Below are 71,807 nucleotides of genomic sequence, written 5' to 3'. Positions count from 1 at the left end.
ACATAATGGTGGCTCAGCCCTTGAGATGCTCTTCTGCTGCTTTCATTGCTGCTCTAGGAAAGGCAGCATCATTGTGGACCACGAGGTCATCATTGAAGCCGAAATCAAGAATAATGTGGACAGCATTGAGCAAACTCTCCAGAACGTGACAGTGGCTGTGCTAGAGCAGCTGGTTACCCTCAACTCCACCCAGCAGAACTGTACAGATAACTCGAGTAAGTGTTGCGCAACAAGGCTCCATGTGAACGACATGTTTGAGTACTGTTATATGAGCCACACTTTCCCAAGCAGTGAGAATGTCCATGGTCGATTGTCACTGCGTGTGCTTTTAAATATGCATTGACATGTGCACATGACGGTGGGGGGAACGGTCTCATGTGCTGTGATCCTACGTAGAGGCCAAAGGCACAGTTCAGTGGTCTGGAGGGGAATGAGGATGCAGACAACGGGGAAGGGGGCAGCAAACTAACTCCTGTTATGTGGTAAGAAAACTGAAAGAGGGAAGGGGAATCATAATAAGGGCACAGTCACTGTTTCTGTGCCATTCACCCACTACAACCTGGTCTCCAGGTAGACTCCTCTACGGTCCTTCCTTTCTGCCTGTCTTTGCTGTGGTTATTGCAGGGTTGCCTTTTTTTCTCTTTGTTTTATAATGTGCATATTCTAATACAGTGGGCCCTTGGTATCTGTGGGGGGTTGTTCCAGGACACCCCCCCCCCCGGATACTGAATTCCAATGATGTAATTTGCCGGAGGGCTGTGTGGTGCTGCAATTTTATATACATGGGACCATACTTGGCCCTCTGGAGGTTGTGTGCAGCCTCCCAGTCTCCTCAGAAAGCCTCCTGGATGATTCTGGAAAGCACTTCCAGTTTGCACCAGCACACAGCCTTCCCATGCCTCCTGCTTCCCAAGACCTCCTGCATGTGACTGGAAAGCATGTCCAGTTGTGCCCAGGAGGTCCTCTGAGGCCCTCAGCCACAGGCTAGGCATTCACAGATATTCAAATCTGTGGAGATTGCACCCGCGGATAAGGAAGGCCCATTATGTACTTCTGTATGCGCTTTGGAGTGAATGCTTCACGAGCTTTTGCTTTCTGATAACTTTTGGCGCATTCCTATCCCAACTTGTGCTGGCACAGCGCGCACTCCTCTGGTGCTGACTGTCACAAAAGTGCCATAAATCAGTTTGGCTTTATGCCACTTCAAGCACTTTAGTCATGAGAAGATGGTTCCTTCTGCCAAAAGGGTCTCACTGCAAATAACAACCATTTGTAGTTGTTAATAGACTCTTCACTATTAAACCAGTTTTAGGGGGAGGAGGACCATTAAGTGTCACCCACCAGGTCACCGTGCAGCTTTCCTGCTACAAAAGGTGATGCTTTAGTGAAGGGCTGGCTAACTCACAGTATGCCACACCCCACTTTTAAACAATGGACTCTTTGAACATACTACTATCCCTGTCTCTGGCAGCGTTCCTACTACATGTGGCATGCTGTTGAGAGGGGGCAGAGCACGGCACCACTTGCCTCTGGTGACACGTGACCTGCCGCGCTTTGTCTCACCCCACCAGGTCAAAGGCCCTGTCAGTAACCACAGGCACAGAGGCTTCACCCAGGTCGCCGATGGGGGGGGGGGATCGGCTCTGCTGTGTGCACCACTTGGAAAGTGTCTGTGGGCCACTAGTGGCATGCACGCCGTATGTTGACCACTTCTGCTTTAGCACATGGACTGGGTTCCATTTACAGAGGGTAACTCCCCTCTTCTGCCCCTCCACCACCCAACAGGACAGCTCCCCTCGTGAGCAGGTTTTGCAGAACAAGGCTTCTGGGCCTCAGTGTAAAGTGAGACCCTTGAGAAAGTGAAGCACATGAAAGACAACAGTGTAAAGTGTAAAATGAAGTGTGTAAAGTGAAACACATGAGAGACAACAGTGTAAAGTGTGAAGTGACGTGTGTAAAGTGAAACACCTGAGAGACAACAGCGACTGGAAGGGAAGTTGTGCTTGGGCTGAATGGGGACAGTTGTTCTCTCCTTGCTAAATATAACAGGGAGACTCCTTTGAACGGTGCCTCTTTGCCCAGTGAGCGAGAGTTGAATGTATATTCTTGTAGAAAAATTATTTTTTGAATCATGACACTTCTTTGGGAACCAGCATTTGACACCAGAATTTGGAGGGGTGACAGAAGGGCTGAGGAGGGAAATGGGGGTGAATAGCAGTCAGCCGCTACAATAATACAATGCCACAATCTTTTTTTTTCTCCAGCATTGTGCTTCAGTGCGCCACCTGACCCCATCCTCAACACAACCACAACATTTTCTCCAGAAGGTGAGCCCTGGATGTGGGAACACAAAGAAGAGATGGTGCTCTTTCAGCCCTTTTACTCCCCCCCCCCCCCACTGGGAGTAGAAACAGATAGCATCATGGCTAGGTGTATGCTAGCCATGATGTAAGATGAGGTGGGCTGCATCAGGCGGTGAGTGGACACACCTGGCACCCTTCACCCAACAGCCAGCTCTCTGGTTCCCTCACCTAGCTGCCAGATTGCCTCTTACCTCTTCCTCCTCCCTTTCTCACACTCAAATACTGCAGCAGACTGGGGTGGAACAAGAAAGCCAGAAGAGCACTGCCTGATTCCTGCTGCTCCTTGCTTCCTTCTCCTTACTTTTCCCGGCTTCTGCCCCATTCTGCTGTGCTATTTCAAAACAGAGCAAAGGCAGAGCAAGAAGGAAGAAGCAGGAAGTCAAATTGGGATGGAGGAGGTAGTGATGACTGTCCCAATCTCTGTTTGGAAAGAGGATCACTGAGGCCATCATTGCCACCTCCTCTCTTAATTAGCAGAGGAGAAGGCAGGTAAGCTAAAAAGCCATTGTTGCTGCCTCTCCCTGTCCACTTCTAAACCAAAGTTGGAGGTGGGGGGTGCACACACTACAAGCCATGATGGGTACATGCAACCTTTTGGTTCCAGAAGTAGGTGCTCTCTGAATGCCAGATGCAGGGTACAAGTATTTTGATGTCTTGTGTGCCTTCTGAGGCATCTGGTGGGCTACTGTAAGACAAAGGAAGCTGGACTAGATGGGCTTTTGGCCGAATCCAGTGGGGCTATTCTGCTATTCTTATGTGCCTCTCTACACAGAGGTAGCAGAAGCAATGGGGGGTGGCAAAAATGCCTTAGGCTTCAGGTGCCCTCTCCACCTAGCTGGACCTAACAGACAGCTACCTCTAAACTGGTTGACCTCTGAAAACATACTGTACCCATGGGAAGTTGATTGTGTGCAGGTTCCAAGTGCATCATGGGGTGGTCAGTGATAGCATAGCCAGTCTGCCCTTTATAGTGAGACCGCTTGATTTGCCATGTTTTTGGAACCTATTATGGGTTGGCCGTCCTTGCAGTGGGAGAGCTGCCACACAGTTAGTGGTCGTCTGTGTTCATGGAGACATTGGGATAGTTTTGGGTTGTGTCTTGATCCTTCCACTGCGAAGTTGTGAGTGGCTTTTCACCATAAGCACTGTTGGTCATCCTGCACCTATTGTTCCCATTTCATTGAATGGTCACCTCTCCTTCATTCCTAGAGTACTGCAGAAGTATCATTAATTCTAAGTATGCAGACTACTATTACCCCAATATAACAGCAGGCACCCTGCGTTGTATGACTTTCTGCCACAAGGACAGCGCATACTTCATCAACTGCAACTATGGAGTTTGTCGAATCTCAGAAAGAGGCCCTCAGTGCAAGTAAGTAAACAGAGGAAGGAAGTCCCACACTCTTGGCTCTTCCACACACTCACACATGTGAATATTGAAATAATAATAATTAATACTGATTAGAGCTGAAACTGCAGTGCTACTCCCTCATATCTTTCAAATATGTGTTAAAAGTATCACAATTCTGCAAACTCCCTGATCAGACTAAGATATGCCAAATAATGGAATGTACTCTGTTTTGCATTATAATAGGCCCTTGTTATTCATGGGGGTTTCACTCTGGAAACCTCCACAAATTCTGCTGGAATCCCTCTGGGGGCAGAGTGGTGATGCCTTAATGACTTATCTGGAGGTCACGCCAGGTTCTCTGGAGGTCACACTGGGCCTGTAGCCAACTCAATGGACACAAACCTCAAGGACACAACCTCAAGGACACAACACAACACAACATCAACACAACACAACATCAACACAACACAACATCAACACAACATCAACACAACATCAACACAAACCTCAAGGACACAACAGGAAATGACCTCTGGTTTGCATGTGTGACTTCTGGTTGCATCCAGGAGGGGTTCTGGGGTAAGGCGAGGCCCACGGACTGGGCTGTGGGCCTTCCCACATCTCAGAACACCTCCCAGATGTAACTAGAAGTCATGGACAGGAACTGGATGTTGCATTCTGGAGGCCCTCAGAGACTCAGGGAGGCATTCGTTGATGGTGGAATCTGCAGGCGAGAAGCTCACAGATAAGGAGGGCCCACTGTACTTTTAAATTTTGGAGAGTGAAAAACAGGGATTAGCATCATAGTACTTTTCTGGACTTCCCTTCTGAGATGCTGCCTTTTCCATAACCTTTCTTGAACCATACCATGCCAGAAAATGAGTGTGAAAGTTGTGTTTGAATGCTCCTCCTTATTGAAGGTGCCCTGAATATTTTTAAAAATTAGCATATCAGGGGATAGGCTAGTTTAGAATGCTTCTCCTTAAAATATCTATCACAAATTTTACCTATCTGTGGCTGTCCAGTGTCTCAGGCAGAAGTCCTTTTCCCAGCCCTGCTACTTTGAATGGGGAGTGAATCTAAGACCTTACAGAGGCAAATCACGTGTGACAAGAGGTCTGGTCTAGAGGGTAGAGCCTCTGTCTGCCTGAAGATAAGATCCACAAGGTCGCCAGTTCGAGGCCACCGGCACCGTGCGACCTTGAAGCAGCTGACAAGCTGAAGCCAAGCTATTCCATCTGCTCTGAGCGTGGGAGGAGGGAGGCCAGATCAGAATGAAACACCTGAATGTAGTGGTTCTTGAAAGAAAGAACCTTCTTTCAAATTGTAAAAATTCCTATTTAATAAGGGATTTAAGTAAAACCTGCCTATGTAAACCGCCTTGAATAAAGAATAAAGACCAAGAAAGGCGGTATATAAATACCCGTTGTTGTTGTTGTTGTTGTTGTTGTTGTTGTTGTTGTTATTATTATTATTAAGCTATAATCCTTCCACTTCTCATGAATTTTGACTATAATGAGCATTTATTTTGTCATGTCTCCCGTTTTCCTCAGCTATTTCCCAGCTAGGGGTAATGAAGGGGGTAGAGGGAGGAACTGAGAGACAAGTATCAGGATTTGGCAGCCTGCTCAGAAATTGGATAGTTCTGTTCCTGAGCAGTAGTACGTGTGAAAAAGATGCAGGTGCCTTTGAAGTGAAACTAAGGCGGGGTGGGGGTGCAGGTGGAGACAGGGGGATAATTGTGGTGGCGATTCAGATGCTATTTCCCACTGGGCCAGGCCTGAGGACTACAGAACCACCCTTCCCCACTCACTCAAAGGCACCTAATTCCCTGCCTTCCTCTCTGTATCAAATCCAGTTGCACCAAATCCATTTATGCTAACATAAAGATGTAGGTGGCCTCACATGGGGCCTATGATAGAGTCTGGGGAAGGGGCTGAGCTGTCCTCACCCATCTCTATGTCTCTTCCACAGCTGCAATGATTTGAGTATGTTTTGGTACACGGACAATCGCTGCCAGACGCGCATCCACAAGGGCGAGGTAGGCCTTGGAATTGCACTCGGAGTTGTCTTGTTGGTCAGCGCAGTCTTGGCCATTTTCTACTTCAAATCCAAACGGAAGAAGCCTGAATTAAGGTAAGGGGGGCAGGAAGTCCCATGAAGTACATTCCTCCTCCACATCATGGAGTCTTAAGAAAGTGTATCTGATGCAAAGTATTCCCACTAGCACCTGCCGTTTTATCTCATTGCAATGAGAAGGGCCCTTTACATTAAAGGGAAAAAGTTGTGTAACAATAGCCCTGTTAATGCGAGAGAGGGCAGCCGGATGACAATCCATCAATCATTCTCTCTCCAGGCACTTAGAACAGCTTCACTCCAAGGCAAGCCCCCCCCCAGCATGTGAAAGAAAGATATCACTTTGCATTGGTGAAGGGAGGGGTTGCTGACTCAGAGTGAAGCCTTTCTAAGCGCCTGGAGAGAGACTGATTGATGGATTGTCCGCTTAATGACTCAGTCTTACATCACAAAGGTCAACAAGGCTGTTTTTAAAATTGTCTAGCAAAGGGACATTGTTTTTTAAAATGAATTTGCTTTAATTGCCTTAATGCGATTTTTGCCATCCACGTGAGTTCTGGGAACCGAACCCTTGCGAATAACAAGACTCAACCTGTGTAATTTATTGATATAAGCTAGAACAGTGGCTCCCAAACTTTTATGCATCTCAACCCATCTCGTTGCAACACCATACTCCTTTTAGCGCTGCAAGGCCTTCTTGGGAAGCCCCAGAGGCATTATCCGAGTCGTTCGGGGCTGGTGACCCACTCTAGTGGTTTTTTCAGGCCTCAGAATGGCCTGCAGAAGTGACCAGAAGCTACTTCCGTTCAAACTGGAAGCGGTACCTACAAACCAGAAACGACTTCTGGTCACTAGAAGGAGCATCACATTGTGGCCCAGCACACGGGTTCACGACCCACGGCACATCAGGTTTGAGAAATGCTGAGAGGATAAACTATCCTGTTTGACTGTACAATCAGGTGGATGCCCTGATTAGAGAAGATGTTAGAGAAGTTAGAGAAGATGTTTGCTCCCTGAGAGGAATGTGGAGTGGGGTTGAGTACATTGGTTTGCAGGACTTTATTTACAGATGCACCTCAGAGATTGGAGTATCAAAGCATTGGTCTTCCGAGGTGCAGCAAGGGGTGTGGGAGAGAGCAGTGCACTGCCAGCTCATTCTTCAAGCCACATGAATTGAGTTGCTTTGGTGACAGATTGCGAGGGGTTTGGGTGGCAGATTCAGGGTGCCTCAGATTCTGAGTCCATTGCTGTTGCCTCCCTCCAACCTGCCACCAACCCAAGCCACACAGATCTGCTTTGAACTCACTCAAGGGCATATCATCACCCCCCCCCCCGTCCCATGTGCCTCATGTGCTGCTGCAAGAGCTGGCAGACCCAACTGTGCAGCACCTGGAGCAGCCTAGGCTGGGGTTCATCTTTATCTCTGCCTTTGATTCCGAGCAGTGACCTGCACTGTGTTGCTTTGCAGCCCGCCTGATGACCCCACAGTCTGGTGCGAAGACAATGAGGAGCTGGAGTGGGTGTCTTCTGGGAGTCTGACCTTCAAGAATGAAGCAGCCTCTTCCTATGACGGTGAGGGCTCCTTGTGTTATGAAAGAAGATCTGTACCTATGTGTGTGAGTGATGTGGCAAGCAATTTCACCAAGGCCTAAGCTTGCTCTCCAGAGCTTAGCTGTGGAACCCCTTTGCAGTGCCCAACTTCAGCCATAGGATGTCATCATCAAGAAGGGGCCGGCTCTGAACATGTTCAGAAGTCATCGGTCACCTAGAGGGAACCGTGACCAACATCTCCCACCGCAGTTTTTGGGGCATCATTTCTGATACCTAGACAGGCTACAGCCCTACCACATATTCTGGTGGTGTGCTTGAGTGGGTGCACTCTCTGCCAGGTTCCTGAAGGGCAGGACGTGGGACCAAGTGACAAGTGACCAGAAAGACTGAATGGTTCAGTGTGCAGAAGATTTTGCAGAGTGACCTGCCTCTCTTCTGACTCCACCCTTTCCACTTGCCTCAGTCCATTGGCTTGTTGGCTCCTTTCTCACTTCTCTGTCTTTCCTCCTTGTAAATGAGTCTGTTTTCGTCTCTGGACAGACATGACCAAGTATGGCAAAGTTTTACCTCCCTTGCCATTCTTCCTGGCAAAGAGGACCCAGGAAGCTGTCACATTCCAGCCACACCAATCTAACTGACCAAGAAGAGATCATCCAAACAGTTTTGTGAGTGCAGTCCAGCCGGACCCATTCTGACAACTGCCCTGCAACCTCCCTTGTTGACAAGCTGCTCTTGAGGCTGGGTGGTGGTGGTGGTGGGGAACTGATACTGTGCAAGAAGCTGGTATTATATGTTGGAAGAGTGACGACATATGCAAGCAGAACCACCCTGAATATACTGTAATCAGGAATAGTGTAAATGTTGGCCTCCTCTAGCAAGCAGGTACTGTGAGTACAGGGGAGAACTTCCCACTCCAACCTGGGCCAGAGGCTGGAGAGCCCCACAGCTACCTTGAATTCCATGAAGAAAATATGGGTTATAAACAGTGTTCCCCCGAATAATCCCCATCACTGCCCAGAGTCATTCCATGGATGTTTGGTGGCAGGGCAGGGCTTTGGTGGCAGGGAGGCATGATGATGATACAACACACCATCACTGACTTCTGGTGATCACTCTGAGACGCATGGAGCTCAGCTTCTAGCTGCACAGCGTAAAGGAACAGTGTTTATAAATGGAACAAATATACCATTGTTATCAGCACCTGTGTGGTGTCTGAATCCAACATAATACACCAAGGAAGACAATGAAGGCATCAAAAAGGGCTCTCTGTTTATGACCAATAATTCATTCTGATTCCTTTTTGTTTGTCTCTTCCAGGAAGCCTGGACAGAAAGAAGGTTTTCCAGCCTTCTCTTGAGACAGTGGACACTTCAGTACAGGTATGTATGGTTGAACTCTTCTGTTTGGCAGAGCTTCTTGATTGTCACCTTCAGGGTCCAGCATCTAATGCAGATATGCTAAGCTAGGCCTGCTATGGAATGTGTCAGGTGGTGCAGAAAGAAACTGACAGCCCAATCCAGTGCATTGGGACTGCACTGAGTCCAGTGCAGGGACTCAGAAGTAAGTCCCACTAGAGTCAATGGGGCTTACACCCAGGAAAATGTGGATAGGATTGGGCTGTTAGTGAGCACAAGCTGAGCTTGCATTGGAAGACTCAAATAGTTTCTGAGTTTCATCCATTCGAGGTGTTCAGAGGAATCGGACTCTCATAAGGGCGATGGTGATCTCTGAGGATTTTCTCACCTTCTAAGAGCACATCACACAGCAGGATTCTTTCAGCTTGAATGAGTAACATCTTCTAATTTTTTATGCTTGATCATGACCAGTGTTTCTACAACAAATGCAGCCAGTAGCCTCTCAAAGTGCCTGGAGACCAGTGCTTCCTCAGGGTCTCCCTTATCCCCCCCCCCCAGCCTTCATTTTCTGTACCTTAGCTCTGCCATTGCACTTTTCTCACTCTGCCAATATGTCTGAAACTGTTCTGGAATCATTTTGTCAACTTTTATGAAAAGATGCATCTAAGGCTGCAATCCTAACCACACTTTCCTGAGAGTAAGCCCCATTGAACAAAACAGGACTTACTTCTGAGTAGACCTGGTTAGGATTGTGCCCTAAGTCTCACTTCAGTTGCAGTATTGCATGTTCCTTGATTTTAGACACTGCTGATATGCTTACCCAACAGAATGGAGACAAAGGAATTGAAACAGCATCAGAATATAAACAAGAACATAAGAACTTAAGAACAACTGCACTGGATCAGGCCGTAGGCCCATCTAGTTCAGCTTCCTGTATCTCACAGCAGCCCACCAAATGCCCCAGGGAACATACCAGATAACAAGAGACCTCATCCTGGTGCCCTCCTTTGCATCTGGCATTCTGACGTAGCCTGTTTCTAAAATCAGGAGGTTGCACATACACATCATGGCTTGTACCCCGTAATGGGCTTTTCCAGAAATTAAATATTGGGGAATGGCTGAACTTAATTTCAAGTCATTCACCAATTCATTATGTAGCCAGTTGCAAGAAGGACAGTTAATAGATTGTGAACAATCAGTTGAGGCTTTTAATATGGCTCTATTATGTGCAAGTTGCAACTGTCCATTTCTCTTGGCTTCGGTGAGCCCTGGATTTTTCATGGATCTCACAACATTCCATTTCTTCTCATCGTAGTTGCAGTTCCAGAAACCGACAGCGGTGACCATCCATACTCCTCATCTTGGGACCTATCTGGACAATGTGCATGAGGTAGTTGAGGTGAATGAAGGATCCTGACAAGCGGATGTCCAGACTGAAAATTCACCAAAAGGCAGACTGAGTCAAAGGGTCCTCGTGATTTGACGTCCTAAATCTTTGTAGGTTCGCCTAGGCCTTGTTTCGTGGAGGAAGTCCATAAAGAGGACCATCAGCCTGTTAAACAAAATGGACTATTTATTGAGAATCTTTGCAAGTGTGTTCAGCACTATTTGCACCAGCAGAACAGACAAACCCTTCCTAGTCTGTGCCCTCTTCCACACCCTCTCCTTCCTTAGCCTTGGTTAATACCTCCTCTCTGGTGTCTTTACTCCTGGGGCTTCTGAGCACTTGTTGCAGAGGGTGATCTCTCCTTTCATATTTAGATTTATGTGTTTTTATTTTTCAGTTGCTCTAGTCCAGTTATTCCAAAACTTTTTTGCACCAAGACCCACTTTTTAAACGACACTTTATCAGGACCCACCTAGGTTTAACAGACTTTGCATAAAAGGTGATCTAGAAAGAAATAATATTTTATTTCTCTGTTTACAAGTAATAATAACCAGAAAAAACCCTCAGACATTTATATCCCAGTATTTACACATGCTTGCAAACTGCAGGAGCTGAGCTTTCTACAGGGTAATTAGCAGCTTGATTCTTGAATAGCCTCCGGGCTTGAGGCAATTACTTATCTGATCTTTCCATCACCCTTATGCAACCCACCAAAAATCAGGTTGCCACCCAACAGTGGGTCCCAGTCCACAGTTTGGGAACCACTGCTCTGGTCCTTTTCCAAGCAAGCACATTTTTATTCTTTTCTCTCTTTTCCTCTCATGCTTTCTTCTCTTCCTTGGCACCATTTTTCTGCCTTTCAGTCACTTTTGGAGCCCTCTTCTTGCCCATGTGCCCCTCTGTTTCTCCTCAGGATTTTGGACAGTTTTCCCCCCTACTCTTTTGCTTCTCTTCCTCTGCCTCCTTCTCCATCTAATCATTTTCCAAGTCCGTCCTTTCTTCCTTCTTCATTTACTCCTTCCTTTTTCTTTGAAACCAACCAACTACTGCATTCTTGTCTGCTTGTCCAGAGAGGTGAGAGGGGCGGAGGCCAGGAAGAGGGCCTTCTCGGTGGTGGCCCCCGAACTCTGGAATATCCTTCCCTTAGAATTGAGAACTGCTCCCTCTGTTAATATTTCGGCGTGGACTGAAGACCTTTTTATTTCAAAAAGCTTTTAATTGCTGACAGGCTGGCTGGCTGGCTTTCTTTCTCTTTTTTCTCTTTTATATTAGAATCCACGGGGTTTGTTTTAGATTTTTAATTATGTGCATTGGTTTTAATTATTGTTTTTAATTGCTATTTTTGTATTTTATTGTTGTAAGCCGCCTTGTGTGCCCATGGGGCAAAAAGGCGGGATATAAATTAATAAAATAATAATAATTATTATTATTATTGTCACCTTGTTCTGCCGGTATAGTTGGACCCTGGTATCCATGGCGGTTCTGTTCCAGAACCCCCCACGGGTACCGACTGTCCTTTCCTTTGAGTTAGACCGCCAGGATATCTTCCCATTTCATCCTAAGTTTAACCTTTCTCTCTTGCTGCTCCCTTTCTCTGGATTGCCCTATGTCCGAAGGCGTTTCTTTGCAGGTATTGAAACAGCATTTTGATCAAAACAGACCAATGACTGAATAACAATCAACGTTTTTTGTTACACCTGCCTCTGTTTTTTTCATGACTGGACTAAATCAAGCCTTGCCCCCACCAAAAAGATCATTGCTTTCCTCTACAGATCAGGACCTCTACATGCACTTTCATATTTATTGATGTTAAACTTTAATTTAATGGAAACAAATTAAACATTAATTTATTTTATACTGTTTGCTTTTATTGTTTTATTGTTTTATTGTCTGTTTTTATTGTCTTTTTACAGTTTTATCTGTATTTTAGCATTTTTGTATTTTTATCTATTGGATTGTTGTTAGCTGCCTTGGGTGCCCTTCGGGGAGAAAGGCGGATGAGAAATTCAATAAATAAAAAATAAATGGAGAGCTGCGTGATGCTGACCTGTGATGGAAGAGTCAGCAGGGATTCTGATACTGAACGAAGCATGACTGAAATGTGTGTCAAATGACTAAAAGAAAAGACTTTGTGTTAACGAGACAGAGACGCGAACTGAACAATCTCTCTTTTACCAAGTACTGGAATCTAATATCTTCCTCTCTTTTTCCTGCTTACTCATGTGTCCCTTCCCCTTTCCTTGTGACATTGTCTTTCTTTGATTGCAAGCCTGAGAACCGTCTGTTATTTTCACAATGAATTTGTGTATATCACACTTTATTTGAAGACAATTGCTACAATCTCAGTAGACATGCATAGGCTTTTGCTGTCACTGGGGTCGGCAGGGACATCGAACCTGGACAGTGGTGGAAAATGTGCATCAGATGCCAATTCACATGTTATGCTCTTTTTTTATTTGTTTGGCATGCAATAATTATTATTCATGTATTTCAAGATCATAAGTGAAAAGTTAGATACCAGCTTGCTCAGAGGCTTTGTGTGTGAGATACAAGGGCTAACTTCGGCTACAGCAGCTTCAGAGAGTGACACCACATTCTGTGGGCAGGAGTGTTCTATGATGCAGTTACCAACCTGAAAATCATCTGTGAGTTTAAATTATCTTACCTGTCTCTCCAACATATCCTGCACCCAGTCGCGTAGCTAGCGAGGAGTGGGGGACAGTCCGCCCCAAGTACCAGCCTTGGGGGGGGTGACACCACGAATGACCCAGCATCGCTAACATCATGGAGGTTCAGCATAACCCCATCATGCTATATACTGTTGGATGTGGAATTTCCAGGGGAATGCAATAAAAAAACCAGACTAAAATATCTCCTTTCCATCAAAAGTTATGGCCAAAAAACCGGAAACCAAAAAAATGCATGGAGCCCTATGGAAAGTGGAGCTGAGCCATATTGCGCGCTTACTCGCTAGTAAGCAAGCTTGCCTTTGTCAGAAAGGGTAGGCTAAGAGGAATCCAACACCAGAATGGCTCCTATCCCATGAAAGCAGCCCCCCCCCCAAAAAAAAACACCCAAGAAGGAAGTGCCTCCCTCCAAGCAGACAAATGTATTGAGCCCTATGGAAAGCGAAAGTCAGCCACACGGTCGCATTTACTTGTGCTTAAGCAAACATGCCTTGGCTCCTGTGCAAGACAGGCAAAGGGATTTGGGTATTCTATTGCCAATTCCTTTACTGTTTTGAATCCCTTTACATTCAAGACGGTGAATGCACAGTATTGTTGGAGCACATGGCCCAACCACTTTGCTGAAGCTAAACTGGTCTAGATCTGGATGCATCTGGGAACTGCAGATATGTTGTCCAGACTGTCGAGATGGAAGAAAGGTGGGCTGTCAGTGCTATTCAAGCGATTGCTCTTTCTTCAAGTCTGCATCTGTGCAAAGACGGCAAGTTTGGGTTTGTTTTTGTTCTTGACCTTCTGATTTCCCCTGGAATGTAGGATTGAGCATGTACAGATGAAGAGGGTAGATGAAAGAGTTTTTAAAGGAGGTTGGGATAGAGCAGTGGTTCCCAACCTGTGGTCTGGGGACCACAGGTGGCCCATGAAACCCTGAGAAGTGGTCTCCCCCAGGCCTCAGGAGAAAAAGAATCACTACTGATCACTTCCAGTGTTTCACTAAGTGCGCCCTCATGGATCACTGAAGCGTCAGCTGTGGCTGTAGGTAGTCCGTTCTCTGCCCTCTCTGGTGGTCCAACGCTTGTTGAAGTGGCAGCTGCAGGTGGGTCCATTCTCCCCCCTTTCTGGTAGTCTGCGGAGGAGCACTCACTTGGTGAGATCTCACTGACTCAGAGAGGGCAGAGAATGGACCCCCCCCCCCACAGCTGGCATTTTGCCGCTCCCTCATGGGCTATCAAATTGAAATGCATTTTTTCTGTGTGGTAGGGATGGAAAGGGTAGCATGTGGTCCACAACCAGTTCAGTGTTTGCCTCAGTAGTCCATGGGCTCCTAAAAGTTGGGAACCACTGGGATAGAGGCAGTGATACACATTGCTACAATAGGGGGAAACCCAGGGAGGAGGGATGAACAAAACCTTCTGAAAATGTAGATTAAATAAAAAATAAAAAAGAATCCCAGGCTTAAAATGGGGCATGCCCTGCATCCCCTCAAGGAATGTTGGCAGAGGAGCTGGTAAGTTCTTAACAGGCATTTAACCGCAAGAACATAAGAAGAGTCCTGCTGGATCAGGCCAAAGCCCCATCTTGCCCAACTTCCCGTCTCTCTCAGTGCCCCACCAAATGCTTCAGGGAGCACACAAGATGCAAGACACAGCCTGCATCCTGGTGCCCTCCCCTACACCTGGCTCTCCGAGGTCGCCTACTTCTAAAATCAGGAGCTTGCACATATCTACCATGACCTGTAACCCATGATGGACGTTTCCTCCAGAACTTTATCCAGTCCCCTCTTAAAGGCATCCAGGCCAGATGCTGTCATCACTTCCTGTGGCAAGGAGTTCCACAGACTAATCACATGCTGGGTAAAGAAATATTTTCTTTAGTCTCTCCCAACACTCAAGTTTTGAGGATGTCCCCACGTTAGTGGCTGTCCCCACTACAGGACCATTTCTAGGTCCCATCGAAAAACTGGACTCCATTCAGATTCTGGGGTTAAAGGGAAACACACACACTACACGTGGCCTCAATTAGAGAGTGAGATGAATGACTGGCTAACAGGGAAAGAAAACTGTCGCCTTGGAGCCTTCCAGCTAAGTCATCCCGCCCATCACCCCCTTCTGGGGATGGGGGACTTCTTGACCCAGGCAGAGGGACCCCCCAGCAACTCCCTGCCACTCCCCACCCCGCCCCCAGCTCGGGCTCCAAGAAATCTGTTGCAGCAGCCAGGAATTCCAGCAGCCTGTAACACGATCCCGGGGCCGTATATCCCCTAGTCGAGGGGCAGCCACATTCGCAGCGCAGTTCAGTTCCCTCGCCGCTGGGACGGACCAACGTGGAGCAGAAGCGGACCAGCGGTGGGTGCCACATCACGCACGGAAAGGGCCCCGGGATGTGGCCTCTGCGCTGCTCTGTGCTGCTGGGAGCCCTGATGGGCATCTTGGAGCCCACCGCCCCCTTCTGCGTGCCGGACCCCCAAGCTCAGGGTAAGACCATCCACCAAGAAAAGCAACCCTGGGGGGAGGGAGCGAGGGCTGAGCAGTCCCTCCCCCACCCCTTCCAGGAATGGGGGGGGGGGGAGGAAATCAGATACTCTTTAGTAATGCTACTAAGAGATACTCTTAAAGAGAAAGAGATACTCTTTAGTAGTGCCAAGAAACTTGGTAGGTGTTTGCATGCAAGTGGGACATCTCTGGCAGGTACATGGAAAGTCCCATGTACCTTCTGCAGAGTGCACCAGAATCATTCAGAGCCCAAGCCTAGGCGTGTCTACTCGAAAGGAAGTCCCATTCTAGTCAATGTGGCTTACTCCCAGGTAAAGCGTGGCTAGAACTGCAGCCTCAGTTGTTGGGTTGTTGTGGAATGTGAAAAGGGATGTGGGGAAACAAAGACCTTTTCCTGGGCGGGTTTGTTTATCCTTCCTCCCAGGCCGGAGGGATGAGACTGTCAACAAAATAATGACTATCTCCTGCCTGTAATTTTGGGTGTCTGCCTGCCTGCCTTATGATCTTCTGTGTATTTATTGTGAGCCTGCCAATTCAAAGTCTGAAATGGGAGGCAAAGCCTTCTTCAGAGCTGCAGGTTTCATGCCCTGAAGCACACTTACTAGAGCAGTGGTTCACAAACTTTTGGCACCAGGATCCACTTTTTAGAACGAGAATCTATCAGGACCCACCAGAAGTGATGTAATGACCAGAAGTGACATCATAAAGCGGGAACATTTTTAACAATCCTAGGCTGCAGTTGTACCCACCCAGGAGTAAGTCCCATTGACTGTAATCGTTAAAAGCATATACAGAGTAGTCTGTTAAAAGTGTAGATCAGTAACATTTCCCCAAATGCAGTCACTTACTACAGTAGCCTCCGATGCATCCTCGGCATCACCTGGAAGGACAAAGTTCCAAACAACACAGTCCTGGAACGAGCTGGAATCCCTAGCATGTATGCACTGCTGAAACAGAGACGCCTGCGTTGGCTTGGTCATGTCGTGAGAATGGATGATGGCCGGATCCCAAAGGATCTCCTCTATGGAGAACTCCTGCACGCCTTACAGGTAGACCACAGCTGTGATACAAGGACATCTGCAAGCGGGATCTGAAGGCCTTAGGAGTGGACCTCAACAGGTGGGAAACCCTGGCCTCTGAGCAGCCCGCTTGGAGGCAGGCTGTGGAGCATGGCCTTTCTCAGTTTGAAGAGACACTTGGCCAACAGTCTGAGGCAAAGAGGCAAAGAAGGAAGCCCCATAGCCAGGGAGACAGACCAGGGACAGACTGCACTTGCTCCCAGTGTGGAAGGGATTGTCACTCCCGAATTGGCCTTTTCAGCCACACTAGACGCTGCTCCAGAATCACCATTCAGAGCGCTATATCATAGTCTTTCGAGACTGAAGGTTGCCAACAATAAAATCAAGTCTAATATATTAAAAAAAATATTGAAATAAATGGGGACCCACTTGAAATTGCCTTGCGACCTACAGTTTGAGAAACACTGTACTAGAGCATGCATCCCACTGTTACTTCTAAGTAGGCTGAGACTGTAAGCCTTTGCATGGGTCGTCCCCTGCATTTAACAGGGAACACAGAGTGCAAACCATAAGAGTCATTGCATCTGCAGCCCAAGCCTATGCATGCCTACTAGTCCCATTATAGTTAATAAGACTTTTTCCAAGGTAAGTATGGAGAGGATTGCAGCCTGTGTTCTCATGGCTGGGGAAGAAGAGATGAAGAACTACTTGGTTTGGTTTGCAGCCAACAACTCTAGACTGACACATTCCTAAAAAGTTCAGCAAAACTGCAGTGTTTTTCTTTCTGTGTGACATTCATCTCCATTGCTGTTTATTGTTGGACACCATTCATGGTGAATCAAACATTGGAAACACAATTATCTGGGTTCGATGGTCTAACTTTGCCATCTCTTTCTAGAACTCTTGGGATCTGGCTCAAGATTGGAACCCTGCCCAGAAACAGACCTCAACCTTTACCATTAGTGTAGCACTGTGTGTCTTAAACTATGAAACAGGTCCCATTTGGTGGGTCATGATCCAAATTCTGGTGTGTCCCGCAGAGTCTCCAATGAAAATACAAGTGATGGAAAGATCAGATAACTGCCTCAAACTTGGAGGGGCTATTCAAAACTCAGAGAGCTGCTGCCTCAACATAACTTGCCTTTTCAGCCACACTAGACGCTGTTCCAGAACCACCATTCAGAGCGTGATACCATAGTCTTTCGAGACTGAAGGTTGCCAACATAAGCTAACTGCCCTGCAAAGAGCTGAGTTCCTGCAGTTTGCAAGATAGCTGCTAATTGCTCTGCAAACAGGTGAGCTGCTGCTGTTTGCAAGTTGCTGAGCTCCTGCAGGCTGCAAGCTTCTGCAAATATAGGGAGATAAATGTTTGGGCATCTTTTTTCTGGTCTGTTTTTTTTCCAAGTCAATGACAGGTAGTGGGGGAAGGCTGGGTCACAGTAACTAAGCCTTGAGGCTATTTATTAGGGCTGCCTCATTATGAGAAATGGATAGAGTTATTTTTCCAAATAAATTAGTTAATTATTACTTACAAATAAATAAATAATATTTTTCTTGATCACCTTTTTTAATGTCTCGTAATGGTAAGTGGGTCCTGATATAGTGACATTTTAAAAAGTAGGTCCCGGTGCTAAAAAGTTTGAGAACCACTGCTGTGCCAGGAGTGTTAGATTTGGGGCAGCAGTTCTGAGGCCAGGAATGCCTGCAGGTCTGCAGCAAGATCCATCTGGGGATGTAGTCAGGGCATTCAACCCAGCTGGCCTCTTTTGGCACCATGATACAGAAGAAGGGTTTGCCTGAATGCAGGATGCCATGATTCCTGAAGCACCTGCTTTGATCATCATGAAGCTAACAAGCTCTTGACTTGTTTGTGCAGGTGACAATGCAGATCAGTTGAGATTAAGTGCTGAAGATTCTCCAGACTGGTGCATGCCCAGAGACATTTTCTAGTGAAAGGGGGGGGGGTGAGCAAGATCACAAAACCTCCTTGTTTTAAATCTGTCCGTGCAGATTTGTATTATTACTCTTTCTGAGTATTAATTATACTCAGAAAAAATTATAACATTAATACTCTTTCTGAGTAAAGTGTTGAGAGAGACCTAATTTTTCCCCATCTAGAAAAGTTATTAAATGTACAGAATTGCTGGGGACAACATTTTATGACTTTGTTCCAGGAAATCCGGCTTACTGCTTTTACTAGAAGGAAAAACTTGCAGTGCTGCCATGTGCAAGCAAAGCTTCTTTTCCAGCTGTTGGCTGGTCGTACTGAAATTCGCAAACGACCAAAGAATATTTTCAGAGCACTGTGCAATGGTTGGCTCCTGGGAGAGAGATGCCAAGCTCTGGGGAGAGCAGACATCTTCTCTGGGGATTGGTTTCACCGCTGGTTGCAGAGAAAGTGGGGAATAAAGAAACAAAATGGTGGCACAGAGGTGAAAAGGGCTGCAGTGGAACAAGAGTGTTTTTGTGCCATTTTAAAAGAGAGGAAGCCTCCTGAATCCCCTGAGGCAGAGAGTTCCACATGTCACAGAGGTTTTGTTGAGCATGTGTGCTAACAAAGACTCATGCTTGATGGCACACAGAACAGAACAGAGCCCCCCCTGAAGAGCTGAACAGATGAGTTGATTCATAAGGTGGAAAGTGTTCCTTAAGCTATTGAGGGCTCAAGCCATACAGGGCTTTATAGATGACAACCATCACCTTGAATTGGACCCAGAAACAGATGGGAAGTCTGAGTCTTGTAGTTCCTGTGGGATGGGAGTACAGTGGGCCCTCGGTATTTATGGGCGATCTATTCCAGGACCCCTGCCCCTGTGGATACGGAATTCCACTGGCAATTAAATCTGGGGGGGGGCCCTCATATGGCACTGCAATTACTTACCTGGGGGGCACACCCAGCCATCTGGAGGTCTGACCGCCTGGTTACAACTGGAAGGCGCTTCTGGTTTGCACTAGCAAACTGGAAGTGCCTTCCAGTCAAGTCTGTGAGGGTCTCTAAGGCCCTCCAGCTGTGGACTTGGCATTCGCAGATATTCAAATCTGCAGATGCTGAGTTTGCGCATAAAGAGAGTCCACTGTAATATTCTCCCTCTGCATGACTTCTGTCGGGTTACAACTTTCTGAGCCAATTGCAGTTTCCAAATATGTTTCATGGAGACCAATGCAGAAGGTGTTGCAATAATCCAGCCAAGAAGTGACAATCTGCTTTTTCAAGGGGGGGGGGGGCGTACAGCTGACACATCAGATGAGGTTGGGCAAAGGTGGTCCGAGCTTCTAGGAGCAGGGCTGGGTATGGTGGCACCCCAAAGCAGTACACATGGTGTACATCCAGAGTGGCTTGCTTTGAAGTTTGGGATTCTATCTCCAGAGGAAGAGTAACACTTCCAAAGGGAGTGCAGCTCTATTCAGAACAGGCTGAATTCCCACTCCTGATTACCAATCCTATCGACCACCAGCACCATCTCGTCTGAGTTCAGTTTCAACTTGCATCCAACTAACCTACGTCTTCAAACATAAGTTCAGAACATTCATTGACTTCCTGGGATCAGGCGACATGCAGCCCAATCCTATCCACACTTTCCTGGGAGTAAGCCCCATTGACTATAATGGGGCTTACTTCTGAGTAGACAAGCATAGGATTGGTCTCATAGTGAGCTGGAGCTGAGTGTCATATTCATATTGGTAACATTCATAGCCAAAATCCCATGATAACCTTCTCCGTGGGTTTCACGCCAATGTTAAACCCCTGGAGTTGGCACAGTGGTTCACAAACTGTGGGTAACCAGTGGATCACAACCCTACTAGTGGATCACAACCCAATTTTTGGTGAATTTGGTGAATACACAAAATTGACAGGGTAGATTCGGCTATGTGCATCAAGGGTTGAACAACCTGCTTCTGGGGGAGGGCACCAGTGGCAGATCTGGAGGGGGGCAGGGGGGCAAAAACACGGAACACTGTGCCCACGTGGCATTGTGGACTACTCGGAAAGCCTACTGAGGCTTCCAACATGCCCTTACGCAGAACTTTGGGTTTCCTGGAAGTATGTTTGAACTTTGGGTTTCCTGGAAGGCTTTCTGAGTCATTCCTAACATCGCACGAGGCTCTGTTGCACTGGGTAGGTATCCAGGCTGAGGGAGGCGGTGTGGTGTGTGTGGGGGCACCGTGGACCTGTGCCCCCAGGCCTGATGAGGTGCAGGTCCATAACTGGGGGAGGCAGAGCACTCCAATCACCATTATTGTCACAGAGATTTGAGCGGCTAGTAAATTGAAACTTTTTTTTTTGGGTGGGTCACGATGCTGAAAAGTTTGGTACCACTGGAGTAGGGAACAAGATTGAACTCTGTGGGACCCTAAAGACCACAGGCAATGAGACTGAGCTGTACTTCCCTGACCATTAGCAGAACTGAGGGATTAAAGCAGTCAGAGCAAACCAAATTTTGTTAGGAACTTAACTGAGACAAAAAAAGAACTGCAGCCACTGTTACTCACAGGCAGAATCCACAAGCCTCTTTAATGGAGGGAGAGAAGCAACCAACAAGTTTTGAAACTAGCAACAAACTCCCTCTACTGGTAAAAGTCAACATGGACACATTTGATGACCGTATATGCACAGGGGGGCGGGAGGCTCAACTCACCTGCTGTCACTCTTCCAACACCCCTTTTCAACACTTGTGGGCTTGTCTGCTATGTTCATCCGGCAAATCCAGATGACAGGCTTGTGCGCCCACCATACACTCTGCATCTACTGCTGAGAGCACCATGGCATGCCAGTTGCTGCCTCCCTCCCTCCTCTGGCCTCCCTTTTGGGCAGCCTTGAGCTACCTTTCCAGGATGGTTTGGTAGACATTCTCCCTGGCAATGCAGGATAGTCTCTAGGTTGGTGCTCTTTTGTTTGCTCAAGTTGAGCCCCTGATTTCTGTTGTTGCTGTCTGCTCAGTCTGTGCCCAAGAAGTCTGCCTGTTCCTCAAGCAACCTCAGCGGGTAGGCCTCATCTTTTGCCAGTCTCTGGGTGCCTGAGTCCCAGGTATCTGTGCCACAGGTGTATGTGCATCTTGTGTTGAGCCTAAGTGCTGATTCTTGCTTGTTCGCTCTGGTGCATGCGTCTAGGTGGTCACCTGCAGTTCCTCTGGCTATTACCTCTGCCCCCGTTTTACTCTCACATTGCACTGTGAGAGTATTACACCCTCAGAATTGCACTGTGAGGCCATCTCTGGTGAGGTGCTTTACTTACAGAAGATTCCATTTAGGTCTGGGATGCACATGAGGACACTGTGTGTTCCCTTCAGTTGAACTCTGCAGCTTAAGAATCCGTAGCCAGTTCCCTCCATCGTGACACTCTTTCCATTTGCTAGGAAAATCTGGTCTATACATCCGGATCAATCTCTATGGAACTTTCCAGACTTCTGGCCTTGATGTCCCTGCATTGATGTACCATCCATGTGCTGTGCTGCCTTGGGAGTGCATTCAGGCCCCATCGCATGCAGCATTGGCAGGCTCGCCTGCTGGTGCCTCCGCTGTTTCTCTTGGCACTTTGGGTGCTTGTTCCCTCTGCTCAGCTTGCCAGATTGAGCAGTCCTATTTCAAGAAAGTTCAGCTTTCTTGCATCTCAAACCTGCTCTGGTTTCCCTTTTCTGCCTTGTGACCTCATCTGCCTCGAGGGCTGTCTCTGATTTTTGTTGTTTTCACTCCCTTGAATTTCCTTTCTGTGCCTGAACTGAACACACCTGCTTGCTTTTTTGTTGGCAACCTTCAGTCTCGAAAGACTCTGGTATCACGCTCTGAATGGTGGTTCTGGAACAGCGTCTAGTGTGGCTGAAAAGGCCAATTCGGGAGTGACAATCCCTTCCACACCGGGAGCAAGTGCAGTCTGTCCCTGGTCTGTCTCCCTGGCTGTGGGCCTTCCTTCTTTGCCTCTTTGCCTCAGACTGTTGGCCAAGTGTCTCTTCAAACTGGGAAAGGCCATGCTGCACAGCCTGCCTCCAAGCGGGCCGCTCAGAGGCCAGGGTTTCCCACCCTTTTGCTTTTAATGTGCTGTGTATACTCATGTATAAGTTAAAAAAAAAAGCCTTAAAATGCAACTGCCATAAGCACCTTCATCTCCCTTCCTGTTTGGAAAAGAAGGTAAAATGGCTCCTGTTTTATCTTTTCGGTTTTCTGTTGCTGCCTCAGAACAATTTCTGGTAAGTTGTTTTCAAAGAATTTCACACATCTCTCAGTTTTACCCATCATAGCAAATTCTGTGATTTTTGGCTTAAAACATGCCCTTGACTTATCCATGAGATAGACTTATACATGGGTATATACGGTGCTCCACTGTCGGTGCTGACTCTGGCCTGGTCTCTAGGGCATCAGTTCCCAAACTGTGCATCGTATCTCCCCTGGGGGCCACAGGGGTGCACTGCCTGCATTGGTTGCCTGCGCGACCACAATACAACACAGCAGATTGTGGTACAGAGGCTCTGCTCCGCAGACTGTACATCATATGTGGCATTTTCAAGACTTTTGGGGGGGGCCCTTCCGACCGCTGTATCCTCCTTACCTTTTATTTTAGAGTCACATCCTGGTCGCAGAACCTGGAAATAAGTGATGATTATGTCATCATGTCACATGTCATTGCATCATCGGCACTTACTTCCGGGTCTGGACCAGTGCCAGCAGGAGTAAGGGCGTGTAGTATAGTATAGTTTAGTGTAATATTGGTATCTCTTAGAATTTTAGGAGGCTCAAGAGCAGTTGTAATTATTGGTTAATACTCCAATATTACCTCATTTCAGTCGTCTCCTGGTAAATGCTAGCATTGACCAAGGCATTCTGAAGAACGTCCAAAAAGAAGTCTAGTGACCCAAATGTTTTTGACCTTTGGTAAACCTCAGGGATTCCCAGGAACCTATCTAAAGGTATTTGAAAATGGTGCTATTTTTTTTACTTATTATTAACAGTATTTATTAACAGTATTTATATACCGCTTTTCAACTAAAAGTTCACAAAGCGGTTTACAGAGAAAAATCAAATAACTAAATGGCTCCCTGTCCCAAAAGGGCTCACAATCTAAAAAGATGCAAATGCATACCAGCAGACAGCCACTAGAATAGACAGTGCTGGGGTGAGGTGGGCCAGTTACTGTGGGGTAACTGGTCTCCCCCTGCTTAAAAAAGGAGCACCCACTTGAAAAAGTGCCTCTTACCCAATTAGCAGGGGTTAAGTAAGCCCATTGTGTTCGTTAAGACTTACTCACAAACACCTCTGTGGCAAAAGCACCATATTTGATTTTTAGGCTGATCCCTTGATAAATAAAAGAAGAATGTAAAGTGAAAACTCAATGAATATTTCAACCCATTTACTCCCTATGCCTAGGGAAGGACCTACACATACAGTGTAGGGGCAGGCTATTGGCAAACATCCTGGTCCAATTGTAGTCCTGTCTTGTGAAATGTGTGGATTTTTTAAAACAAACTGGTACTTCAGTATAATGTTCAGAAAACAAACCACATGGTTTCTAGTAAAGCTGATGGTATTTCCTCTGTCCTGGGCTATTATTGTACACTCAAGGCAGAAAAATGCACCCATATACATAACTTTCTGTCATAGTCAGAGTTGAATAAGTCTGCAATCCTATACACATTTTTCTGGGAGTAAGCCCCACTGAACACAGTGGAATTTACTTCTGATTAGACGTGGATAGGATCACACTGTAGGCTGCCTTGAGTGCTTTCCTTTTAGGATTGCATATGTAGGATATAAATCTTCTAAAAAATAATAAGCGCATTTAGCTTGTGTGGTTCTCTTTCTCCTGGGTGTTAGTCCATCCTCTTTTGGGGGGCCAGAGATAAAGTCAGTATTACATACTCCTGAAATTCTCTTTAAAATGTGTGCCTATCGTTACTTTTGTCTAATTTGACAAACTTGTTCCCTCCCTCCCTGCATTTCCTCTGCATCAAGAATGGATGCTTTGATCTTAAGTGTGTATTCTGCAGTAGTATTTTCTACTACTGCTTCTAATGCTGCATAGTAACTAAAGGGCAGATTTAACCTACGCTTTGGTTGAAATCCAGAAGCCCCAGTCAAGTAATATCTTTATTGCTGTTAACCCTGAAGACGCAGCATCTTGAGCAACTTTTGAATTCATTAACGGTCAAATTGGGTGTTTTTTTTAAAAGCTGATAGGTGGGCTGGTGACTGGGCTCTGAGGAGTATATTTTATAAGGATGCATTCAGAAAGAGTTATGCAGGCTCGTGCTGATGATGGACAGCCCAGTCCTAAAGGGGGCCTGCACTGGTTGAGAGTGCTCTTTGGATTGCGCTCTTAGGCACCCCACAATATATCTCTCTCACCTACTCGCCTCTTGCTTCTTACGGTGGGGTTAAATGTGAATACCAGGGATGGGAACTTGAGAGACATCCCAAGACAAAATGCACCTTTTTTGTTGACTTGCGAACTTGTGAGTCGTGTGTGTGGAAGACTCGGAAAAACACTCGAGTCTCGGGCCCCCTGACTCATGACTCACGTTCCACTCCAACGACTCGAGTTGCCTGTCAGCATACCTCAGTTGTGCCACCTCCCTCCTGCATGAAAAACCTCTTGCGTTCATTTGGGAAGCCATTTTTTGTGCGCATAAGCTCCAGCACCAGCAGCTATCAGGGTATGCTATTCAGAAACGGGCTGAGGGGTGGAGTGAGAGGATTAACTTTTTTTGTTTATGCTGCAAAAAATTGGCTGGGTCTCCTGATGCTGCACCTGCTGTGGTTTCTGCCAAAAGTGTCACAGGGTTTTTCTCAGAACCCAGACAGCGAGCCGACTGCAGGAACCTTCTCTGCATCCATTGAATGGAGGATATGTCTTGGGGGGGCGGGGACAAGAGGAGCCATATTTCTCCATAGGAACAAGTGGGTTTTGCAGGGAGAAGGAGGGACGGCAGGAGGCGGGGACAAGCAAGGGAATGACTTATATCAACTACACTTTTCTTCAAGTCTCGATTGGCAGAGTTTTCTTGTCCTCCTCCTGCTGATTTTTCAGCTGCATCTTCTGTTACAGAAGGAAGGCAAGGGGTGGGCACATTCCACACTGCTGCCTGACAGGTGGAATGGGGGGGTGGAAGTAGCAGGGGAATATTTAAAGGGAATGCCGAGACATGCGTACAGCCCGGCGCAGCCCTGTTTTCCTCTGTGGAGCTGCGGTGAGCTTTTTTTTGCTTGCTTGCTTGCTTAGCTTGCGCTACCGCCGCCTTGAGTCCCTTCGGGGAGAAAGGCGGGGTAAAAATAAAGTATAATAATAATAATAATAATAATAATAATAATAATAATAATAATACTCTCCTGCCTAGCCAAGCTGGGATGCACCCTAGCTCCCTGCCACGCCCATGAAATGATGGTGGACAGGTCGATGAAAGTGCCACATCGTCGCCGCATCTCAAAAAAGACATAGTGGAAATGGAAAAGGTGCAAAAGAGAGCGACTAAGATGATTACTGGGCTGGGGCACCTTCCTTATGAGGAAAGGCTATGGTGTTTGGGCCTCTTTAGCCTAGAAAAGAGGCGCCTGAGGGGGGTATGATTGAGACATACAAAATTATGCAGGGGATGGACAGAGTGGGATGCTCTTTACACTCTCACATAACACCAGAACCAGGGGACATCTGCTAAAATTGAGTGTTGGGAGGGTTAGGACAGACAAAAGAAAATATTTCTTTACTCAGCGTGTGGTCAGTCTGTGGAACTCCTTGCCACAGGATGTGGTGCTGGCGTCTAGCCTAGACGCCTTTAAAAGGGGATTGGACAAGTTTCTGGAGGAAAAATCCATTATGGGGTACAAGCCATGATGTGTATGCGCAACCTCCTGATTTTAGAAATGGGCTATGCCGGAAGGCCACATGCAAGGGAGGGCACCAGGATGAGGTCTCTTTTGTGCTCCCTGGGCCATTTGGTGGGCCGCTGTAAGATACAGGAAGCTGAACTAGATGGGGCTATGGCCTGATCCAGTGGGGCTGTACTTATGTTCTTATGTAAGGGGGGGTTTCTTCGTTGTGGCCTGCATGGGATCACACAGGGGGAGGGAAGGGATGGGAAGTGGTGGGCAGATTCTGCGCTACTGCCAGATGTTGGGGTGGGTGGGGGAGAGTTGAAAGGGGACCCTGAAGCACGTACACAGTCTGGCAGCCCCTTTTCCTTCTGCAGAATCACAGCAGGCTTTTTAAAGGGGGCGACTCAACTCGAGTCCTTTCTCGTCACGAAAGGGTAACTGGGCAGCTTGAAAAGTGCCCCTGTTATGACTCATTTTTGACTCGAGTTACAGGGGGGCGGTGACTCTAGACTTGCGCCACGCTGGACTTTCCCAGTGTCCCTGGTGAACACTGTTGTGAGGCACTGTGATTAATGGGATTCAAGGTGCCTGTTGTGTGTTATTTGGCCAATCTCATAGAAAGCACAGCATTTTCTTGCAGACACTTACAGAGACAGTAGATGTAATGATTGGGACGACTTCAAAGATTTAAAAGCAATGTTCCTTTACTGAAATGGTTGGTTTTGGCAGCCTTGTGAGTGGGTCTCCTGGGGAGCACATTCTATGTGAGCAATGGTGTACAGTATTATTATTTGGGGTATTTGAAAATGGATTAAAAAAAAAAATTGGTTAAACAAAAATGCATAAACTTTTATTCAAATACAACTTACATTTTTATTTTTAAAAATACCGATTACTGGAAAAGTAATCTGTTTCAAGCAGATGCAGTCCACAACCAGTAAAGAGTTGATAATTTGGCTTCAAATCTGGAAAACAGAAGAATAATACAATTTTATACATTGATGGCGTGGTAGCGAGGTGAGGTTGGGAGCTTCCTGGTGGCTCCTGCAGGCTCCCACCTAAGCTTGCTGACCCCAGGTGAGGAAGGCTCATCCGTGACCTTCTGGGTACAGATGAGGTTGGGTGCTGCCCCTGTGGCACCAGTAGAGTCAAACCTTTGCAGTGGTGTCACTAGGGGGTGTGGGGGTGCGGGCCACACCAGGTGATGCATGGGGGTGATGCGCACTATTGACCAAAATTGCTAAAATTGCAGTTTGTAGGAATAATATCTTCATGTTATATGCCATTTGATGCGCAATTTGCAGAGGAATTCAATGAACAAAACTGAAGTGAAATATCTCCATCCTATCAAAAGTTATGGCCAAAAAACCCAGAAAAATGCAAATTCACAATGGACCAATGTGACTGATTATTCAAAGAGCCAATGAGATATTATTATGACACAGCATGGAACCAATAAGGTGTTAATAAAGAGACACAGGTGGTGTGTGTGTGTGTGACACCACTAGTGACCAAAATCACTAAAATAGTGATTTGTAGGAATAATACTATCATATTTTATATATGCTCCCTAGCATGTATTCACTGCTGAAACAGAGACGCCGGCGTTGGCTCGGTCATGTCGTGAGAATGGATGATGGCCGGATCCCAAAGGATCTCCTCTATGGAGAACTTGTGCAAGGAAAGCGCCCTACAGGTAGACCACAGCTGCGATACAAGGACATCTGCAAGAGGGATCTGAAGGCCTTAGGGATGGACCTCAACAAGTGGGAAACCCTGGCCTCTGAGTGGCCCGCTTGGAGGCAGGCTGTGCAGCATGGCCTTTCCCAGTTTGAAGAGACACTTTGCCATCAGTCTGAGGCTAAGAGGCAAAGAAGGAAGGCCCATAGCCAGGGAGACAGACCAGGGACAGACTGCACTTGCTCCCGGTGTGGAAGGGATTGTCACTCCCGGATTGGCCTTTTCAGCCACACTAGACGCTGTGCCAGAACCACCTTTCAGAGCGCGATACCATAGTCTTTCGAGACTGAAGGTAGCCAATACATGATTTTATATAATTTGATGTGTAATTTACAGCTTAATACAATGAAAAAAACCACATTGAAATGCGTATCGAAAGGTATAGCCAAAAAAACCAGCGTGGTGGGGCAATGGAACATCACCACGCCCACCACCTGGGTCATTGCCCCGCCAACTGCATTGGAGGAGTCCGTAATGGGGGTGACGTAAACCCTACTGATGGCACTGCACCTATGCTTGCTTCCAGTCTGAACTGGAAGTTGCACCTTCTGTGACCTTCCAGGTCTGTTCTTGTGAGTGGCACATGGAAGGGGCACACGGTCGGTCGGCATGATGTGGGGTGATATTGGTGATATTTAGCGGTATACCAAAAAAGAGAGAGCTTTATTTCATTTTATTTCACAAATACCAAAAACAAACACTCCTAATTATTATCAATTTATCCTTATCATGTGTTGTCTTACTTTTACTTATATTTCTGTTTTTTTTGGTTAGCACATGTAGTAATGAGCCTTTGTTATTATATTTTTAGACAAAATAATTGTTGCTATTTTTTCCTGTCTAATGTTTGTTGTAGTAGTACATATTAAAAACTAAAGTCAAAGAAAGGAAGGGAGCTGAGATTTGACTGTCCTTAAAATCTGAGTATTTACGGTGTTTTAACATGCTGTCTCATCTTGATAGTTTTTTTTTCTCATTTGTTTTCAGTGCAGTGTCAGACTCCAGTGGAAAACAAAGGTAAAATATATATATGATACATTTGCATGTAGGTCTCTGAGTCCTATATACTGCCTAGCTGTGTTTCCTAATTTCAACCATCTGTTCAACTCAGTACAGTTTCTGCTTCCTTCCCTCCCACCCCTGATATTATATCACATGATGACTAGAGAAATCAGGATCATTAATTAGATGTTCTCCAACCAATATGATTTTTAATTAATAGGCAAGGTTCTTTCATTGCATTTAGGTACAGGTGTGCCCCTGTATCTGTGGGGATTCCGTTCCAGAACCCCCCACGGATAGGTGAACCTGCGGATATAGGGGGATACCTCAGGAGGGTCTTCTGAGCTCTGCAGATGCCATGCGCATCATCAGTTCCTATCAGTTCCGTGGCCTCTGAATGACTGTTTTTTTCTGCAAAACTGGTTTTTTTTTCTTCTTACAGTCATTCTGAGCCTGGCAGAGGTGTGGCAGAGGTGCGTGGCCTCAGGTAGACACGCTCGAGCTCTGCTAGGCTCAGAAGACCCTCCGGAGGCGAGGAGAGCAGTGTGGGAGGACTGCCACAGTTGGTGTGTTCTGGACCCCAGCATAAAACCAGTGGGGGTTAGCGGGTTGTGGTATTCCCCCAAGCCTTGTGCCTGGGGCATTTGCCTACCCTGTGAGGTAGAGGAGGTTGAGAGACAGTGACTGGCCCTAGTTCACCCAGGAAGCTTCATGGCTGAGAAGGGATTTGAACCTGGATCTTCCAGGTCTCTATCCACCTGCCAAACCACTACACCATCCTTGAAAGTTAACATTAAAAATAAAAACAAAAAACCCCACTACATCGCTGTTGTTGCTGGTCTTCCCTTCTCGGTGGTTTTTTTTAAATAATTATTTTTAGCCAGTGCCTGGGGCCAGAGTGTTCTTCCCCTCACCTCTGCAAACCAGTGCAACAAATGGCTGCAGCCGTAATGGTTCTCCAGTCAGACTTTTGGTCCTAGTTGCGGTTGGTTGAGCTCTTTCATTTGCTAGCAAGATGGTGGAAGCTCATAGGAACTGATGAAAACACTCAAAACAGGTGAGATGAGACAGGCTCCCTTCTACTGCAGGCAAAAGCCCCTGAAAAAGCAGAGAACAAGTTACATGGGATAAAAAAAAATATTTGGGTGGGGAGAAAAAAAGGTAGATGCCCTGTGTTTTTAAAGACTGCATGACAGGCAGAAAATCAACAGGTATTGCTTACTTTATCAGGGGAGATGGTAGGGGTGACACCTGTCCGATTTCTGCCTACTATGTAGCCTTTTAAAGACATCCAACTGAGCGGAAGATTGTGTCTGTAATGCAGAACCATTCTTATAGGATACATGTACCAAAAATGCACCTTAGGTTGCAATCCTATGCTTGCTTTCTTAGGAATAGGCCCCAATGAAGTGAGTTAAACTTGTACCTGAGTAAACATGCATATTCAGGCTTGCATGTCTTTGAACAATCTGTTCAACAGTTTTCATTTTCTGGCCAAGTATGCACTTTTATTATTTGCTGTTCTTTCTCACTGCCTAGTAAGATTCTCTCTTTCCTGTGTGGCTCTGGCAAATCACATAATCTGAACAGAATAAAAAGTTGCTTTAAATTCTGCCACCATTCAAGCACTACTTGAATGAAGTAGAGGCAAGAAATAATTTTTGTACTTCTATCACATTTGAATGCACTGGATCCTTGCAGTGAGGAGGCCTGAACAATCTGCAGTCGAAAACTAAGTTTAAAAATACAGGCACCCACCCCACGCCCCGTATTCGCAGGAGTTCCGTTCCAGAAGGGCCAGCTTTAAGCCAGTTTGGACCAATTGCTCCAAATTGGGCCCTGTGCCTAAGGGCTCCCCACACTTGGGTAAAAATAAAAAAATAAAATTTTTCGTTCGCTGCCAGATTATTTAAAATTGATTCACCGAGCAAGAGGCCTTCATGTTCTTATTTTTTAATTTCTCACAGCAATATGCGAAGACATTTCCTTGGGTTCCTGCAACGATGTCTCTTATTCAAAAACAGCGTACCCCAATTTGCTGGACCAGAAGTCCAGGCAAGTGATTGAATACAGCTCTGAGTATATTTTGATGAGCGTGCTCCATAACCTGCTGCAGGGAGAGTGCAACCCTGATCTGAGGCTCCTGGGCTGCTCTGTCATAGCCCCAAAGTGTGAAGCGGGCAAAATCGTCAAGCCTTGTCGTCACGTCTGCGAAGCCCTGAGAAAGAGTTGCCTTCCTGCCTTTGATGCGATTGACATGGCTTGGCCTTATTTCTTAGACTGCGATCGTTTTTTTGTGGAGGAAGTGGAAGGGTGCTTTAATCCATTGGCAAAGCTACGAGGTAAGAGCCAAAACCATATTGGTTGTATATATTTAGATCCCACTAAATTCGGATCCAGGCAACTTGCCTGGAAATTTGACACCAGACTGTAAATAAATAAAGGATCTGGACTAAAAGCTGTGGAAGTAATTCTGAGTGTTTATAGCTGTAGCCTGCCAAATAATTCAGACCAATAGAATTTAAATATACAACTGACTTTGACCAGAGGCCAGTTGACTCGGCCATTTTGATAGGACTGAACCTTGGTTGCTGAAATCAGTTTGAGTGGAATCAGTGGGTGAACCAGCATCTGCCTTGTCAGCCAGTCTTTTGAAAGGGAAATCTGAGAAGTCGGTCACCTGGTTGGTGGTCTGTTCACCAGTAAAAAATCTAGTACTAGTTTAACCAGCCAAAATCAGCATTGGTTGACATTGGCTCAGGTTCATGTCAATCAAATGAAGCTGAGATTAAGTAGTCAGTATCCAGTCCTGCGCATAGACTAAGGCTGCAATCCTATACACACTTACCTGGGAGTATGTTCCACTGGTTTCAGCGGGACTTGATTCTGAGTAGACTTGTATAGGATTATGCTGCAAATGTTTGATTTATGATCCTATTTGAATATCTTGCAGAAGAAACATGGATGTCAGTGTGCCTGTCATATCCTAAGCCAGGGCTTTTTAAACTGGGGCGTTGCGATGCCCCAGCCTGCGGTCCCTGGCCCTTGCCCCCTTAAGGGGCGGGGGCAGCCTGGAGGCAGGAAGGAGGTAGCGGCGCGATCCCTAGGATCCCTAGGATCGTGCCGCTCAGGGGGGCTGCAGGGGCTTGGGTACTACGCTTAGCAGAGGCGGGGCGCGATCACTCCACATCTACTTTCACTGCTGTTTGGAGCCCTGTTACAGGTCCCGTATGTGTACCCAAGCCCCTGCAGCCCCCCTGAGCGGCACGATCCTGGGAATTGCGCTGCTGCCTTCCCCCGCCCCTGCTGCCTCCCCCCTCCCGCCCATGCAAGGACTTAGTGGCTCTCAAGCTCTCCCAGAGAGTTTGAGAACCACTGTCCTAAGCCCCTTGTGGCGATGCCATGCCAATAGCGCACCATCACGAGTGCAATGGGCCAGTCGTGTCCTGGCAAAGCAAGAGTAGTGCAGCCCTTTCCAGTAACACCCTCAGTAGCTAACATAGCCTGTCATCCATACAGAGGCATCCTGATGTTGTCATTTGTGTGACGTCCTAGTGTAACTGCTGTTACTTCAACTCATAATCAGTGTGATATCTGTGTACCATTAGTGTGATGACCAATGACGCTACCTTGCTGGCACCTGGTGCCCCCCATCCTCTTGCCACTGTCCACTCTATTCCATGACAGCAGAGAACTTAGAGAGCTCATAAACGTAGAGAGCTCCCCCACCCACCCAAGAAGCCAGGAAGAGTGAGGATGCTGCAGAGTGAGAGAAGAGAGGCCACCACCTGTTGCTTCTCTTGTTTTATTTTGCAGCATGCATATATGAGAATAGAAATACCTGCCTGGGCTGTGAGTGAGAGGCCTGTGGCGTATGACCTTTGCATACAAACTGATAGGCTCTGCCACCTGAGTGTGCTATTGGTATATATGATGGTGATGGGTTTCATTTCTTTGACTCAATGATCTGGGAAGCTGTAAGTTTTTTTCCCCATTGCAGGGGAAAGCGAATTTGTGGAAGATGCCCTCGGTGAAGCTCCGACATTCATTCAGTTCATCCATCACTCATTCCCTAAAATGGTGAGGGAACTGAAAAAGGTCGTGTCTCGCTGTTCCCACATTACCCGGATGTACAGCATTGGCCGCAGCTTTGAGGGAAAAGATCTCTTTGTGATGGAGTTTTCTACCAGTCCCGGACACCATGAACTGCGTGAGTAATACAACGATAGACATCGGAACTGCATGGAGGGGGATTAAGAAAATTCCAGATTATGGGAATAAAAGAAATCTGCTGAGCAGGTCAGTTCTTTCTCCATAAAGAGGCAACAGCAAATAATTTCCACAATAACAAAAGCACATGGTGAGGTAGATGGAGGTTGAACTGAGCTCTTGAGGAAAGTGTCTACATGTAGTCTGACCCTTCTGTTTTCCTAGTTTGTTTGCTTTCATAGTGATTCAGGCTGCAATCCTAGGCATCAGAGGTCCTCAGTCACAGCTCCCAGGAGTAGCATGGCCTGAAATTGAGCTCCCTGGAAGCAGTTGGTGGAGAAACAGCATCTTCACGTCATTGCCACCTACTTCCAGGAGGGCATGCTTTGCCCTAGATGCTATCAGCCCTGGGCCTCCACTCGTCTTTGTGAATAAGGAGTTGTGCAGTGTCCATAGCCCCTGGGGCCCCCCCCAAAATGATTTGAATTGGACCCCACAATTCTTAAGGCTGGCCCTGCAAAAGCCATCCCTGCTGAGGGTGATAATGGTCTATGATGACTTGTCATATTCACTGAACTGTGCATGTCAAATGACCAAGGAGCTCCTGATGCGTGGTGTGTTCATATCAGATCTTCTTCTCTCCAGTGTTGTTTGGGTTTCACACCTCCATGATGAACTCCTCCTAGCTTGGACAGCAAAGGATTGAATGTCTGCTAGAAGCTGTTGTGCAGCTATTTTGCCCATCTGTTGTGCAGCTGTTTTGTGCCACCCTGATACACCATGCTCAGGGTGGCACAAGCCACAATGGCCAATGAGTCCTTCACCAGACTTAGCAGCCACTTTCTTCCATGTACCTTGAAAATCATCCAATAAAACACACCCGGTCTCTTCTCTCTTCACAGTTAAGCCAGAATTTAAATACGTTGCCAACATGCATGGAAATGAAGTTGTGGGGAAAGAACTGCTGATCTATCTTGCCCAATACCTGTGCTCTGAGTATCTTCTTGGGAACACCAGGATCCAGATGCTGATCAACAACACTCGAATTCACCTTCTCCCTTCCATGAATCCAGATGGATATGAACTTGCAGCAGAAGAGGTAAATACCCAGCAGGTTATGGGTTGGAAGAGAAATTTTCAGGTTTTTTTAGAATAAAAATTCTATTCTATTCAGTTAATAATATACAGTAGGCCATCCTTATCTGTGCGCTCAGCAACCACAGATTAGAATATCTGTGGAGGACCTCAGAGGACCTCCTGGGTGTGACCTGAAGTTACTTCAGGTTACATCCGAGAGGTATTCTGAAGGTACAGGGATGCTGCACACAACCTCCAGAGGGCTGGACATGCCCCCCAAGGAAGTCATCATGATGCCTTCCCCCCTCCCCCCATGGAATTCATATCTGCAAAATTTGGTATTTATGAGGGCACACTATACAGAATTTTAGTGAACCATTTTTTTTTTTCCAAAAAGTGGAACTTTCAATGCAGTTTGTGATACTTTTAGTCCTGCAAACTGGGCAATAGGGAACACTCCCCCCGCCCTCCAGAGATGAGGGGAGCTTCTGGAGCTTCCCTGGTCCTCCTAATGCTTTTTAAAGGCATAAAATTGTCGCTTCTGGGTTTTTGACCAAAAAACTGGAATTAGCGTTTTTTGGCCTGTAATTGTCATTCTGAGTTGGGCAGAGGCCGCGGGTGGATGCATGAGTGTTCTGCTGGCCTCAGAAGACCCTCTGGAGGTGAGGGGAGCTGAGCTCCCCTTGCCTTCGGAGGGGGTCCTGTGGATCCGATACGTGGATAAGTGAAACCACTGATACAGGATCTGTGGATACGGGGGACCCCCTGTATCCCTCTTAAGCTCAGCATTGTGTCTTTTCCAGTGGCTGTGCCTGGTGTCTCTTCTGCACCTCTTTTTAAAATTGTGAGCCCTTCGGGGAGAAGGAGTCATTTATTGATTTATTTTTGCTATGCAAAATTTTGCTATGCAAAATAAATTATTTTGAATTACTTTTTGTTGAAAAGTGGTACGTAAATATGCTTAATAAATAATATGGCAGGACAAGGTTTGATGTTTACATGAAAAAGTAAACCATGCAACTGCGATGTTGGTCAAGCCTTTCGTGCCTATAATCTAGCTTTGAGGTTCTCAAATTGGGGTTTCGGGATGCCCCTGCCTGAGTGCCTCAGCCCTTGGCCCCTTAGTAGTTGGCAACCTTCAGTCTCGAAAGACTCTGGTATCACGCTCTGAAAGGTGGTTCTGGAACAGCGTCTAGTGTGGCTGAAAAGGCCGATTCGGGAGTGACAATCCCTTCCACACTGGGAGCAAGTGCAGTCTGTCCCTGGTCTGTCTCCCTGGCTGTGGGCCTTCCTTCTTTGCCTCTTTGCCTCAGACTGTTGGCCAAGTGTCTCTTCAAATTGGGAGAGGCCATGCTGCACAGCCTGCCTCCAAGTGGGCCGCTCAGAGGCCAGGGTTTCCCACCTGTTGAGGTCCACTTCTAAGGCCTTCAGATCCCTCTTGCAGATGTCCTTGTATCACAGCTGTGGTCTACCTGTAGGGCGCTTTCCTTGCACGAGTTCTCCATAGAGGAGATCCTTTGGGATCCGGCCATCATCCATTCTCACGACATGACCGAGCCAACGCAGGCGTCTCTGTTTCAGCAGTGCATACATGCTAGGGATTCCAGCATGTTCCAGGACTGTGTTGTTTGGAACTTTGTCCTGCCAGGTGATGCCGAGAATGTGTCGGAGGCAGCGCATGTGGAAAGCTTTCAGTTTCCTCTCCTGTTGAGGTGGGGAAAAGGGGAAGGGAGTGATGTGATCCCCAGGATCATGTTGCTAATGGGGACAAAGGGCTGGTTGACTTACAGAGGGCTGCTGCAAAGTCCAGGAGTTTCAGTTGTGTAGTCCTCTGCAGGGTTTCCCAAGTCTCAGAATACTGAGAAAAGCTATTGTAGACTCTTTCCAGTTTGCGATTGCGAAACCCGAAGCGGTTTGCAGCAGCTTTTTTCAGCTGTCTCCCCTTGCCCCGCAAAGTCTTACCTTGGGAGTTTTACTTCTGAGAAGTCTGAGAACCCTTGATCTAGCTCTTTAGATCTAATCGTTCATGTATTTTTGATGGTATAAAGAACCTTGGGAGAAAGGAAATGTGTATATATTTATTTGAACCTTTTAAATATTTTTTTTATTATTAATAAAGCACATTCTTGGATTCACATTCTAGAAGTGGGTGGGGGGAGCAGGGAGTTTACTAGAGGTTTGTGACTGTTCTTAAAGATCATGCCCTGAATTATTTTCAGTAGATAAATGCAAAAGACTCAGTTCATCGTTTAAAAGTTACATTGGCTCTCTGTGACTCCTGCTCTTGCCAGTGTTTTGAATCTTATCTTTCTTTTTTTTATCCTAATTAGGGAGCAGGCTATAATGGATGGATAAATGGGAGACAAACAGCTCAGAATCTTGATCTTAACAGGAATTTCCCAGATTTGACATCAGAAGCTTATAGACTAGCAAAGATCAGAGGGGCACGTACTGACCACCTTCCCATTCCACAGTCTTACTGGTGGGGTAAGGTACGGACTACAATAATTTTATTAAATATGTTCTATGTGTCATCAACATAAGACCCAATAGCTTAAATTCTGATGACCAAAATAAAAGAGACCTTCTTTGTCCACATTTAAAAGATCCTTAGTATATGCCTATGCATAGCTACTCAAAAGTAAGTCACACTGATTTCAATGGGACTTAAGGCCCTATCTCATGGATCACTAGTGCCAGCATTCAGCTCCAGCACCAGTGCTAGGTGTCGTAAACATGTCTTAAAGCACATTTACAGCACCATGGAAGAAGGGAGTGCTTGGTGCTGGGCCAAAAAGAGTTGGCCCTGGGTCCAGCGCCAGAAGGACACCGCCTCACCTCACTCACCTCACTGGAGGTGAGTGAGACCGTTGAGTGGTGATGCTGGTTTCCAGGGTGTGACACCAGAGTGTTCCGGGGAGAGGGTGGGGCAGGGGGAGGAACCAGCCCAGGAGGGGGATGGGACCGGTAGAGGACTCCCCCACTAGATCCTATTCTCTGTGTTGTGTTGGAAAGCCCAGCACTGCGGTTTTCAAGTCTTTATCAGTAAAATAGCCAGTGCAGACTTGAGAAGCCCCATTGTGGGGCTTGCGCCCTTACTCAGAAGAAGGGGATGAACTTCCCCTTTCCTGAGGGGACCTTGGGCAACTTCCCAGCTCCTGCATGATACAGTGATCACCATTTTGGCACCACAGTCCTTCTGAGTGCCTGGAAGTTTAGGATTGGGCTGTTATTCGTGGTGAGTGAGTATAGCAGGGCTTCCCAAACCTACCTGGCTCATGACACCCTTTGTGCTGCAGATGCAGCACTTGGACCCCAGAAGTGGTTTCAGTCTAGAAAAAGGTACCTGAGGGAGGATATGCTTGAGATTTACAAAATTATGCAGGGGATGGACAGAATGGATAGAGAGATGCTCTTTACACTCTCACACAACACCAGAACCAGGGGACATCCACTCAAATTGAGTGTTAGGAGACTTAGAACAGACAAAAGAAAATATTTCTTTACCCAGCATGTAGTTAGACTATGGATCTCCTTGCCACAGGATGTTGTGATGCTGTCTGGTCTAGATGCCAGACTAGAATTGGACAGATTGATGGAGGAAAAGTCCATCATGGGTTACAAACCGTGATGGGTATACACCCATCACGGTTTGTAACCCCTGATGAACTTTTCCTCCATCAATCTGGTTTTAGAAGTAGGCTGTCTTTGACTTGCCAGATGCAAGGGAGTGGCATTAGAATGGAGGTATCTTGTTGCCTCCTGTGCTCCCTGAGGCATCTGGTGGGCCACTGTGAGATACAGGAAGTTGGACTAGATAGGCCTTTGGTCTGATCCAGCGGGGCTTTTCTTATGTTCTTACATTTTGTTCTTGAGTATGATGTTATGAAACGTTTGATGTGATGGCAACCAAGAGCATACAAACAGCAGTAACAGGTTCAGGGCAGGCAACAGCCTCTTTCCAAGCACATGAAAGCCACACACAGCAGCTCTGCCTGCCACACCGAGCCTCCTACTGCTGTTTGCAGGGACATGTCACTGTCTTGCTGCTAGGCAGCAGGCATACTGCAATGCCCCAGTGAGTCCCTCGCGGTGCCCCAGGGCATTGCAACGCACACTTTGGGCACCTCTGTTGTATAGGGTTGCAGCCCTAGAGTAGGAATAGTACAAAGTTCAGTTCTACTTTTAGTAGCAAAGCCTTTATCGTTGCATGTCACAATGACCTCTCTCTACTTTCCTGAGCTATCGCAATATCTGTTGTACAAAGATGCTTCATTACACCTTCCAAGTGATTTAATGGTTTAGCCCCCCCCCCCGCACTATGTCTTACACTGATATTTCTTAATCAGAACATCATAAACATGTCTTAACGCAGTCATCTTCGAAATGTTCTCCAGGTGGCCCCTGAGACCAAAGCTGTGATGAAGTGGCTCAAGTCCATTCCATTCGTACTGTCTGCCAGCCTTCATGGAGGAGATTTGGTGGTTTCTTATCCTTTTGACTATTCGGTGCATCCACTGGAAGAGAAAATGCTCTCCCCTACTCCTGATGAGAAGGTAATGTTACACTGATGAACCATTGGGGACATCTTTGCAGTGAGCTGGTATGAATTTTTCAAACGCCTGACAAAAATATATGTGCAAATTGTATGACAAGCAAAGTAACTATGGAACAAGCCCCAATTGTGCTTGTTGAAATGACTCGCCGTGCGCACTTCACAGTGCATTGGAGAATAAGGCCTGCAGCATTTTGAAAAAGGAAATGGTTGAGCCCTGCTCAGCATCTGGTCTTGGGAACTGTCCCAGGAATTTAAAATAATTGACCCCAGAAAGAGCAAAAGTGAGGAAAGAGTATCTCTGTGTAAAACAAAAGGACGGCAGAAGAGGGCAGTGATGTCATGTTTAGAGAAGCTCTGCTTGCTTTCTAGTTATGCTGCAGCTCGAAACATCTTTCCTTGAAAACTGGTAGAATCTCCTTCCGAGTGAATCTGTCTAGGATTAGACTTTGAGCTTTCTTCCTCTGGGGCATTTTAAAAGGCACTTCAGTTTCTCACCTTCCTCTTGTTCATTTTATGGCTTCAAATAATTGAACTGCAAGTGGAAGAGGAATAATATATGTCTGATTAATCAAAAGCCCCTTCACGTCTCCTGGAAATGATTAAGTGATTAAGCATGAAGCATTGCTTATCTGGAGTTATGACAACAAACAGGTAAGTTGCCAGAAGAAGAAGAATATGCAGGTGTGCCCCGATATCCACAGGGGTTCCGTTCTGGAACTCCCTGTGGACAGCTGAGTGTGCATACACCCCCTGCCCTCTTGAAGCAGAGGGAGATGCACTCCCCGTCCATCCAGAGGGCTTCCTGAATCCTGCAGAGGCTGCCACATCCACCTGTGGCCTCTGCTGGCCCAGAATAGTCATTTAGACCCCCCCCCCAAAGGTCACTTCTGTCTTTCTCATTAAACTGGAGGTGACGTTTTTATGCCTTTAAAAGGCATTAGGAAGACCAGGGAAGCCCTGGAGGGGAGGAACTATGTACATCACCCTGAGCTCTTTGGAGGAAGGGCGGTATAAAAATGTGAAAAATAAAATTAAAAATCTCTATACGAAGCCATAGAGAACTGGAAACCTGGGCAGGGCATGTGCCAGTCACTCTGTGACTGTTTCTGAGTAACGTGTGAAGCAGACCACCCAATGCAAACACAGAGAAGTGTAGTGCATTGTGGCTTTTGCATTTTCATATAGCAGCCCCTGCAGCCTGCTGTTCCTATGACCAGTTCAACCTGGAACTCTGTTCTTTGCATGCAGACTCAACTGGGTTCCTTCACCCAGAGTGAAAAGTGTCATGCAAACTCTCGGCTTGCCTCTCCTTGCTTTTGCAGCCTGTCTGCTCCTCGGCCAGAGGCTCCCTCTGAGCTGCAGCCCCTCGTTTGACTGCTCAGTCACAAGCACTCAGGGCCTGGCTGTCTCCCCCTCTTAATCTCGATGGCACATGTGCTCCTTCATGACTCCGTAGCATTTGCTGGTTTCTCCCACACAGACACTTCGCCACCAGAATATCTGAGCCAGGCACATGCACAGCTGAGTGCCTCTTTGTGAGGTTTTTCAAATTTTGTTAATCGAACGTCTGCAGTCTAGCACTACTGACATTTCAACCAGGGCTAATATAAACCATTTGAGTTTGTGCTGGGAGAAAAATAGAGGTACCCTTGGAAGGGGCATTCATTACTTCAGCCTGCAAGCTTTGTGCAATGAAACAATGAGCCTCACAGCATTTAGCACCTTCAGAAGAGTGCAGGAGAGGTCACCAATCAGAAGCTTTTACTGTGAAAATGTTTGGTTCAGATAAAGAAAGGTGACTGGCTGTGATCCTATATTCCCTTACCTGGGAGCAAGTAGCGTTGACCTCAGTGGGATTTCCTTCTGAGTAAGCTTGCATTAGATCAGGGGTGTCAAATGTAAGACCCATGGGCTAGATGCACCCTCCCAGAAGCTCTTTATTCAGCCCTTGGGCTCTCCCAGCACCACCATCAGCTGCTGAGCTGTGCTGAATTGCCACTGCTGAAAGGGCAGGAGGTCTGGTCTAGAGGGTAGAACCTCCATTTGCCTGAAGATTAACATCCACAAAGTCGCCAGTTCGAGGCCACCAGCACCGTGCGACCTTGGAGCAGCTGACAAGCTGCAGCTGAGCTGTTCCATCTGCTCGGAGCGTGGGAGGATGGAGGCCAGAATGTTAAACCAGATCGGAGTGTAACATCTTGAATATGTAGTGGTTCTTGAAAGAGAGAACCTTCTTTCAATTTGTAAAAATCCCTGCGTGGATTTAATAAGCCTGCCTGTGTAAACCGCCTTGAATAAAGTCTTGAATAAAGACCAAGAAAGGCGGTATATAAATACTGTGTATTATTATTATTATTAAAGGGCGGCCTGTGTGATAATTGGGTTCTCCCATATCTTGAAAATACAATCAAGATTTGCATATTTTCTCTTCTGTCACTTGCAGCGAATGAGTTCCTAAGTGAGAAAGAAGTGCTTATTTCTGGTCATCACTTCCTGCTTAATGACATCATTTCTGGCCCTCAGCAGGCATCAAGAATGCTATTTGGTCCGCTGTATGAAATGAGTTTGGCACCCCTGCATTAGACTGTGCCATCCAAATAGTGGTTTGGACACAATTAAGGAATCGTTACTTGTATCAATGTGATGATGATAAATAACCCAGCATCCTCACGTTACATTCACAAAACATGAATGTAAAACAAAAGTAGAAACACTGGCCAGGCAGACCAGGGTTCAGACCTTGGGGGCTGAAAGTAGAATTGGGAGAAGACCACGCTGCCACTGAAATAGTCCCACCAGATGGTACGTGTGTGGTTCCTTCAGCAGGTGCCACAAGCACTGCCCAGACTAGGAAATTGATGGTGTTTGGGCACATTTGAAGCTGAAAGGCAGCTGCTCACTCAGTATGAACACTTCTCTGAAAGGGACTTTTGGAACTGAGGCTTGCATTCATTGTGACGTTCCCCATTTTCCTGGCTTTGGTATGTTATGAATCCATTAGAAACCATCTCTCTGCCATTTCTGGGCCCTTGCTGTTGTGGTTTCTGACCAAGCCTGAGTCTTGTCACCTTGATCCATTATCTTCACTGCCAGATTGACTGGGCAGTTAAGAACATAAGAACAGCCACGCTGGATCAGGCCATAGGCTCATCTAGTCCAGCTCCCTGTATCTCACAGCGGTCCACCAAATGCCCCAGGGAGCACACCAGATAACAAGAGACCTCATCCTGGTGCCCTCCCTTGCATCTGGCATTCTGACATAACCCATTTCTAAAATCAGGAGGTTGCGCATACACATCGTGGCTTGTACCCCATAATGGATTTTTCCTCCAGAAACTTGTCCAATCCCCTTTTAAAGGCATCTAGGCCAGATACTTTTCTGATCTTGTCACACCTTTCCATGGCTACAGGTAGTTTTGATCTTCAGGTGTAGGTACCTTACCCATAGGTGGAGGTAATGTCTGTGACCTGTTTGGCATGTGTGAGGCTGGTTTGGTATTCCTCTCATTTCATTTTAGAAGCTCCTACAAGATGGAGATGGGCGTCTGCTCGTTTCTCTCTTCCCCCAAGACTTTGCCTGTAGAATCCTATAAAAGTCAACTTTGTTCCTCTCCTTGGGCAAAGTTTTGGCATTTGGTGTCATCTGTATTGCTGCCATTAATGACATTCAGCTCTGCTTCTTTTATATGAAATATTGAAGCAAAACTAAGGAAAGATTAAGGCAATGGAGCCTGGGCATCTCCCCCTTTTCCTGCCTTGTCTCACCCCTCTGCCTGTGCCTGACTCGCTTATTCCTCCTTCTCTACCTCTATTTTCTCTCAGGCTCTTTTTCCCTTTCTTTTCTTGTCCTCCTGTGCTCTATTTCCTGTCTCACCTACCCCTCCTTCTTCCCCCCTCTCTTACTTCCTCCTCCTCTCTGCCACCCCTTCACTTCCTCCCTCCTGACCTTTTGAAGATGAGTCTGACCAGTTGGCCCCACTTGGGACAGCCATCAATCAGCTGGGCTCTCCCCAGTCTCTCCATAGCCTGTGCACTGGCTGATGACATCACCAGCTGGCAGTGCATTGTCAGGGACCCCAGTGACCTCCCCCTAATGTTGCCAATGGTGTTGCATCACAAGTTACTCACAAGCATGAACCAGCTCAAATGGAACCAACTGGAAGGCAAAATAAAAGCAAATGTTTATGCTTCTGTGCCTGATATATGAACAGAACCTAACATTTTCTTTCAGATGTTTAAGTTGCTGTCCAAAACCTATGCAGAGGCGCACCCTGGCATCTCAGACAAGTCAGAACTCCGCTGTGGTGGAAACTTTGTGAAACGAGGAGGCATCATAAATGGTGCTGAGTGGTATAGCTTTGCTGGAGGTCAGAATCTCTATAGTAATTTGATTGCTGTGCATGTAATTTTACGTTTATTGTCCAAGTCGTCACAGGGGTACAAAGGCTTATGATGGAAAAGCCATACCACTGCACATTATTTTCACGTTGGTGAATTATAACAGGGGTGTCCAAAGTTTTTGGCAGGAGGGCCACATCGTCTCTCTGACACTATGTCGGGGGCCGGAGAAAAAAAAGAATTAATTTACATTTAAAATTTGAATAAATTTACATAGGTTTACATAAATGAATATATTAAAGATGAACTTATATGAATGAATGAAGGTCTTGCAAAGCTCAAAGCCTATAAAAGGCCTTGCACAAAGCGAGGCTGGCCTTTGCTGCTGCTCCTGCATCACAGACATGAAACAGCAAGCAGTGGAGGAAGCCCTCATCCCACAGTTCACATGAGAAGTCAAACAGTCGCCCTCATGCTGAGAGCAGTTGCGTCAGGCCAGTGTGGGCTCCAGCAAATCTCCAGAGGGCCAGAGGCTCATTGGAGACTGGGCGCTCCCTGAGGGCCGCATTGGGAGTCCTTGAGGGCTGCAAGTGGCCCCAGGGCTGGAGTTTGGGCACCCCTGAATTATAACTACTCCTAAAATCAGGTAGGCTGAGGTCTTTAGTTCTACAGTGCCAATATTAGAAGAAAAGTACACACTTTAGCCAAATGTGGTAATGCATAGCTTGTGACCTGCCAAACCAAGCATAGCTCAACAGTCATGTATTGTTGTCTCCTGTATGTTTGAGAACATCTCTGGTTTTACAGTCCTGGGCAAGCAACAAAATTACCTTTTTCATTTCATGTGGTTGAAAGGTGCCTATGAAACTACCTTGATTAGAATGTATTTCTTTTTATAAATGCCTCTCCTTTTTCCTGTCTCACATCCATGCATGCACCCAAATAAACCTTGGGACCCCTGAAGGTGTTTTTATGGTCATGTGAAAGTGCCTCAGTGTTTGCATGACCATGGCTGATTATGGTCACTTTTGTTAGCTCTGTACTAACAAATTCTCTTGCTGTCCTTTTTCAGGAATGGCAGATTTTAATTACCTGCATACAAACTGTTTTGAAATTACGTTGGAGCTTGGCTGTGAGAAGTTTCCCCTGGAAAACGAACTGTATGCACTCTGGCATGAAAACAAAGAAGCCCTTCTGAAGCTCATGGAAATGGTAGAGTTCCTTGTTTGCAACTTACTCTCATTCTTCTCATTTACTGAGTTGTCCACGTAGGATGATTTGTGGCAGGATTCGCTCACAGGACCCAGCTGCCTTTATCACTGTGAGTGGCAATTCACGGCTGGCTCTGGAGTCCCATCCGCCCAGCATGAGATGATCACTGAGGACTTGGAAAAAGTGTCCAAATTCCTGTGGTCAGACTAGTTCCTTGTATTAATTTCTTACTCCAAATAAGGAGTGCTTATCTGTAGCTACTACTGGGCATTGTCGGCATAGTTACGAACAGAGCCTGGGATGTTGTGAAATGTTGCAACTCTCCAGCCGTCCAGGTTTATGATGTCCTAGACAAACTATTTAAGTAGGGCATCCTTGTATTTCTCACAAATGTTTCTGGGGCTCTCACAGTCCTTCAACTCACTCTGCCTTGACCTCCTAATCCCTGAGAAGGACGTCTTCACATGCATGCATGTATGAACGTACACGTATACATACTGTATCTATAAGTTTTCTTATACAACACAGTCCTTAGAACAACACAGTTCTTATAACAACACAGTCCTGGAACGTGCTGGAATCCCTAGCATGTATGCACTGCTGAAACAGAGATGCCTGCGTTGGCTCGGTCATGTCGTGAGAATGGATGCTGGGCGGATCCCAAAGGATCTCCTCTATGGAGAACTCGTGCAAGGAAAGCGCCCTACAGGTAGACCACAGCTGCGATACAAGGACATCTGCAAGAGGGATCTGAAGGCCTTAGGAATGGACCTCAACAAGTGGGAAACCCTGGCCTCTGAGCGGCCCGCTTGGAGGCAGGCTGTGCAGCATGGCCTTTCCCAGTTTGAAGAGACACTTGGCCAACAGTCTGAGGCTAAGAGGCAAAGAAGAAAGGCCCATAGCCAGGGAGACAGACCAGGGACAGACTGCACTTGCTCCCAGTGTGGAAGGGATTGTCACTCCCGAATCGGCCTTTTCAGCTGTTCCAGAACCATCTTTCAGAGCGCGATACCAGAGTCTTTCGAGACTGAAGGTTGCCAACAAGTTTTCTTAATAATAATAACTGGACCAGTGTGTTCTGACCTAACAGCTGTCCTGATGCCTTTTTGACAGGAAATGCCAGTGTCGGTGGCAGGAAAAGAGAAATACAGGCTGCAACCCTATGCACACTTACCTAAGAATAAACCCCATTGAATTCAGTGGGACTTACTTCTGAGTAGGCTTGCGTAGGATTCTGCTTTTAATTAAGGAAAAAAATTGGCCTTCATGACATCCAGAAGGCTACCTACATATTGACAATAACTAATAGTTTGGCATTTTGCAACGTGTATAATTTATTGGGTGGTTTTTTTTTTCATTTGAGAAATTGGTACACCATGTTAAGAGTTAAAAGTGAACATCCAGAAGCAAAAAAAAAAAAATACTGCGGTGAAAAGAGCAAGCATTCTTTTGGTGATTCTCATGATATACTACAGGTATCACAATGATTTATTCCTGGTCTGACTGGTTGGGGACCCAGCAGCACAATGTTAGCTTTACACAACCTTGCGTTGCCAACCTGAATACTTGAGCAGGGCGACATGTAGTGCTGCAATGCATGTGGTCAGGCAGAGGCAGAAACCCAGCTGCAAGGGGCTAAAGAGAAACTGTTTCAATGGCACTGAAAGCCAGTTGTTTAGGTTGCCCTATTGGGGTAGCACCTGCTGTATTTGTTGTCCAAAAGACTGTGGCCTCATTCTGTGTTCCTTTTCAGGTAGTCCCGTGTAACATAAAGGCCCGTTCAATTAGTTACACTCCACTCTTTCCCTTAACTACTGGACAGAATACTTAACATTAGCAAGCACTTTAGACTCTATAGCTGGGCTTCCCAAACTCTTTAGCTTCATGACCAATTTTTAAAACAACAATCTATTGGGACCCACATAGCTGGTGGCATAGCTGGAGGGGGGGGCGGAGCACTCAGCCTGGTAGGGAGGTGGACGAGCGGCTCCGTTTTGGGCGAGCAGCTCTGTATGGCTCCGTTTTGCTCCCCCCCCCACCGGGAATGGCTCTGAAGGGAGGGGCCGCTCACCCACCTCGCTGCCAGGCTGAGTGCTCCTCCCTCTCCAGCTACGCCACCGCACATTGCTTTACCAGACCCTTTCCCCACCCAAAAAAAGGACAGGAAAAAGCAAAAACCTAAACCAGGTTCTTATTTATTTTTCATATATATAGTAATGTGAATGCTACCTCCACATGGTTCCAGTTGGGAACACTGGTTGGCAACCTTCAGTCTCGAAAGACTATGGTATAAGCCTGCAGCACCCAGTATTCCCAGGCGGTCTCCCATCCAAGTACTAACCAGGCCTGACTCTGCTTAGCTTCCGAGATCAGACAAGATCGGGCATGTGCGCAAAGCAGCCAAAAGCAGACATTGTCCTAGTGGGTGGGATGAAACCTGGAAGGTGTGTGACCACAGGTACCCAACCCACCTTTTTTGTTTTCTGCTCGGTTTTTTTCTGTTGGGTTTTCACCCTTTTGGGAGGGGGATGTGGCTGCACATACAAAAATCACATTTCAAAAACTTTTCACATAGCACTGTCGTTGGGATTACTGAAATAATGAATGTACAGTGGGTCCTTAGTATTTGCAGGGCATCTATTCCAGGCTCCCTTGCAGATACCATTTTCCAGGGATAATCAAATCTGGTTGGTCCTCACAGGACCTCCCCGATGTGACCACAAGTGCCTTCCGGTCGCACCTGGGAGTGTTCTGAGAAGCAGGGAGGCCATATGCGGTCTCCCTGGGCTTCTGGAGGCCTCCCAGATGCATTCAGACGGTACTTTTGGTTCACACCGACATCTGGAAGTGCCTTCTGAGGTCCAGGGAGGCAGCACAGAGCCTCCCCACTCCTTGGAACACCTCCCGGAAGCTACCAGAAGGCCCCCGTGGATACATCTGTAGATGGCAAACCCACAGATAAGAAGGGTCCACTGTGTGTGATGAATGTTCATTCAAAACTCTTTATATGTGTTATCTCAGCAATCCCTAGAATCTGTGTAGTAGGCCGGTAATAGGGGCTAAGGTTCCCAAGCAATATCTAATGCTACTTAATGAGCTCATGTCCAAGGTGAGGCCAGAACCTCTTGGCTCACAATTCTCTGTGCCTCTATGCTATACCAGTTTATCAACTTGGTTCTAGTTTCCTTACCGCTCTCCATCCTATTATTTACCTGTAGAGTTTGTGCTTTACAAACTCCAGTTCTCACGCCAACACCGTTTTGGCCTATTGGCCAACTTTTGCTTATCTGCAGCGCTATCTACAGGGCTCAGTGCATGATAGTGATGTCCGGCAAGGCCAGCCAGACCATGAATATTATTGCACACACCATAGCAAGATCACTGCAGGATATTTACTGGGCAGTGATGGACCTTTTTCTTTTGCAGCACTCCCGAGTAACTCAAATTGCTGAAATTTTGAACAGGCATCTAGCCTTTCAAATGGGACAAACTCCACATTCACTAGCTGTGTTTGCTTCAAATATTTATGCCTAACAGGTTCAAACTAAGAGTTTTCTTTCATGTTCCCCTTTGACTGGATATTTTAATATGAAATCCTGCTATCCTTGTTATTGATTTTCAAGCTTATTTCAGACTTTAAACGGCTCTTCTCAAATCCTCTTCCTGTGAGGCTTCAAGCTTATATTTTTTGGAGAAAGGCTGTTGAAGCAATTGGCCCAGCAACACTCCACCAAAGTGCTTTTCCAGCTCATAACCAACAGCTACGGGGCAATAAATGGCCACAAAAACTAGCTTCGAAACCTCCCTTTCCATGTCGTTAGCAGATTTGTATTATGCCTTGTGCCATTTGTACTAAGTGATTTAAAGTTGTTAGGAAACATGCCAGCTTCTCCCTGTGCGTCTTGACTCTTTATTAAGCAACCTGGCATTATTTGTAGTGCCATCCCTCAGTACAATGGCCAGTGCAAACCCATAAATTAATTTGGCTTTATGCTGATCTGCTTTAGCAAATACAAATGGGGTTGGATTAAATCCATGGAGTTGAAGCTTTCAAGAAGAAACGGGCTACGAGTAAAGCAGCCCTCTAATAAAGTTGACTGAGTCACTCCTGATAAGGATTGAGCTGCCAGGACTGATTCAAACTTTTGTCCTTTTGACAGGGACCAGGTTACTTGGTCTGTTTTTTCAAGGCTGCTCAATGAACAAAATATGAATCTTCTTAATCTTGTCACAAACGTGGGCCTGAGGAAAGTGAATGTGCATTTGCAAATGTCATTTTTTTTTTGTTGCCAGCCTTTTTTTGTGTTGCACAGTTCTTATCAATACAGGAAAGTATATTATGAATTGGTAATCTGGAGAATACCCATTCAATCAGTGTAAATATGAGATCAAATTAGAATCTATCCTGAGCTTGATTTCTTTGTTCCAGCAAATGCAGTCCATGTGGAAACTCAGAATTTGTGTGAACCTTCTAAGTTTAAGGCAGATATATCTACTGACACCCCCCCAAAAAAAAAAATCTGGGTAGCTACAACTGATATTAGATACTTACTTGAAGAAGGAGATATAGTCTGAAACAAAATGGGTTGGATTCAAAGAACCATTAAAGAAAGGGAGAGAGACAGCAGCTATTTTCATACTGGTTTTTATTTTTTTAACGTATTTCAAAGGAACTCCAGCACCCGCATATATTGGTATCCACCTGGGGGGGGGGGGCGTGCAAAGCCGAACCTGCATAGATATCAAGGGACTGCTGCATTAACACTTGTTAAAATGGTTTTCTTTCTTGTTAGGTTCATCGTGGGATAAAAGGAGTTGTGTCGGATAAATACGGCACCCCAATAAAGAATGCCCGCATTTCCGTCAAAGGCCTCCGCCATGACATTCTTACAGGTAATTAGATTGAAGAAGCAGATTAAGCACTGATCTTAAGGGTTGATTAAAAAAAATTAGGATGTCGCATGAGTTTTTAATTTTCCCACTGGAATGCAATAATATTTATTATTGTTGGCATTTGTTTATATTCGAATACATCCTATATTGAAGTCATCTTAGGAAAACCAAAAGCTGTGAAGCCATCCCACTGTAATGTCTAAATAATTAAACATGAAACAGGCAACACAAACATCTTGCATTATTTCTGGAAAATTGAAAGGGCAGTGAGTCAGTACACCAGTTTGGCAAGTTTTGTTAACCTCTGTTCTTAGTTTCCACTTAATTCATCTTCCCAGTTGAATGGACTGGGAGCAAGACTTCCCTAGTCAATCTTAAAGTGTAGATGAGGGACATACAATATCCACACACACACACACATACGTACATTCATACATACATCCCCAAATAAAGATTTCTGAAGAGCCAAGAACATTTGATTCAGATCTTTTCTTGTTGAGTCTGAAACTACTAAAAGATTATAAATAGCACCAAAAGAACCAAAATTTCAGAAGCTTCCAAATTTAATTGTGATATAAGTTGTCAAGGAATGGCAATAAAGAATTAGTTCAAATTTTATTCAGCAAAATTAAACTTCTGTTCTAATATCCTGCATGGACTTTTTGTAAATGTGTAATTCAGTGAAGTGGACAGGTTGGGCATTTGTCTGATTTAGAAAACAAGACATTGTCTGTGATAAAATAAGAATTTCTGTTTGCTCATAAAAAACTGGCATTCAGGAACCTAGGAAGCAAAGATACAAGCCAGCTGCTTTTATTAAATTGATGCTTTTTGGATTTCTTGTATAAGTAGCCAATGCTTATGTGTTTCCTAAGAATTCAGTTCCAATATACAGTGAATTTTCATTTTCTGTCTGTCAAACCTTAACAGTGTTGGCACACTGTGTTAGCCAATCCTAAACTGTTGGCACAGCCAGGCTGCATGGGATAAAGGGATATATTTCCCCTTACCCTGGGTAAAGCCCCACCTCTATGGAGCTTTTCAGATCTGCACCAGCTATATCGCTAGTGCATATTCAGGAAGCCCCGTGTAGGGCTGCTCAGCCTGGGAAAAGTGTTTGGATGCAGCATTCGCTGCTGTCACACACCCCCTCCCAGGTCCCATCCTCCCCTCATTCCATCCTCCCTCTGCCCAAAAATGCCCCCTTTCCCTATCCAACACGCCCTTCAGCCAACTTCTCCCAGCCCACACGTCACCTGGCGCAACTTTACTGGTGCCAACTGATGCTGGCACAGGATGTGGCACTGGCAGGCTGGCTCAGGCTGCACCAGCTCAATAAATGCTTAGGACTGTGCTGCAAGTTTCACAACACCTTCATCTAAAAATAAGTCAACTTGAAACTTGTTTGCCAAACCAGCATGCTTAGGGCTATATTCTGAGAACTTGATCAGTAGCCTCTGAAAATCACAATACTGGAATATTTTGTTCTGATAGGAATGTGATAGCTGTCAATCCTCATTAGGTACCAATAAAAATTAACATTTTTGAAAACCTCATTATGGTTTGTAATTCACCTTATACCAGGAATGCAAGGGGTGCTTATACCAGGGGTGCTCAAACTTTCAACTTTAGAGATGCTGGACCTTTAACAAGTGTATAGAAGAGAGAATTTCAGCAGGTGCAGCTTGTCATCTGTGGGATGACAAGTTGCACCTGCTGAAATTCTCTCTTCTATACACTTGTTAAAGGTCCAACATCCCTAAAGTTGAAAGTTTGAGCACCCCTGCCTTATACTACTAGCAGAGATCTATGGATGGGCATATGTAGAAGTATGTTTTTATATTACTTGAAAATTCAGATCATGATATATGTCACTTATAGCTGATGACGGAGACTATTGGAGACTCCTGCCTCCTGGAACCTACATTGTCAGTGCTCAGGCTCGTGGATACAGTAAAGTTATCAAGAAGGTGAATTTGCCTGCCAAGATGAAGAAGGCTGGACGGGTAGACTTTGTCTTGCGACCTGCCCATGGGAAGTTCTCCCAAAATATCCAGAAGACCATGGGAAGCACATATGCGGGATATGATCCACTGGAACATTTTGACCCCCTTGCACAACATACTAATCCAGAACCAAGAGAAGATGGAAGATCATCTGTCCAGCCACGAGAGAAACCTTGGTGGTGGTCCTACTTCAGCTCTTTAGATCAGCATAAACCTTTGTGGCTCCTTAAACGTCAGTAAACTCTTTTAAGCTGCACTTTTCACTCCATCACACCTTTTGGATGTTAAGAGAAATATTTGAATACGATTCATCTGGGAAGCTCCCGTTCTGTTGCTTTTGTTTTCTGCATTTTCTTAACTCTCTGCGCATATAAATGTTGTATATTAAAATTAATATACTCTTTTAATGCTGGATTTGATACAGTTGTTGTTTCCTAGTACTGTGCTTTCCTCGTGCCACTGTTGTTAATCATCAGATTTATTATTTATTAGGAACCAGAAGACCCAATGAGAGAGTCCTTCTGATCCTTTAATGCATTTTCATACATGTCTTAACACATTCATTATTGCAAGCTGAAAACACCCTTTAGGAAAAATTGGAAAAGTCTTTTCTTCTATACATATTACTTCTGCATAACCTGGTGCATTAATTTCTCCATTTGAAATGGTTTTGTAAAAAAAAAAAAAAAAAGCACCTCTTAATATGTGCCGGTTTTCAGGTAGAACTGAGCAACAGGAGAAGTCTAAATTTGAGCGAATAATCACTTAAATGAACCAATTGGTTTCTGAAGAACTGAAAAGGTCATCACGCCCTTACTGTAACTGGGGGTGAGGAACTGGGGGTGGAAGAACGCTGCTGGGATAGAAGATCTGCAACCTTTAGAACTTCCTCAGAATGCCAGGACAGAGATGCAGATCTAAAATGGAAAACAGCCTTTCAATAAAAATTGGTGATGGGAAAGAGGTGGCCTCCATCCTTTCATCTCAAGAACCACTATGTCTCTGCAAAAGATACTCTCTTGTTTATCTCTACGTCCCTCTCCTTCTCTTGTTATTTCACTCATATATAGCTCCTAGAAAAGGTACTTTTGTAGCCCTTGAGAACTGGTTTCAACTAAATGGTTGGTGTTGCAACACATTCCTAAAGAAAACGGAAGGGGTTATTGGGGATCAGAATTCCACATAGATGAGGGTAGAAGCCTCACAGCCCAGTAGCAGTTCGTAATCTGCACTCTGGACAGAAGAGGGTGCCTTGAGTAAGGGCACAACACAGCTTTCAGCCCTTGCAGCACACATACCACACACAAAAACAGTCAGTAAAGCCTTCTTTGTGGTTACAGACTATCTTTGTCCGAATCATGGGTAGTATATAAAAGACAGCATATAGTCTCAATGTTAAATATGAACTTTTTATTTACTCACGGTCCCGTTCTATGCTGGCTTCCGCCAACAGAACAGGCACACATGCAGTTGCAAAAGTGTTGTAAAGCATGTTGCAGCTGTGTGGAGACCAGTGTTGCTGGTGGTGAGGCCTGCACTGGCAGGTCTTCGCTAGACGTCACCTGCCGAGCGGGGTAGTGGGTGGTGGAGGGCAGGGTGATTTTGAATGGGGGGAGGGTGGCCCAGGGGTGGTTCAGGCGTGGGAGGGGGATGGGGACAGCAGCAAAAGCTGCTGCCACATCCTATTCCCCCCCCCACAACTGAAAGCCCTATGATGGCTACTTGAATCTGCACCAGCTGTTGACCTGGTGCAGATCCAAGTAGACCCATTGGGGCTGCCTGGGCCTGACACCGGGTAAGAGATGTTCCCTTACCCCAAGGAGACCTCCATCTGCCTCCTCAGCCCCGTGGGATACAGTGGTGACCATTTTGGTGCCGATGTACTGAGGGGAAGCAGCCATAATATGATTGGGCTGCCCAACTCCCCCCTCTTGTCCCCATGCATTCCAACTCCTGCCATCCCAATCCGAAACACACACAATTAGTATGTGTGACTATATATTACTCAAGGTATTCCTATCCTTCCTTCTGCCCCAGAGTAGATATGTTCAGGACTTTAGAGGTGTTCAGAAGGTGACATACTAGTAACTGTCCTCTGTTGACAGCTGCAGTGTCCTGGGGAAAACTCAACAGTCTCACGCAGAAAATAGGCAATTTCAAATTCCAGGAATTAGGCAGAAACCACCCTTAACAGAAGCATAGTAAAACAGGTTTCTGTGACAAGGACTCACACCTGAAGGACTCACACTTTAACTTACACCTTAGAACACCTTTGTGAAATACGTTCGTAAAGAGGAATAGAGGAACAGAACAGTCCTGCTGGATCAGAGCAAAGGCCCATCTAGTCCAGCGTCCTCTGTCTCACAGTGGCCCACCAGATGTCTCAGGGAGCACACATAACAAGAGACTTGCAGCCAATTGCCACTCCCTTGTATCCGGCATGTCAGAGATAGCCTACTTCTAGAACCAGGAGGTTGCACATACCCATCTTGGCTTGTAACCTGTGATGAACTTCCTTCCAGAAATTTGCCCAATCCCCTTTTAAAGGCATCTAGGCCAGATGCTATCACCACAACCTGTGGCAAGAAGTTCCACAGACTAATCAGACAATGGTTAAAGAAATATTTTCTTTTGTCAGTCCTAACCCTCCCAACGCTCAATTTTAGGGGATGTCCCCTGGTTCTGGTGTTATGTAAGAGTGTAAAGGGCATCTCTCTTTTGGTTCCTCTTGTGTTAGTTTTGCCAAGCTTGACTCCAGGGCAAGAGAGCCCCTAACTTTTGCTCCTTTTCCTGTCATCCTTTTTCTTCCTTCTTATATCTTCTTTCCTGTAAAACTCAAATATCTGTTATCACATATATCTCTATCAGTTACCCATATATCACATCATCAAAAAAAATCAACTGTTCACCCATAAAAACCAACACAGGGAAATTTTAAATCAAATAAACCTTTGTCTTGCAATGTTTTTTAACGCCACTAGATGTCCTCAGAGTATCGTCCTCCTTACTTCACTTGTCAAGTCCTGTTCTTATCCTTGCAATGTCTTTTTAAATCCACTAGGTGTCCCCAATGTTCTATTCTTATTCTGTTACCTTGGTTCTATTGCTTACGTTTGTTGCTATACCAACCGCATTCCCTTCCAGGAGATAGTCTGATTAATTCAAAACAATGAAACCGATTTTGCAAACAAAGAAATGCAGATCTCCAGCCCTCTCCACAGGCTCTCCAAGATCTGCACAGGAAAAGGAAACTGAATGTTTCAAAGTAAAGTTTATATTCCAAAACAATTAATTTGTAATCCAATGAGTTTTAGATTTGTAAAGTTAGAGTTATGCTCTCATATTTCCATAACAAGCTTGGTAGGTCTCCTCCAAAGCTTCTTCTCACACAAGTAAATGTTCTGCCAGATTCCAAGGTCAAGCTCTGCCTGGAGAATTATACCCACTTTAAGCAAATTAGCTCCCCTTCTTTCCCACAAGACTCACATGGCTGCATGTGTCAAAAGGATCTAAAGTAGTGGCAATGTGGGGGCTGATTGGTAGGCCAAACACACCTCATGATTGAACTATAAACATTTTTTTGGCTGGGTGCTGTGGTCTTGCTTTGTTACCTAATAAGCCTAAACCTAGTTATTTTAGCTTCAAGTGTGTTTTTGGTTTTTAGAGTTTTTAGCTTGGTTCTGGTTTTGGCGGGCACAGTCAAAATTTAATTTGAAACTAATTTGAAACTTAATTTTCATGGTGGTAGATCACCGGCACTTTTGGCCGGAAAAAGTAGATCATGACCTGTTCAAAGTTGGACATGCCTGCTGTAGACCATTAAGCCATAAGAGATTCCTAGCTACACTTGGCCAGTGACACTTGGCCAGCGACACTCCTGCTGGGTTAATCAGCTTATCCTTCGAATGCCTAGTAAAGGAACATATTGGGGGGAGCGGTGAATCTCTAGGAATATCTAGGGCTTTATCAAAAATCCCTTCCCCCTGGCCTACCCTCGCATTCATATCACCACATACTATCAAAGCTGCTTGTGGGAATCTACGTTCCAGGTCTTCTGAGATTTGGCCTAAACAGTTCCATTGCTGAACCCTTAGGACCTTGGTTGGCATAACTGGCATATGCACGTTTACAATTATAACAACTAATTTGGATAATGCCACTTTGATGACCTGGATTTTACAGAGCTTGTCCACCATTAGTAACAGATCAGCATGAAAGTCGTCAGAAACCAGAACCGCAAGCCCTGCAGAGGGACGGCCCCTAGAGTTAGGTCTTTGTGCTGGTAGAGAATGAGCAATATACCCCTGCAGAGCAATATTCTCCATCAGCCAGGTTTCCTGGACCAAGATTACATCAGAGGCTCTCAGAAAAGTTATAAAATCCAAGTCATTTAGTTTCTTGATCCAACCTGCCACATTCCAAGATAAAAGTTTAAGGGCAGCCCTGCCCTCTGAAGCAGATGAAGGGGCTAAATGTCAATCATCCAACAATGGCGCTAGTTCTTCTCTAAAGTCATCCTGAGGAGTTTCAGCAGGCTCTTGAACAGCTGGATTCAAGGAGGGTAACGCTGGAGAGACTGTTGCTGCTGGTTGCACCAAACTCTTGCCAGGGCAGTGCACCTCCGCTTCCATCCTGATTGTTTTGTTCTCATCACTATTGGGAGTAGGGTGGTCCCAAAGAAATAGGTGGACTCTTAGCTGGTATAGAAGGGCAGGGGGCTAGTGCGAAGGCTGTTAGATCATGCCAAACCATCTCTAGTCTCTTGATCATCTGAAGTTGAGCTTGTTGTGAGAGGACACAAAACGTCTCCAAGGCCTCGCTGGTCAATGTAGCCTCATCAATATCCAGCTTCAACAGGAGATCTAAAGCCTGGGATCTTGACATGCAGTGGGGAGAGCCAGCTTTCCAAGGACTGCAACTCTATAAATGTAAGCCCAAACATAACTCAACTCAAACGTAAGCCCCACTGAGGCTAACAGAGCTTACTCCTGGTAAGGTTGTGGAGACTTGCAACTTCAGAAGCACTTTCCTGTGAATGTCATTGCATTCCATGAGCTGTCTGAGAGAACATGCATAGGATTGTACAGTTAGTTGCTGAACAGCAAGCACATTGCAACAACTAGAAATAGTACGTGAACTGTAGGGTATGTGTGTAGAGGGGGAGTAGAAAACATTTTCCTAGGACTGAATATTGCAATTCTGAGGATTCAGGAAATGTGCATTCCCTGAAGCAGCAGAAAAGTTCGAGGAAAGACATCTGGATCCCATGCAAACCAGCTACCAGAAAAGAAAACTGTATGCCCAAACAAATACCATACAAACTTGCGCATGGTATATCAGGCCCCTTCATAGTGAGTTGTAAGAAAACCCACAGAAAACATTTGAGCCTCTTCAAATTGCAACAGAGCTGAAATAAGCACAGATGCTTTTCTCAGGCCTGGAAGCAGACAGGTCAGCCATCAGGCAGGGGGCAGGTTCATGTGGCCCCAAGATGTGGTTGAAAGGTGCCAGGAGGACGCACCCCTGGAAAGCCAAAGGCCATGAGAAGGAGGGGGTCAGGTTGCCACATACGTCTCCGGCTCTCCCAAGCAAAGCAAGCTGCGCATCTTGAATAGATTAGGGTGGGATTTTTCTTGGAGGCAAACAAGGGGAGGGCAGCAACAGAAAAATCATAATAGGATGAAGTGGGCAGATAACAGAGTTATCAAATATGCCGACTTATTAGCAAAAGGGATGTTTACTTTAAAATGTAGCAAAAAGCCAGAGATCTGGCAAGCACTTAACCAGGAAATCCCTGGGATTTACTTGCATGTTCATAACAGGGCTTTCGTAGCACAAAATCCCCCAGTTCCAAAAGAACTTTGCTTGTATTAAGCTTTTACAAAACAAGATCAATTTACATTCCAGCATACAGGCATCTGAGGTTGAATCAAGCCTAATTTGTTCCAATTTATTATGGCAATACAATAAGTGAAGCTAAAGACCTGGAGAAAACCTTTCGTTTCTTTGCCATCAATCACTCTTTTTGGAAAAGCCAAGGAAAGTGTTCTGGTCTCAGACTTAATGAACTTTAATGAAACAATGATAATTTTCTCAAAAATCTTTCCCTAAGACCTCCCTGGTCTCTGGACGTTTCTCCTTCCAAGTTTGCATATTTATATCCAAAATGAATACAACTGGATCTGCTCCAAAGGTTGATCCAGTGGCATAGCTAGAGAGGGTGCAAAGTACTAAGTTCTGCAGGGAGCCTTACCATGGCATGCAAGTGGCCCCTCCCCTTTGGAGTTATTCCAGATAGTAGTTGGCAACCTTCAGTCTCGAAAGACTATGGTATCGCGCTCTGAAAGGTGGTTCTGGAACAGCGTCTAGTGTGGCTGAAAAGGCCAATTCGGGAGTGACAGTCCCTTCCACACTGGGAGCAAGTGCAGTCTGTCCCTGGTCTGTCTCCCTGGCTATGGGCCTTCCTTCTTTGCCTCTTAGCCTCAGACTGTTGGCCAAGTGTCTCTTCAAACTGGGAAAGGCCATGTTGCACAGCCTGCCTCCAAGCGGGCCGCTCAGAGGCCAGGGTTTCCCACTTGTTGAGGTCCACTCCTAAGGCCTTCACATCCCTCTTGCAGATGTCCTTGTATCGCAGCTGTGGTCTACCTGTAGGGGGCTTTCCTTGCACGAGTTCTCCATAGAGGAGATCCTTTGGGGTCCGGCCATCATCCATTCTCACGACATGACCGAGCCAACGCAGGCGTCTCTGTTTCAGTAGTGCATACATGCTAGGGATTCCAGCTCGTTCCAGGACTGTGTTGTTAGGAACTTTGTCCTGCCAGGTGATGCCGAGAATACGTTGGAGGCAGCGCATGTGGAAAGCATTCAGTTTCCTCTCCTGCTGTGAGTGAAGAGTCCATGACTCGCTGCAGTACAGAAGTGTACTCAGGACGAAAGCTCTGTAGACCTGGATCTTGGTATGTTCCGTCAGCTTCTTGTTGGACCAGACTCTCTTTGTGAGTCTGGAAAACGTGGTAGCTGCTTTACCGATGTGTTTGATTAGCTCGGTATCGAGAGAAAGAGTATCGGAGATCGTTGAGCCAAGGTACACAAAGTCATGGACAACCTCCAGTTCATGTGCAGAGATTGTAATGCAGGGAGGTGAGTCCACATCCTGAACCATGACCTGTGTTTTCTTCAGGCTATTCCAGATGGGGGGAGTAAAATAGAGGTATTCGCCTTTTCTCTGGGGTTTTTTCTCTGGCATTTGTCTCTGTTTTGTTCCCGCCCCTGCACCCGGAATTACTCTGAAAGGGAGCGGGAGGGGCTGCTTGCACACCACTGTGAGGCTCCCTGCAAAACTTAATGCTTTGCATTCCCCTCTAGCTATGCCACTTGGTTGATCCAAACAAACTCGTTGCTTGTAACTTGTTCTCACTACAGTTCCATTTAGAAATTTTCAGCAGTTGCAATATAATTTACTTAGATATTTTCCAGTCATGCAACCCCCCCAGGAAGCAAAACTCTATTGAAAATCGCTGCACATAAATCTACTAACTGTATTGCATGTTTAAAATCCATTGAATGTGTAAGACCTATCATTGCCACATTCACCACGACGAATAAATGTGATAAACTGTTGAAACTCATCTTTATGTAGAAACCCTTCCTTTCATATGAGCCTTAAAACATCAAAACGATATTGGTAATGTTGTCAACTTTAGATATAGATGCAAGACCAAACTTAGAACCCAATCTTAGACATGTCTACTCAGAAGTAAGTTCCAGTATAAATGCAGCATATTCCCAGGTAAGTGTGGGTAGAACTGCAGCCTAAAGTAACCAAGGGGCTTCCCAGGTTTTCTTACAAACTTAAAGGTCTGATGGAAAATGATACTGCACAATTCAAGCATGTTTGACTGAGCTAATACATTAAGAAAACAAATCATTTTGAGCCCTGATCTAAGTGCAGATCCAGGGCCCATCGGCCTGCTGTTTAGGTGTGAGAAAGAAAATTGGAGGAAAAATGTCCTGTGCTTTAACCCTTAGCCACTGAATTTTGACTTGACCTGCTGCTTAGCCAGGAGTGGTTCCCCCAGCTACTAATAAGTGATGGGGTTAGAGGTTACCAGTAAGTTGGAGAGGCTAAGAAAGTTGTGAGCAGTTGCTCTCCGCTGTCATTCCAAATTAGCATTGGTTCACCAAGTCGGCAGGCCACAGTGATCACTGCTTCACTGCAAGTCATTGCTTTCTGTTTGCCCAGTGCAGAGAGAGCAATAATGAGACATTTCCCAAATGCTTTCTTTCCCCCCAAAGAGGAAGAGTGCAGAAAATGGTGTTATGTGTTTTTATTCAAAGAGCGCATCTCTATAGATTATAAATAAGAATACCTTTAAAGGTTTACTAAGTAGGTGATATAGGTGATAAGAACATATGAAGAGCCCCGCTGGATCAGGCCAAAGGCCCATCTAATCCAGCTTCCTGTATCTCACAGTGGCCCACCGAATGCCCCAGTGAGCATACAACACAACAGACACAACCTGAGTCCTGGTACCCTCCCCTGCATCTGGCAATCAGAGGCAGCCTGCCTCTAAAACCATATATAGTGATATATAGTGTCGGCAGATGCAGACACAGTTGTTACCATGCACTACCCCCAGTCCATTATTTTTTTGCAGCTTTTCTGCTTTTCCCCTTTTTTTTCTTTATTCCGATTATGGAGGTTATTTTAAAAAAGAGAGAGAAAGAAGTGTAGAAAGTGGTGTTATTTTATCATCACTGAAAAATGGCACCTCTATAATTGTTTTATAATTTTTTTAAAAATTAGTAGTGAAGTCAATTTTTTGATTAAACATTATTAAACATATTATTCTGTAGGTTTAAAAAAAACAAATTTCATACCTACAAAGGAAGTTTGCTCTTTCTAAATGTTAAATAATCAAATAAACTGTGTCGTTTTTATTAACACAATCAATATTCAAGATCTCAAATGATTAAATTGCAAACCAGTTCCCAAACATTATGACACACACACACACGCACACACACACACACACACAGAGAGAGAGAGAGAGAGAGAGAGAGAGAGCCAAACTAATATGTCTTCTCCCTATACATGCCAGGAGTTGATATTTCTACTGCTGGCACATAAACTACTGCCTGAAGTTCTGGTTGAGCAGAATGGATTCTTTCTTTGCTCCATCAACAATTTCTGGACGAAAGTTCCTTTCAACGCTGCTGATGGGTATTTGTCTCTTCTTTGTTGTGTAGAAGAGTTTTATCTTTGTCCATATTCTTGCCAGAACTGCCAGATCAGTTTCCCATTTTTCCGAGATGATTTTGAAAACTTAGCCCATCTTTTAAAGCAGGGGTCTCCAAACCCGGGCCTGCGGGTCAAATTCTGCCCTCGACACCCTGTTAAGATATATGATGTGGCTCTGGGGCTGAAATGTTTGGAGACCCCTGTTTAAAACCCCTATCCCTCCTGATTTTGTATCAACCAAAATTGGTGAGTGTACAGTCAAGGCCACATTATAAGTCAATGATGAATGTCTTAAGCAGTACTGAATATCCCCAAACCTTGCTGTTCTGTTCCATGAGAGCCCAGGAGGCTTCCTGTACAATGCAGAATCATTAATGTCATCCTGAGCACATTTAGCACTGCCAAGTGAGGACTGGATAAGTCCATGGTTGTTCTAGAGCTGCAATTCTATACACGCATTCCTGGAAGTAAGTCCTACTGAACTGAATGAGGGCACAGTCCTAACCAACTTTCCAGCATTGAAATAAGGACAATGCAGCTCGGAGGTAAGGGAACAAACATTCCCTTACCTTGAGGAGACGTCCATGACTGTCACCCAACTACAGGATGCAGCACATGTCCCATTGGCACAGCTATGTCAGTGCAGGAAAATTGGTTAGAATTTGGGCCTGAGAGTAACATCTGCGTGGAGGTGTATAGGATTGTGCTGTACGTCTCCACTGTACATTCCAGAGGTGCCTGGGGCACTTTGTGTTTAAACTTTCGTTATTCCATGGAAACAATTTCAGAGCCTGCGGTAGATTCCGTAATCTACTTCAGAGATTCGTGCAGGTGGGTACATGAATGGTTCTGCAACTCGTTTGTTCCAAGGTTCTCCAGACCTCTTTGGAGTGGCATCCTGGCCATCCTTAAAAACAACAATAGTAGGATAGTCTAGATTTTACCTTCTGCTTGACGCCTCCTGAATTTGGAGAGTCAGTGGCTTGGCCAGCTGGTTTTAAACAAGACCCTGTGTGAGGGGTGCCCCGAAAAGGGGGGGGTCTCAGGGCATCATCTGGCGGGGTGCTGAGGGTCGGCTGGATGGTCTCATGGGACCCCTGGGTGGGATGTCCACCTCCCTGGGGTTCCTTGCAGGGGAAGCCTCAGACCAAGCCGGGGGGAGGGGGTTCACGATACCCTTGTGCTCCTCCCTGGAGGCAGGACCTGAGGCCCTTGGTCTTCAGGCAGGGGCTCCAGCTCCAGCCTCCTGCCTTCCCTCTCCAGAACTGCCTGTCATCACACGCCTCCCTGCTTTTATCCTCCCCAGCCACACCCTCGGCTCCTCCCCTTCCTCCCTCTCTAGGCTTAAAGGGGCCTGACCCTGGCCTGCTTCCCTCCTCTTTGGTGGTTAATGGTGACCCGGCCCTGCTCACTGCTCCGGTCAGGTGAGCCCTGGGGGGAGGGTCTCTCCCACCCAGCTGCCCTACGTCTTACCTGGTCAGCTGGAGAGGTGGTGGTGGCTCTATGGCCAGGCAGTTCTGCCCCTGGCCTTCAGCAAGGTAAGGCAGGGGTCGGACAAGGTCTCGACCCCTGACGCCCTGGTTTTGGTTGATGCATTTGCATTGCGCGGCGTACAGATGGATATGATACGTTTATTTAATGCATGTTTGTGAACTTGAAAGAAAAGCTGCCTGGGCACTTCCATAAGTGCAAGCGAAGTTTTCCTAGCATTGTCTAGACTTCGGCGAGGCGTAGACGGGGCGTCGCTGTGCAGCACAAGCGAAATGAATAACGGAGCATGAGGGAAATGTGTTGCACAGGCTTGCATCCAAAAACGCCCCAAAGAATGTTAGCATTTAGTCAGAGTTAATTGAGCAGTTCTGCAATTTGAAAGACGTGGCTATTAAATCAAGCAGAGAACCAGAAAACCTTTCTGGCAGTTTATTACAAGGCCAACTTCAGACTAAAAGAAAATGTCTGTCAGGCCTCTAGGAATTGGGGGGGGGGGGAGATGTGAAAGAGAGGACAAATAATGCAAGTGTGATGGTAGTTTGTTAATGTAGCAACAAAATTAGGTGTTTGGTTTGTTTCAATGAATTTATCTGGTACTGCGCATTATTATTACTGTAGTCTTACCATCAGAAGCTGCAGAATTGTGCTTGAAATGAAAGAATAAAGAGGAGAAAAGTGTCCCCAAATAAATCTCATGGAGGTCAAACCACAGCCTGAGAAGGATAATAAAAGCGAGTGATGGACAGCTGACACAATGGCAATGGTTTTTTTTAACCTCCCCAGGATATTATTTTTATTAAATTTGTCTATCTTGTAACTAGACGTTTTCTAGGTTTTTGCCCCCTTCGCTTTTGTGGTTGTCAGTCTACGTGGAGATTCATTGGATGGTTTTGTAGATTAAAATGTAAACAAGCCTGATATGGGGGAAAAAATATCTTAGATACAAAATTGCAGTTTTCCATATTATGCTTAAGGGATTTTCCTCCAGACACGGGTTGACAAATGGCCATATTTGCAATCTATAATTTATGGGTTATAATCCAGAATAACAGGTAAAATGTAACCCATCCTGATGAGGAAAAAATTCCTTTAAACATAAAATTTCAGTCTTGTTTTGTTTGAAGGGCTTTCTGCCCACATACGTGTAGCTATGTTTGCACCTCCAAATTATGGGTAAAAGATAATAGTCTTCTTACTCCAAAATAAATGGGAATGATTACTTTGGACAAGTCAGCCAAAGCAATAGGATAAGATGATATGATGAGTTGGAAACAGCTGGGAGAGAGTGTGACTCTTGCTGCTGCTGCTGTGCAGAGATAAGTTGACTGCCCTTCCTCTCCCCCACAGTTGCCTCAGGACTCTGGTGTGCCAGTGACTTGAGCCAAAGGACAAGAGCCAAAGCACTATTTATCAATGCCTCTTCACCAATGGATCAAAGAACCAAGAGACTAGACGACTGCTTTCTGTAGCCCTTGTGAGTCCAAGCTGTTTGATGCCCTTTGGATCATCAGCTGCCAACCCTGCCTTGTGCACTGTTTACCTACACAGAGGTACAATGTCTTTAAGGAGATAGGGAGGAATCATGTCAGCATCGAGAGGTAGAGAGGGTTAAGGGAATGAGGGCCCAATCCTATCCAACCTTCTGGCACCAATGCAGCCACAATGCAGCTCCAAGGAGGTCTCTGTGATTGCCTACCACCACCACAGGATGCAGCACATGGCCTGTTGGCAAGGTTGCATTGGCATTGGATAGGATTAGGGCCCTAGAGCAGGTGGTTGTGGAGGTATGGTGTTAGTTTATGAGAAGGATATGGAAGTTGTTAACTCTGGCCTTTGTGAGAGGCAGACCAAGGAAAATGTGGTGGTCTCAGCCTCTGTGAGGGGGGAAGGGAAGGCTTGTATGGATGTGTATGGAAATGTAGGAAGCATTTTTAAGATGATAGTTGATAGTGAAGTGAGGGCTAGTAATTGAGAGTTTGTTGGAGTGTGTGAGAATTCAAGGGTTGTGTGATTCAGAGATGGGCTCCACTGAAAGGGAATGTATTTGACACCTCAAGGGAGTCTAGGGGAAGGTGGCCACCATTATTAGAGTGAGAGGCCATGGGAGATATGGCAGTGGGGGTTGGACAGGCTGTTCCAGGAGAATGACTGTCCCTCTTCCTGGTCCTTCTCCCATCCCTCTGACCCTTGGTGCTCTTGGCAACGATCCTCTGAATCTGGAACTGCTTCTCTTGAATGCCAGGCCAAATTTGTTGGCAACCTTCAGTCTCGAAAGACTCTGGTATCGCGCTCTGAGTGGTGATTCTGGAACAGCGTCTAGTGTGGCTGAAAAGGCCAATTCGAGAGTGACAATCCCTTCCACACTGGGAGCAAGTGCAGCCTGTCCCTGGTCTGTCTCCCTGGCTATGGGCCTTCTTTCTTTGCCTCTTAGCCTCAGACTGTTGGCAAAGTGTCTATTCAAACTGGGAAAGGCCATGCTGCACAGCCTGCCTCCAGGCAGGCCGCTCAGAGGCCAGGGTTTCCCACCTGTTGAGGTCCACTCCTAAGGCCTTCAGATCCCTCTTGCAGATGTCCTTGTATCGCAGCTGGGGTCTACCTGTAGGGCACTTTCCTTGCACGAGTTCTCCATAGAGGAGATCCTTTGGGATCCGGCCATCATCCATTCTCACGACATGACCAAGCTAATGCAGGCGTCTCTGTTTCAGCAGTGTATACACACTGGGGATTCCAGCTCATTCCAGGACTGTGGAACTTTGTCCTGCCAGGTGATGCCGAGGATGCGTTGGAGGCAGCGCATGTGGAAAGCGTTCAGTTTCCTCTCCTGTTGTGAGCGGAGAGTCCATGACTCGCTGCAGTACAGAAGTGTACTCAGGACGCAAGCTCTGTAGACCTGGATCTTGGTATGTTCTGTCAGCTTCTTGTTGGACCAGACTCTCTTTGTGAGTCTGGAAAATGTGGTAGCTGCTTTACCGATGCGTTTGTTTAGCTCGGTATTGAGAGAAAGAGTAGTGGAGATTGTTGAGCCAAAGTACACAAAGTCATGGACAACCTCCAGTTCATGCATAGAGATTGTAATGCAGGAAGGTGAGTCCACATCCTGAACCATGACCTGTGTTTTCTTTAGGCTGATCGTCAGTCCAAAATCTTGGCAGGCCTTGCTAAAACGATCCATGAGCTGCTGGAGGTCTTTGGCAGAGTGGGTAGTGACAGCTGCATTGTCGGCAAAGAGGAAGTCACGAAGACATTTCAGCTGGACTTTGGACTTTGCTCTCAGTCTGGAGAGGTTGAAGAGCTTGAATGCCAGGCCAGTAAATACTAATATCTACTTAGTCCAGGATTTAATCCTGGATGAGGGTGCTGATCTGGTGTGCATCAAAGAGACCTGGTTGGATGAGTCAGGAGGTGTAAGTCTCTTCCAGATTTGCCAGCTGGGTTTCCAAAAGTCTCTCTGCCTGAGCTGACCAGCGTGATCATGTGTGTGGTGTTGGAGTGCCCTGGCCTCCAGGTGTTGGGAGACTTTAATGTCCATACCAAGGCCCCAGAGTCAGCTGCAGCTCAGGACTTCATGACTGCCATGGGAACCATAGGTCTGTCTCAGAGGATATCTGCTCCAACACATTATGTGGAACCCACCCAGTACTTGCTGCTGGACAGTTTGGTGGTGACCTGAATGTGAAGGAGTTTATGATCACTCCTTTGTCATGTATAGTTCACTACCTGGTTGGCTTTATGGTTATTGCAACTTTTCATCTGTTACTGCTGAGATCCACCCCCTCCAGCCTCAAACCAGCACTATTCCCCTCCCCAAACCTCTCTGAACTGCCTACAAAACACCCTCACAATCACCTTCCCTGCTCTGGCGTGGGATGAATCTGTCAATGGTGGGCATGCAGAGCTGCCGGCCACTTGCACTGGTGGCTCTGGTGTCCATGGCAGTGGTGTGCAATTTATGGCATCACTAAGGCCTTAATGACAGCACATTGTGTGGTCTGCTGTCATAAAGAACATAAGAACGCCTGAAGAGCCGTGCTGGATCAGGACAAGGGTGCATCTAGTTCAGCTTCCTGTATCTCACAGTGGCCCAACAGATGCCCCAGGGAGCACGCAAGACAACAAGAGACCTGCATCCTGGTGCCCTCCCTTGCACCTGGCATTCTGAGGCAGCCTACTTCTAAAACCAGGAGGTTGCAAATACACAGCATGGCTTGTAACCCATGATGGACTTTTCTTCTAGAAATCTATCCTGTCCCGTTTTAAAGGCATCTAGGCCAGATGCCATAACCACATCCTGTGGCAAGGAGTTCCACAAATTAAATGCTGGGTAAAGAAATATTTAGGCCCCTTAAGATTGACTTGTAAAATATGTGAATGTTTAAAAGAGGGACCTGGAGAAGATGTTTGCTTCTTCCGAGGCCCATGTTTCACCCCCCAAATCTTCATTTGGAAACATTTGACTCACAAACCTAGTCATGGCTGAATTTTGTTAGAGCTTTCAGTGGCCCTAAGTGTGACTAATGTCCTCCAGAATGGGACCAGCAGTAGTCTCTTGTTTATAAGCGAGCATATAAAACTGTCTTATACTGTGTTAGGTCATTGGTTCCTCTAGCTCAGGGGTGTCCAAAGTTTTTGGCAGGAGGGCCACATCAGCTCTCTGACACTATGTCGGGGGCCAAGGAAAAAAAGAACTAATTTACATTTAAAATTTGAATAAATTTACATGTGTTTACATAAGTGAATATATTAAAGATGAACTTATATGAATGAATGAAGGTCTTGCAATGGCTCAAGGCCTATACAAGGCACAAAGCAAGGCTGGCCTTTTCTTTGCTGCCACTTCTGCATCACAGACATGAAAAAGCAAGCAGTGGAGGGAGCCCTCATCCCACAGCTCACTCGAGAGGTCAAACAGTTGCCCTCAACTTTGAGAGCAGTTGTGTTGGGCCAGTGTGGGCTTCAACAAATCTCCGGAGGGCCAGAGGCTCATTGGAGACTGGGGCTCCCTGAGGGCCGCATTGAGAGGCCTCGAGGGCCGCATGTGGCCCCAGGGCCGGGGTTTGGGCACCTCTGCTCTAGCTGACTGCTATCTACTCCGATTGGCAGTTGTTTTCTAAGGCTTCGGGCCTTGAGTATTGAGCATTGGGACAGGGCATTGAGCATGTGCGCTGCCACTGAGTCTTGGTAGCAGCATCTACAACATAATCTGGGTGGCTACAAATTGCATTGTGCTGCCACATCAGTCCTTGTGCCAGATTGCTTAGCTTAAAGGATCAGTCAGTGGGTAACACAGTTGCAAATTCATATGTTACTGGGCAGCTCATGTCCCTTTCTTTGCATTCTGTCCATGTCTTGGGCCATCTTTGGGTTGTCCTTTACCACAGCCTGGTGTCAAGAAAAAGCGAAGCTCATTCTGTCACTCTGCATCCACCTAGTCTGAACACTTTAAGCTCTTCTGCTCTATATTATATTGTTTCTCCCTGCAATTATAGTCCTACTTATGTCCTCGAGGGGCAACATCTGCTATTTCCCAATCACCAGATTTATGTCATCTTTTCTCCCTCAGCAATATCCTTGACCACAGTGATGTGGTAATTTTTGATGCGTTTCAGATGTATTTTTCCTTGGGGTCCTAAAGATCACAATGTACTCAGTCATACACTGTTCTTGCTATATTGTGAACATACACCGGTGGTAGCTAACACTCTTTAGAGAATTATAACCATGGTTGAAACCCAGCAGCCAGCAATGTAGACAAAGCAGGATGCTACACAGTGACATAGGGCGCAATCCTAACCCCTTATGTCAGTGCTTTCCAGCACTGGCATAGCGGTGCCAATGGGACGTGTGCTGCATCCTGCAGTTGGGTGTCACTCATGGAGGCCTCCTCAAAGTAAGGGAATGTTTGTTCCCTTACCTCACAGCTGCATTGCCCTTATGTCGGTGCTGGAAAGCACCGACATAAGGGGTTAGGATTGCGCCCTTACTTGTGTTCTGGACCAGACAAGGGTGTTCTGGTCTGGGATGTAGCAGGGTGTAGCAGTTTGCCCTTGAGGTAAAGAAAGAAGCACTGATAGTGCCGTGGACAAAGTACAGCCTTAATACAGTTTTGCGCAATAGACGCTTGGTACTTTGCAGAGAAGACAGAATCTTACTCCAAGGCAGGCTTGGGAGAAACAATGAGAAGCTCAGTCAGATTGAGCTGGAGGTGATGATGAAACAACCAAGGAGAAATAGCAAAGAGTTATCTGAAGATGCATGATTGGGTCGAGTTCTGGGGTACAGAAGTACAGCAGGCAGGGTGTAGGTGATACTGAACATCATAGAATTTGATTAGATCAGCCAAAGACGTTGTCTAGGCCAGGGGCGTCAAATTCATTTCATACAGAGGGCCGAAGTTAGCATTCATGGTATCTGGTGAGGGCTGGAAGAGACATCATTAAGCAGATGAGGGTCAGAAATAAGCACTTTGTTCTCACACAGAAACTCATTAGCTGCAAGTGACAGAAGAGAAAATGTGCAAATTTTGTTCAAATTTTGTTCATATTGAGAGAGCCCAATTATCAAACTGGGAGAGCCCAATTAGGACGGAGTCTGAATAAATTGCTTCCAGGGACCACATACGTCCCATGGGCCTTATGTTTGACACCACTGTTCTAGACAGAATAGTAGAGGGCCAAGATCTGAGCCTTGATGGACCTCAACCAAGAGAGGAAAAGCAGAGGAAGAACTTCCACCTATGGAAACACTGCAGAAATGACTAGACCTGGTAAGGAAGAGAACCAACCTAGAGCAGAATCACAGAAATCTGGGGGGGGGGGGAAGGGGGAGAAGCAAGAGATAGTGATCAAGAGCATCAAAGGCTGCAGAGAGGTTAAGATGAATGAGTAGTGAATAGAAACCTTTGAATTTGGTGGTGAGGAGATGTGCTGAAAATCCTGTGTTCCCCTCTTTATAACCTATTTTGGATCTTCCTATCACCGAGAGTTCCTGTAGGGGATCAGCGTGCTGAAGAACTGCTGGGTCATTCAGATGCAATAGCCATGAATCCTACTGTTGTTATTGTTGTTGTTTGCCCTTCTTCTTCTTGTTCTTCTTGTTCTTCTTCTTCACAGTAACAAAGAACTTGGTTTAAAGCCAGCTCATTGCTCCATTCCCCATATGGGAAATTCAAGGGGCTTCAGTTGATCCCAAGTAACCAATCCAATAGGTTTCACTGGGCTGACACTGAGAGGGTGCAAAAGGCAAGGTCACACAATACCTTGGTGCGTTTGCTCTGATCTCCTATCCAGAACATTGGATGTATCAGTGAGGGTCACAAGCAAGATGTGGGTGTAAGGACCAAGGAATGATGACTTACAGTAGGAAAAGTACCCAATGAGTCAAATTAGTGCTTTGTTATGTTTCAGCTTGCCTTTAACCTCTGTGCCCAGCTTGTGCCAGTCAGCCCCCTTGCTACCCAGTGCAACTGCCTCATCCTTGCAATTACCTTATTTCTTCATTTTTTTTCTTTTTCCATTGTTCAAATGTATTTTCACTGCTTTTAAATAAAATTCCTATATTTTACTGTTTTAACTGCCTAGTCTTTCTCCCTGAGAAAGGAGCTGCTTGCCCCATCTCCTTCACCACCCATCTCTGGATATTAAGCGGACCCCAGATTTGAGGGGGTTTTGCCACTCTGGGTCAAGACAGCCTCCTCCTGTCTGGAGTCCCCTAAACAGCATACCACAACCCCATCTCACCCTCTGAATTTGTGCTTAAACTGGAGTGGTATTTGCTGCCACCACTCAACTACCATCCCAGTTTACACACAAGTCCAAAGGGTGAGGTGGGGGATTGTGGCGTGCTACTGGTTGTTTAGGCCCTGATCCATGTGCCCTGTCATCTTCTGCTATTGGCAATCACTTTTTAGTGTACTTTTAGTAGAATGTTGAAGGTGGAGGCCAGACTGAAGGGAGTCAGAAGTAGTCTTGGAGGAGAGAAAATCAAGTGGGATCAGACAGCACGTATGATGGAGGAGAGATATCATGGTGGGGGAGATAGCAATCACAAGCTGGGATGGGAAATGATCAAGGGGTGGTAGGGCTGGACATGTGAGGTGAGATCAGGTGAGATGGGAGAAAGGGTAAGGGAGATGTAGGAGATGGATGATCTGGAAATAGGGTAGAGTGGGAAATAGAGATATACTAGAGAGATTTTTTGTTACTCCTTTCATATTTATGATGTAAAAGCACACTTGTTCAGTTATGCACTCAGTTCAATGCATTCATTATTATATTACTTATTTTGATGAACTTCCATTCTTTTTTTATTTTTCATTCCTTGCAGTAAGAGATTGGACTTCTAGGGTCCACTTCTAGGATCTACAAGAATTGCCTGTAGACTCTATTAGAGCAAAGCCATTCCATTAGATTCTTTGGGTAATTTGGACAACCCGCATCCCTAATCATGATGATGTCGGAAAGACATTGTACAGCCAACTATGTTTTTGCCTCTAGTGACAAATGTCTGAACCAAGGGTTATGTTTCTCTTGACCATGAGAAGTCTGAGTGCAGAACCACAAGAAAATTGTGTCAAAAACAAAGAGTTCGAACCCTGACCACTGTGAACAGTTTTCAATGGTAGACGGATCCACTCCCAGATTTTGCTCTCAGCGTTCAGAAGAGAAGCTCAAGAAGAAATATCATTAGCAGAGATAGGCAAAGTGATGTAGCCCCTGTGCTCCATTATCATTCTGTGCAAAATCAATATCAGAACAATCCAAGTCTAGACACATAACTGTCAAAGTATTTAACAAGAAGCAGTTAGAGCAGGGGGGTGGGGAACACTTAAATGGTAACGGACGGAGCCTGATCGCTCTTAAAGTAGCTTACCAGGATTTTATGTAAGCTAAAAACTGTTTAACTAAGCATGTTGAACAAGGCCTGGGGGCTCCTGGATAAGGACAATATCAGAGGGAACATCTAAGCTCTTTATTGTACCTGTCAGGTTGCAGAAGTTGGCTATTTTGTCAAAAGCAAAGAGGTTCTTTAATCTGACTAATTTTCTCCTTCGTTAAAGGTTTTAGGTTACCTAATCAAATTACCAAATATGAAGAACAGGACATTAATCTCACTTTGAGAGGGCTGAAGTGACTTAGGTCACTTTCCCTAAATGTTAGCCTTGTGTTGGTTCATTGTTGCTTTCTACAACTTTTTGAAAGAAGATTTTGTACATGGAGCCAGACTTAGGAACCCAATTCACACCTTTATTTTTGAGGCCTATGGATTAAGGGCGGTGGCATCAGAAGGGGGTATAGACCACACTGAATTACACCCTCTGGGATAGTGACACCACTAGTGGCCACCATTGTGAAAATCTTTGTATTTTTGAATATTACCATCATGGTATAAGTACTTTTAGTACCCTAAGTACTTTTGAGACTTGAAGGAACTGTGGGGAACTATACCATTTGATGGCTAATTTAATGCAGAATGCAATGAAACAAGCCACGTTGAAACAGCTATACCTTTCGCGCTCTGAAAGGTGGTTCTGGAACAGCGTCTAGTGTGGCTGAAAAGGCCGATTCGGGAGTGACAATCCCTTCCACACTGGGAGCAAGTGTAGTCTGTCCCTGGTCTGTCTCCCTGGCTATGGGCCTTCCTTCTTTGCCTCTTAGCCTCAGACTGTTGGCCAAGTGTCTCTTCAAACTGGGAAAGGCCATGTTGCACAGCCTGCCTCCAAGCGGGCTGCTCAGAGGCCAGGGTTTCCCACTTGTTGAGGTCCACTCCTAAGGCCTTCACATCCCTCTTGCAGATGTCCTTGTATCGCAGCTGTGGTCTACCTGTAGGGCGCTTTCCTTGCAGGAGTTCTCCATAGAGGAGATCCTTTGGGATCCGGCCATCATCCATTCTCACGACATGACCGAGCCAACGCAGGCGTCTCTGTTTCAGTAGTGCATACATGCTAGGGATTCCAGCACGTTCCAGG

At 46.0% G+C, this 71,807-nt stretch overlaps 1 protein-coding gene across 1 annotated transcript; it reads left to right on the top strand.

Moving 5' to 3' along the window:
- Nucleotides 1-15,110: 15,110 nt before the first annotated feature.
- Nucleotides 15,111-51,518, top strand: CPZ (carboxypeptidase Z). The gene is made up of 11 exons (XM_066632366.1): nt 15,111-15,241; nt 28,804-28,833; nt 30,786-31,160; nt 32,819-33,028; nt 33,930-34,126; nt 36,435-36,596; nt 38,502-38,660; nt 42,894-43,029; nt 44,073-44,212; nt 49,006-49,105; nt 50,987-51,518. Exons 1-11 carry the CDS (start codon nt 15,148-15,150, stop codon nt 51,349-51,351), a joined length of 1,968 nt encoding a protein of 655 aa, XP_066488463.1. The 5' UTR covers nt 15,111-15,147; the 3' UTR covers nt 51,352-51,518.
- Nucleotides 51,519-71,807: the final 20,289 nt, after the last annotated feature.

This window comes from Tiliqua scincoides, chromosome 6, assembly GCF_035046505.1.
Source record: "Tiliqua scincoides isolate rTilSci1 chromosome 6, rTilSci1.hap2, whole genome shotgun sequence".
In the NCBI taxonomy this organism is placed as follows: domain Eukaryota; kingdom Metazoa; phylum Chordata; class Lepidosauria; order Squamata; family Scincidae; genus Tiliqua; species Tiliqua scincoides.
Note: the sequence above shows the minus strand (reverse complement) of the source record. Positions and strands in the feature narration are given on the sequence as shown.

What these genes read in the sequence shown, in the direction of transcription:
- CPZ (XM_066632366.1), top strand. Translation starts at nt 15,148, where the DNA reads ATGTGGCCTCTGCGCTGCTCTGTGCTGCTGGGAGCCCTGATGGGCATC. An exon ending in GCCGGACCCCCAAGCTCAGG is followed by an intron (nt 15,242 to 28,803) that starts GTAAGACCATCC and finishes ATTTGTTTTCAG; the next exon opens with TGCAGTGTCAGACTCCAGTG. An exon ending in GTGGTATAGCTTTGCTGGAG is followed by an intron (nt 43,030 to 44,072) that starts GTCAGAATCTCT and finishes GTCCTTTTTCAG; the next exon opens with GAATGGCAGATTTTAATTAC.